Genomic DNA, 72,089 nt, shown 5'->3' on the forward strand with positions numbered 1-72,089 from the left:
AAGCTTCCCAGTGATTTGCCCTCAGGACTTTAAATCCCCCAGCCATGTACCTACTCCCCACTCCACTCCCCTGCCTCCCGCTAGGAAGACTGTCTTCTAAACTCAGTTAATAAAGAATATGAATACCACAGGTCACTAATGCCTAAGATTGTGATATAGCTAAACTGAAAAGTTAGAAATTTGCAATATGAAATCATTCATTCATTCATTCAACTAATATTAGTGGAGGGCCCACGGGGTACAAACAACTTAGAGATACAGCAATGAATTATAGGAGGACTCTTCAACCCTGTAGCTTCAAATGAATATAGTGTTAATTTCTCCAAATCCTTTCATATAAAATCTCCACTAACCTATTAGTGGTTCTCTAGAAAGATTTTTTTTTCTTCATTTTTGTACAGAGAGGCTTGATAATAGAATCTGTTTGCCAAACAAATGGTCAGGGAGCAGGGGGCAGGGGGTAACTCCAAAGAAACCAAAACGAACAGCTAAAAACAGTCTTATCTGAAATATACTGAGATAATGGAACTGAAACAGCTGAAAGAGCCTCTGGGGTACAATTCGTTTCTTAATCCTCAATGACAGGAAGAAGAGTCATTGAGAATTAAGACAATTCATATTCACTTGCATTTGTGTTATAGTTTTTAAATCATTTAAAAATCAAATCTATTTTCATGCAAGTATTATATGCACATAATTTAAAGAATCAAATCTATAAGGGTTATAACAAAAAATATCAGTCCCTTGGCCCACTTTTCCCACTTAGATTCATCCACAGAGTTAGCTACTTCCATTCTTTTAGCTGTGTTTTTCTGGCATTTACTGAATAATATCCATCTCCAGCTATCTCTTGAGTCGGCTATTTTAGACACTTTGCACTGACGAAGATTTCACTCCCCAACGTTCCCACTTCGTGGCTGATATTCAGATGGTCAGAGTTACAACCATATGGGTTGTTTCAGCACTGAAAAATGAACTTCTGTACTGGTTGGTACAGAAGCTTCCTCAGCATCCTATCCCTGTCACCCTGGCTGCTCCAGTTCCTATCCTGGGAAACCCTGGACTTCCCCAGGACCCAGCAGATAAGCGGGCATTCCAGATCCCCTGCTCCAGTGTTTTGACCACTGTCTGTTCTGAATGTCCAGTACTCATGCTGTACTCATTGTTAATTTCTAATCTTCTTGCCCTCCCAATGTAACTATCTTGATTTTTTTATTGAGTTCAGATTTGGAGTATACATTATTATGCCTATATAAATATTATTCACTGTGGAGCCAACTATTACTACATTTCTTTTCTTGTGTAACTTTCTGCTTTTATTGTAGTGAATAATTGCCTGATATTTGATTTGATTTGTTTCTTTGAACATCTGAATACTATAAAATACCTCTTCTGTAAAATTTTCCATGTTGTCAGTTATACTTTCTCCTCCCAAAAATATCTCTTTTGGAGTCTGACATGTTCATATTCCAACCTGGTCTGACTGGACTCTTCTCGAGATCTGCTGAATAGTGTCCTGTGGACTTGAATTGGCTGCTATCTTGTAGCCTCTCTTTCCTAGATCCCATGGGTTTCTTCTTTGGTTTACCCTTTGTAGTGGTGCACATCCTCTAGAAGTGTCCCCAAACAGGATGCTTTGGAAGTAATTTTTTTCTTTTCTTTTTTTTAAGATTTTGCATGTCTGGGAAAGGCTTTTAGCTAACCTCACACTTAATGGTTTGGCTGGGTATAGAGTCCTAGGTTGCAAATCACTTATACTGAGAATTTCCATATTGTATTGCTCCAGGGACTTCTAGATTCAGGATTGTTATTTAGTGGTTTGATGCCATTCCAATTCCCTTTTCTTTATGATCTTTTTCCTCTCGCGGAAGCTTTTAGGAACTTCTCTTTATCTAACATTTCTCAGTTATGTGCCTTGGTGGGTGTGAGTTTGTTTTTTGTTTCTTGTCTTTTTTCATTCCTTGTGTTGAATACTCAGCTTTCATCCTCTGGAGTCTTGGTATCTGGGAATGTTTCTTGTATTATTCTTATTTCTTCACTCTCTTTTTGAGATATACTTCACGTACCACACAATTCACCCACTTAAACTATACAGTTCAATGGGTTTTATCATTCCAGATGATTCCAAGTCTTATCATTCCAAGTCTTATCATTCCAAGTCTTATCATTCCAGAGCAGAATTTCATTTTGCCCATTTTTTTGTACTGAGTTTCACCCTTCTCTCCAGAGCATCTGTACTTCAGTTTTTCAGAAAACAAATTCCTTTGGCGAAGATTAATTACTGACAGTGAGTGGAGGAGATAAGGACACAATCTCATTTTCAGGCTCCTCCATCTCATCTCAGCCTTTTGTGGTGTTGTAGTGTCCTCCATTCTTCCACTGTTCAGAGATTCTGGGGGAAAACTGGATTTCTCTTATCAGTGCATCTCTCTGCAGACACTTAGGATTGATCTTCCTCTGATCTGCTAAATCATTTCTCTTTCCTCCATATACTTTCCTTCTTCATATGCTAAGGTTTGGGGCAACGTATCTCCTGGTTTCATCAAAAGATGAGTGTGTTTCTCTTTCTTTTGCTATTTTGGGATAAATGCTACAAAAGGAGGAAAATGGATTCAATGGATTTCCACTTCCTTTTCCCTCATTTGCTGAAATTAATGGGTCCTCATCACCAATTCTAAGAAGTACAAAATTCTTAAGAGCTGATCCTGCTTCTTTCTTCAGGTTCACCTGTAGCAAGCCTCTTTAAACAAGACCCACATAGAGACACTTACCTGATGGTCCTCCAGTACACAACGCTCCGTCACAACCACCTGCTTTGTTAAATTCTCTCAGGCTGCCAGGAATCTTCCTCCCTGATTATTCGCCTAAAATATTCAAGACTGTTCAAATGTCACCTCCTCCACAAAGACTTTCATCACTTCTCACCAAAGTTCCCTCCACACACATTTATATAGCAGTTGCTGCACTGCACGATCATTGTTCACATGCTTGTTCTCCTCACTAGAATATGAGATTCTTGAAGACAAGTTTTATCCTATGGGTGTTTTCACTTCCTTTGTCAAACCAAGTAATAATAATGCTTATGGAATGCTTACTATGTATACTGTGCACCAAGTACTAGTCTAAGGACTTTATATTATGAACTCATTTACTTCCCATAATAACACTATAAGGTGGGTTTTATCATCACACCCATGTTACATATAAGAACACTGCAGTGCAGAGAGATTAAGCAACTTGTCCAATTCTATCTAATAACAGGAGAGCAGAAATCTGAATGCAGATGATCTGGCTGAGAGACTATGCTCCGAACCTCTCTGACTTTTGAACTGAGTAGTGACTAACAGGAATCTGCTGAATGGATTAATGAATGAATGAAGGTGTGTAGGGAAAAACCAAGGCTTTCAATAGAAGTCAAACAAGCTCATTCTTAGAGATAGCTACATTCTGAAGCAAATTAAAAGTCTGATGTCATTGGCTTTGTTCTCTATGCAGCCCAAGCCATAAAGACCCAGAGAAAGAGGTCTAGGAAGATTTCTCTTATCTAGTGTTATGGACTAAATGTTTGCTTCCCCTCAAAATCCATAGGTTGAAGCCCTAACCCTGCCCCCACCCTGCCCCCAGTGTGGCTGTATTTGGAGTTGGGGCCTCTAAGGAAGTAATTAAGGTCAAATGAGGTTATATGGGTGCAACCATGATCTAATAAGATTAACGTCCTTATAAGAAAAGACACCAACATCCCCCAACCCCCAACGCATGCACGATGGAAGAGAAACCTCACCAGAAACCGAATTTGCCTTGATCATGGACTTCAAGCCTCCAGAACTGTGAGACATTAAATTTCTGTTGTTTAGGCCACCCAGTCTGTGGTATTTTGTTATAGCAACTCAAACCAACTAATACAGTTTCTAATGTCTGAAGTTTGGAAAACACAGATATTCCTTCAGTGTTTTCAGAAACCAGCTGCTTTAACAGTGTTCTCTCTCCAGTGGAACTGGATTTAAACTTCCCGTGTTGTGTATTTTGTTTGTTTGGCTTTGGTTTTTGTTGAAAGGAAATTTTAAGACTCCATCCAATCCAGCCTTCTTTTTACCATAGGTAGGTCAATATTTGATTTTCTATTCCTTCCTTCAACATTCCCTGCAACTATAAACTTTCTGGACTTTTATCACCTTAGCTTAGCTTAGTTCTTGGTCTATGCAGAAACTCAATTTCTCTTCTTAAAAATGTATATTATCAATATTATTACTGATATCAGCCATGTTTATCTTAGTTAATAATGCTAATATATTTTCTTTCCTAATGGTATTTCATTGGTAACTCTGCTATAACTGTGGAGTGAAAGTTGGGGCTCTCTGAAAGATTTCAAGTTTCAGGGACTTCCCTGGCAGTCCAGTGGTTAAGACTTTGTGCTTCTAATGCAGGGGGTGTGGGTTCGATTCCCACCCCCCCCCAAAAAAAGTTTCAGCTGCCTGTCTGAGCACTTTAAAAACAACAAAACTTTTTTTTAATTACAAAAATTTCCAGACCCAGGAGTAGAAAGATTAGAGCCTCACACAGATCCAACATTATCAAGATTTTTGTCACACTTGCTTAATCTATTCCTTTTCCTTTTTTTTCTCTGCTGACATATTTCAGAACAAATCTAAGACATCAAGTCATTAAACTCTATGTATCTCAATATGAATCTCTTAAAAAAGGGAGACATTTTCTTATGTAAACACATTGTAATTATCTAATCTAGGAGAATTAACAATAATTCCTTTGTCTGCATGCTTCTGAAGTGAAACTACTCATACAGAATTCTGTACTATGAAAAAGTTAGCACTGCATTTGTATAGCAATATTCTGTAGACTAAAAACAGTTTTAAAGTGAAATTTAGTATGTTCTGAAATGCAAGGTGCTGATCTACCATCTAACTAAAGCTGAGCTCAAGAAGGCCTGAGACAACTCTTAAAAACACACAGGGGCTTCCCTGGTGGCTCAGAATCTGCCTGCCAATGCAGGTGACACGGGTTTGAGCCCTGGTCGGGGAAGATCCCACATACCGTGGAGCAACTAAGCCTGTGCGGCACAACTACTGAGCCTTCGCTCTACAGCCTGCGACCCACAATTACTGAAGCCCGCGAGCCACAACTACTGAAGCCCACATGCCTAGAGCCTGTGCTCCACAAGAGAAGCCACCACAATGAGAAGCCCGCGCACCACAACGACGAGTAGCCCTCACTCGCCGCAACTAGAGAAAGCCTGCACGCAGCAACGAAGACCCAATGCAGCCAAAAATAAATAAGTTAATTAAAAAAAAATACACAGTATAAGGTTGAAGTCTTTGTACATTATTTTAATAAAAAACACACTGCTGTGTACGAATATACAGATCTCAAGTTGTAACATTCAAATACAGAATGCGATGAAGTAGCTTTGTAAGTTTTCTTCACTGAGACAGATTTTCTGTCACATTTAGACTTTTATGATTATTAAGACATAATGAACAAGAGAAGTACGGATTTTCCAGCCTCATGATTAGTAAATTCCTCTGCAAAGGAATGAAGGTATTCAGTCATTAATAGGGAAACAGTTGGCAAATTAGATGACACTGCCTACAATGTATTAATATAAGAGACACAATAAGAGATAAGAAACTGCAGTTAATGTTAGAAGTATAGGCAATATAGCTTTCTCAGACTTCTACCAATGATTATATACTTGATATATAAACATTCTTAAATGTAAAATAGTTCAGTATGATTGCATCTATATTTGTTCCACAATGACAATTTGTTTAATGTATTAATCTGATATATATTTTTGACCTGGAGTCATTTACAAAGAAATAATGAGAAATCCTGAAAAGAAACTTATTAGTTCCAAGTCAAATTATGTTTAAAAGTTAAGAGATCTATGGAAAACAAAAGTGTGGGTAAGAAACATTGGCTACATGCCAATTTTTATTTCTAACAGAAATTTTTACACATAATAATCATCTTCACAAAATAATCATCTTCTTTACCTTACAAAACAAAACCAAAAAATCCTAAAATTAATCCCACAAATCCAAATTAGCGGAACTTAGAGTAACAAAGTCAGAGCCAGTCTTGTCACCTGCACGCTAATTTGATAAATCAAACTGCTTTGCAGGGGTGGGGGAGGACTGCATCTGCTCCTGTGCAGAACTGATGATGACTTTCAGTCCTTAAATAATGACAACTGTCACACAGCTCTTTTTTAAAAAGAAATATGTATATCCAGGAAACCCAATGGAATATGTTACTTCTGAAATTCCATAAAAGCTATAAGGCAGCCAAGTGTTGATGGTATTCAAGGACAGTAAAAGTTTGCACTCTTAATGACCATTGACAGGCTTTGTGCCAATATTCAAACAATACGCTTTTCACTGACTATCAATGCAAAGGTGAGGAAAGAAATACAATATTACATCATACCCCAGCACAGAGCTACTATATTTGTGTAAAAGAATCACTACTTATCTGTTGTTTTAAATGAAGTCCCGTCCAGGCATTAAGCTGGAATCTAAATGTTGATAGTGCCTAATCTCAACTCCCAAGACAAACAAAAAGAGTTTAGGTGTCAAGACTGATCCTCTTTGGCCGCAGTGGATACCATTTTCTCTGGGGGCAGTCTTTAGTTCGCTTTCTTCTCAGTACCAAGTCAGTGTCTTTCCTAGCAGAACTCTCTGCTGGTGTGGTTTCTATTTGTGCTATAAAGCTCTCAGGTTTAACATCTGGTTTCCTACAACAACCGGAAAACACTTCTTGGTGGACTCTCTGCAGCTGGATAACAGGCTGCATCTTTAAAACTTGGGAAAATCCATCTCCTTGTTCAATTAATGCAGGCAAGGACTTAAAGAACAAACAACAGTAATACTTAACATTAATCTCAGGTTGAAACGCAAACACACAGAGATAGACACAACACTTGAGTATTTTAACTTTTCAGATCAAGGCTTTTTCTAAAACCTAATTTTTTAGGTCATAGATATTCAACTTTACCTTAAAATACCAGTTTTAGCTGAGGAATTTTAACAAAAAGCTAAAACTAAAAAGATATGTTCTGTTCCTATAATGCCTGGTAGTAAAATAAAACTGGCAAAACAGGAGGTAACAGAATTTCAGAGTTTAAAATTTAATGTCTGAAGTTCCATATTTTACGATAGTAAGTATTTTAGAAATCTTAATTATCAAGAGCAGGGATCAGCACATTTTTTCTGTAAAGGGCCATACAGTAAACATTTTAGGCTCTGAGGGCCTTTACATCTCTGTCGCAATTATTCAACTTTCCTGTTGTAAATGTAAAGAAGCCATAGACAATAAGTAAACGAATGTACGTGGCTGTGTTCCAAAATAGTTTTATCTACAAAAACAGGTGGCAGGCTGGATTTTACCCTGTCCCACCACAGTTTGTCAACTCCTGATTAAGAACATGTTATGAGGGCTTTCCTGGTGGCGCAGTGGTTGAGAGTCCGCCTGCTGATGCAGGGGACACGGGTTCGTGCCCCGGGCCGGGAAGATCCCACATGCCACGGAGCGGCTGGGCCCGTGAGCCATGGCCGCTGGGCCTGCGCGTCCGGAGCCTGTGCTCCGCAACAGGAGAGGCCACAACAGTGAGAGGCCCGCATACCGCAAAAAAAAAAAAAAAAAAGAACATGTTATGAGAGAAGTGAGAAGTGTGAGTACCAGAAAATCATGGCATCAGTACAAACCACAAAAGAGTGTTACAGAAGATGATCAAAACAGAGGAGATTCTGAAGGAGTTTTAAAATAATTTTCCTGTACTAGAAATCTAAATATTTTCTGTTTGGGCAAAATAAATGTCAATAATATAAACAATTTATGATAATAATATTAAACTCCAAGTTGGATATACAGTTGATGGAAGAAATTTTCACATATTGAGGTATGGGGAAATCACTCTGGCTTATACATGATTTAGGCTGAACTTTATGCTAACTGAAACAGCCTGTCTTGTGGCCTGTCAAACATACATTGTACATCTGCTTTCATCATTAAAGAAAAGAATTTGTTCATCATCCACTTACATAAAGGGTTAAGCTGCAACCCACTGCAGCCACCCAAGACAGTGAGCCTCAGGGGAATTCAGGCATTCTGTGCTTTGGATGTATAGGCTTCTAGATAGTTAAGATGCATATTTAAGGATGAATTTCAATGACCCCAGATTCTTGCATCTTCCCATACACAGAAAAATTCCTAAATTCATTAACTTGAGATGTCTGTTCTTTGTGGTTAGCAGTAATCTTTTACCAAGCTGTAACCTTGACCACATTTTTTCCAGCCAAAAAAATTCATATATCCTCTCTCCTCCCCTACCCCTTCGAAGCAGTCCCAGCAGAGCTACTGAGAAGCTGTTTCCTGGGCTATAGTCCTCAGTTTGGCTCTAATAAAACTCTTCTTCTATTCTTATTGTATATTGTTTATTGATTATTTGCATCAACACAGAATAATATAGTGGCTGAGAGTATAGGCTCTGGAGCTAAACATCTAGGGTTTAAATCCTGGCACAATTACTTATTTGGGCAATCTACTTAGCCCCTCTGTGCCTTGGTTTCCTTATCTGTAAAACAGTAGCAGTACCTATCTCAGAGGGTTAATGTAAGGATTAAATGAGGAAATATAATACATGTAAAGCAGTTAGATGGTGCCTAATCCATACTAAATGCTGGCTAAATGTTAACCTGTATTATCATCCAAAATTGTTTGATGGATTGCTAACTCTCAGAACTCAAAAATATAACCAACCTTTAAAGAAGCCAGGTATACTGGCACATAGTAGGTGTCTAATAAATGGTAATTATTCTGAATGTTACCGTCACTTAATAAATTCATTAAAGATCTATTTAAAAGACTACTGAGAATTCCTGTTACAACAGACTAAAACACCTAAGAATGCTAAAAGCAAACACCTAGCCACACATGTTATTCACTTATAATTTAGTATGTAGCTTTTACCTTCATGGCTTCACTGATCTCCTTAGCTATTTTTTCTCCTCTGCATTTCAAATTTTCCATACGAGGGGCTGCAAAGAAATCGTCAAACAGTATTTTAGGCTTTTTATCTAATACGAAGTCATAAAAGACATGCAGATGCTATCTGGACGACAGTCTGTTAGAATGATTCACCTTGGCTCAATCTTTCTTAGAATACTTTGTAATCTATTTAAAACAAGTGTCCTATTAAGTTTATCCAGATAAATAAAAAGACCGTGAAAATATTAGAATAGCAGAGAAAAACTTATGGTTATAAGTATAAAATGATAGACAGGGATGTCCCTGGTGGCACAGTGGTTAAGAATGTGCCTGGCACAGGTTTGAGCCCTGGTCTGGGAAGATCCCACATGCCGTGGAGCAACTGAGCCCATGCACTACAACTACTGAGGCTGCGCTCTAGAGCCCACGAGCCACAACTACTGAACTCGGGCTCGAACCCATGTCCCCTGCATTGGCAGGCAGATTCTTAACCACTGCGTCACCAGGGAGCCCCACTCAATGCTTTTCTGATTCCTAATACATTTTCTTTTCTTCCAATCTGTGTTACAAATGTTCGTGCCTACTTCATAACAGAACTGCATATTTAATGATACCTCTGTATAAAAATCCTAATAAAACTTCAAGTGAAACTGGAGATAAGAAAAATCATTCCATTATGAAATCATCTACAAATTAGTTTTTTTTGTTTTTTTTTTGTGGTACGCGGGCCTCTCACTGTTGTGGCCTCTCCCGTTGCGGAGCACAGGCTCCGGACGTGCAGGCCCAGCGGCCATGGCTCACGGGCCCAGCCGCTCCGCGGCATGTGGGATCTTCACGGACCAGGGCACGAACGTGTCCCCTGCATCGGCAGGCGGACTCTCAACCACTGCGCCACCAGGGAAGCCCCTACAAATTAGTTTTTAGAAGAGTAGTTCTCACTAGAAATTTCTTAAAGTCTAAGCAAGTATATAACTATGTTAGGAAGGCCACAGTTTTACTGACTTCAACAGATTGGCAAATAAGCCAAGCAAAGAATTTCTTTCATAGCTGCTCTTTTTCTTTTCTGACTTTTCTTGGCTCAAAAAAGTGAGAACACATTTAGAATAAAGAAAATGAATAGCAAAGGCAACTGAGAGATGCCGGAGAGGGTGTGGAGAAAAGGGAACCCTCTTGCACTGTTGGTGGGAATGTGAATTGATTACAGCCACTATGGAGAACACTATGAAGGTTCCTTAAAAAACTAAAAATAGAACTACCATATGACCCAGCAATCCCACTACTGGGCATAAACCCTGAGAAAACCATAATTCAAAAAGACACATGCACCCCAACGTTCATAGCAGCACTACTGATAATAGCCAGGTCATGGAAGCAACCTAAATGTCCATCGAAAGATGAATGGATAAAGAAGATGCAGTGCACATATACAATGGAATGTTACTCAGCCTTAAAAAGGAACGAAATTGGGTCATTTGTAGAGACGTGGATGGACCTAGAGGCTGTCATACAGAGTGAAGTAAGTCGGAAAGAGAAAAACAAATATCTTTTATTAACGCATATATGTGGAATCTGGTATAGATGATCTTATTTGCAAAGCAGAAACAGAGACACAGATGTAGAGAACAAACATGGATATCAAGGGGGAAGGGGCAGGGTGGGATGAACTGGGAGATTGGGACTGACATACACTATTGATACTATGTATAAAATAGATAACTAATGAGAACCTACTGTATAGCACAGGGAACTCTACTCAATGCTCTGGGGTGACCTAAATGGGAAGGAAATCCAAAAAAGAGGGAATACATGTATATGTATAGCTGATTCACTTTGCTGTACAGTAAAAACACAACATTGTAAAGGAACTATACTCCAATAAAAATTAATTAAAAAAAAAAAAGGAATTGAGAGAATGGGCCCTTAAAGGAGAAAGGCAAAGGCAAAGGCAACATGATAGCCTCAGAAAAAGGGTTCTTGACCTTTTTTAGTTCCCAGAGATTTCTTTGGCAATTTGGAGAAGCCTATGGACCCCTTCTCAGAATATTTTTTAATGTATTTATTTTTTAAATTGAGGTATAATGTACATACAGTTAAATGCAGAAATTAAGTTTAGCATTCAACCACCTTTGACAAATGTACACCAAAGACATGGGACATTTCCATCACCCCAGAAAGTTTTCTTGTGCCCCTTTCCCAATCTTCTATACAAGAAGCAACCACTCATCTGATTTCTATCATTATACATCAGTTTTGCTTACTCTAGAATTTCAGAACAATGTTTTAAAATACAATTTAAAAATATAATTACTTAAAAATTGTAATAGGTAATACAGGTGCTTCTTTATTAATGATTTAAACAAAAAGATCGAGCGGCAGGTCTAATTACCATAATAAGAAAATAATGAGTATAAACAATATTGCGAGGTGTCTGCAACAACTGAAACTGAAAATATCTGTGGCTTCCAGTAGCAAAAAAAAAAAAATTACAGGTACTGCTAATACTACCACCATTACCTGCATTCAAAATCGAAGGAAATGCTAAATTTCAGTTTGAGGTTAATAAAAATAACACTGTAATTTTTTTCCTCTCCAAGTTCACAGCCTCCTATATTCTCAGGACCCTTGCCTTAAAATAGTATGCTGATTTAATTTCAATTCTTTTACGATTTGGGGAGATTCCCCCAAGAGCACTCAGGCAATTATTAAATTTTCCCCTGGGTATGGCAAATAAATGATCCAGCCTTCAGTACTCTTATAGCAATCTGGCTTCCAGCCAGGCCCACATTCTCTCCTCATCAAACTTGCACACCTGTGTGGAGCTGCCCATTCTTCTAACATTTATTATGTACTTTCCATGGACAAATACCAGTAGTTAGGTATTCAGAGTAAGTAAAAATGGTCTCTGCCCCTCAAGGAACTTTCAGTTTAAAAGAGACACATGGAGGGCTTCCGTGGTGGCGCAGTGGTTGGGGGTCCGCCTGCCGATGCAGGGGGCACGGGTTCGTGCCCCGGTCCGGGAGGATCCCGCGTGCCGCGGAGCGGCTGGGCCCGTGAGACACAGCCAATGGGCCTGGGCGTCTGAAGCCTGTGCTCCGCAGCGGGAGGTGCCACAACAGTGAGGGGCCCACGTGCCGCAAAAAAAAAAAAAAAATAATTCCCTACATTAAAACATGAGAAAGTGTAAGATTAAATCCAACAGAAAACATATCTCCTACTTTGAAATTCCACAATTCAAATTACATTCAGTATATACATCCACTCAAAAAGAATTCAGAGATCACACTGTTGAAAGGCAGTGGGCAATAGAGAATGGATAAGACAAAAACAGAAATATGAGAAACTACAGAGAAGATATGTGGTTGACCTTTGTGGATAGATTCAGAGTAAGAGTAAAGAAAAGCAATCTAAAAATCGAATTAAACATTTAATATTCACATAATTTCTTATCACTGTACAAAAATAGTTTTTAATATTTAATGTGGCAATAATAGGACGTATTTAAAAATCATTTTTATAATAAAAAATGAGATTCCTATATTTCGTGTGCTTCTATTAATTCAGTAACATTTGGTTCTATTAAAAGGACTCTCAAATCTTCTATTACATATTTCCCATTAGCTTTGTTCTACACACAACACTCTAAGTAACTCATCATCTTTTGAAAAAAGGGAGTATGAAAGTTGTACTGGATCTAAAACATTTCATAATTAGACTGATAAAATGTAACTGGTTGCAAAGAGTTGTTTCTTTTTAGTTCAATTTACCTTTCCTGCACATGTAAACTAACAGAGATAGAAAGAATATTTGAAGAAATATGATGATGATAGCAGAGGGAGGAACACTCCCAAACTCGTTCTACGAGGCCACCATCACCCTGATACCAAAACCAGACAAAGAAAGAAAACTACAGGCCAATATCACTGATGAACATAGATGCAAAAATCCTCAACAAAATACTAGCAAACAGAATCCAACAGCACATTAAAAGGATCATACACCATGATCAAGTGGGGTTTAACCCAGGAATGCAAGGATTTTTCAACATACGCAAATCAATCAATGTGATACACCATATTAACAAACTGAAAGATAAAAACCATATGATCACCTCAAAAGATGCAGAGAAAGCTTTTGACAAAATTCAACACCCATTTATGATAAAAACCGTCCAGAAAGTAGGCAAAGAGTGAACTTGCCTCAACATAATAAAGGCCATATATGACAAACCCACAACCAACATAGTTCCCAATGGTGAAAAACTGAAACCATTTCCTCTAAGATCAGAAACAAGACAAGGCTGTCCACTCTCACCACTATTATTCAACATAGTTTTGGAAGTTTTAGCCACAGCAATCAGAGAAGAAAAACAAATAAAAGGAATCCAAATCAGAAAAGAAGAAGTAAAGCTGTCAGTGTTTGCAGATGACATGATACTATACATAGAAAATCCTAAAGATGTTACCAGAAAACTACTAGAGCTAATCAATGAATTTGGTAAAGTAGCAGAACACAAAATTAATGCACAGAAATCTCTTGCATTCCTATACACTAATAATGAAAAATGTGAAAGAGAAATTAAGGAAACACTCCCATTTACCATTGCAACAAAAAGAATAAAATACCTAGGAATAAACCTACCTAATGAGACAAAAGACCTGTATGCAGAAAACTATAAGACACTGATGAAAGAAATTAAACATGATACAAATAGATGGAGAGATATAGCATGTTCTTGGATTGGAAGAATCAACATTGTGAAAATGACTATACTACCCAAAGCAATCTACAGATTCAATGCAATCCCTATCAAACTGCCACTGGCATTTTTCACAGAACTAGAACAAAAAATTTCAGAATTTGTATGGAAACACAAAAGACCCCGAATAGCCAAAGCAATCTTGAGGGAAAAAAACAGAGTTGGAGGAATCAAGCTACCTGACTTCAAACTATACTACAAAGCTACAGTAATCAAGACAGTATGGTACTGGCACAAAAACAGAACTATAGATCAATGGAACAGGATAGGAAGCCCAGAGATAAACCCACACACATATGGTCACCTTATCTTTTATAAAGGAGGCAAGAATATAGAGTGGAGAAAAGACAGCCTCTTCAATAAGTGGTGCTGGGACAACTGGATGTGTACATGTAAAAGAATGAAATTAGAACACTCCCTAACACCATACACAAAAATAAACTCAAAATGGATTAAAGACCTAAATGTAAGGCCAGACACTATCAAACTCTTAGAGGAAAACATAGGCAGAACACTCTATGACATAAATCACAGCAAGATCCTTTTTGACCCACCTCCTAGAGAAATGGAAATAAAAACAAAAATAAACAAATGGGACCTAATGAAACTTAAAAGCTTTTGCACAGCAAAGGAAACCATAAATAAGACAAAAAGACAACCCTCAGAATGAGAAAAAATACTTGCAAATGAAACAACTGACAAAGGATTAATCTCCAAAATTTACAAGCAGCTCATGAAGCTCAATATCAAAAAAACAAACAACGCAATCCAAAAATGGGCAGAAGACCTAAATAGACATTTCTCCAAAGAAGATATACAGATTGCCAACAAACACGTGAAAGAATCCTCAACATCATTAATCATTAGAGAAATGCAAATCAAAACTACAATGAGATATTATCTCACACCGGTCAGAATGGCCATCATCAAAAAATCTACAAACAATAAATGCTGGAGACGGTGTGGAGAAAACAGAACCCTCCTGCACTGTTGGTGGGAATTTAAATTGATATAGCCACTATGGAGAACAGTCTGGAGGTTCCTTAAAAAACTAAAAATAGAACTACCATACAACCCAGCAATCCCACTACTGGGCATATACCCTGAGAAAAACCATAATTCAAAAAGAGTCATGTACCACAATGTTCATGCAGCTCTATTTACAATAGCCAGGACATGGCAGCAACCTGAGTGTCCATCAACAGATGAATGGCTAAAGAACATGTGGCACATATATACAATGGAATATTACTCAGCCATAAAAAGAAACGAAATTGAGTTATTTGTAGTGAGGTGGATGGACCTAGAGTCTGTCATAGAGTGAAGTAAGACAGAAAGAGAAAAACAAATACCATATGCTAACACATACATATGGAATCTAAAAAAAAGGTCATATAGAACCTAGGGGCAGGACAGGAATAAAGACACAGACGTATAGAATGGACTTGAGGATACGAGGAGGGGGAAGGGTAAGCTGGGACAAAGTGAGAGAGTGGCATGGACATATATACACTACCAAATGTAATATAGATAGCTAGTGGGAAGCAGCCGCAAAGCACAGGGAGATCAGCTCGGTGCTTTGTGACCACCTAGAGAGGTGGGATAGGGAGGGTGGGAGGGAGGGAGACGCAAGAGGGAAGAGATATGGAGATATATGTATAACTGATTCACTTTGTTATAAAGCAGAAACTAACACACCATTGTAAAGCAATTATACTCCATAAAGATATTTAAAAAATAAAATAAAGTTTATCCTATGTTTCCCAACTATGCAGACACTCTATCTAGATCCAGGTGGCAGTTGCATGTCTTAATGTGTACGTGTGTTTACCAATTCATCAAGCTGTGCACTGTATATTATAGCTCAGTATATACAAACATACACACAATAATGAACAGAATCTTTTTTTAACATTTACTCTAGAAAGTTCTTACTTTTATGTATAGAGTAAGGCAATCATTTCCTTCTTCATTGCTATTGCATGAATCTATCATCCAAGGAATTCTTAACTTTTTTTATAAACATATGCTACTTAAAAAAATGTTTCTTCTATAAACCCACAATGATGGACAGTAGCTGTTTTCCATCTGTTGCACAAGCAAAGACAACGTAAAAAGCACCAAGTTGTTTGGGTTTGTGCGTAAAATGGAGTTTAGGTCCCAGGCTTGGATAACTATGAACAGATTTTCACACATGAATGTTTGGTGGAACATTCTAAAGTTGTGCTGCACTTATAAGACATTTAGTATTCCTGGCTCCTGACTACAAAATGCCAGCTTGTACCCTCCCATTACTGTGGTAACAGAAAACTTCCCCCCACTTTTTCAAAGGGCCGCTAGGGGGCAGTACTGCCTCCAGTGAGAATCATGGTGTTCTTTTTCACCTTTCAGAATTTCCCTGGGAACAAGAACCTCATTCTCTTAATCTTGGACGGTCTAGTGCTGAACACAGTGCCTGACATGTAGAGTAGGTGCTTAATAAGTATGACAGACCAAGGCTATGATAAAGTATTCTATGGAGGCACAAAGGGAGGTGAGGTCAATCCAACAGGGGAATTGAAAGGAGAGTAAAAACTTCATAGATGTTGTAAGAGAGTTGCCTAGCCTAAGAGGATTTGGATGGCTGGGGGTGAGTGGGAATACGAGGTGGGTGGTAGAGGATGTGCTATACCAAAACAAGGGAATAAATCAAGAAAGAAGAAAACACAGGAACCAGGAAACATGATCCAAAACAGAGAAGAAGTAAAGGAAATTCCCAGGATGATGAGGAAAGGAACAGACAGGATGAAAGCTTTGCAGCAGGCCTAGAGAGCAAACAGTCCAGATTATACTAGGAAGACAAAAGACTCCCAGAGGAACACCTCCAAGAAAAAAGGAAAGGGTTTTAAAATGGATTTGATGGATAACCATTTGATGGAAGTGTTTACTATACTGAGAGGAATTTTACAGTTCTATTGAAGTGTTTGGGAAAGAATTAGTGAAAGACACAACAGCAAACAAAGCAAACAGAAAAATAAAGCATTCTGAAGGGGGATGGGAAGATGTTCAAGAAAGAAAATATACTCATAGTATGATTACCTGACTCATTTGAAGAACATTTAACATAACAATATCAATGCTAAATACTAGTGATTATTTCTGACAAAAATGAGAGATTACAAGTAAAGCTGATGTGTGTAGATTATTCTTTTGAGAAACCTGGCTATGAAAAGGAGGAGAGTTCAGGGAAAAGAAACACAATGGCATGAAAGCTTTCCCTAGTTGATCCTACGACAGCCCATTTCTGGTATTATGGGTTGTCATACATTGCCAATCAATCTTATGTAATAACTTTAGCAACTCTGTGAGGCAAGCAGATTTCATCAGCCTCCTTTTATATATAGGGAAAAAGAAGCTGTTGAGGGCTGAGAAATGTATCTGAACTGAATGAATAACTGAATAAACATTGAATAGAATTAGAACCCACAGCACATGCTCTTCTGTATTCTATACATAACTTTCTAAAATATCACTTTGCCAGGAATTATACTATACTCAGAAGAATGATCAAAAATTAGCTCCAATATAATGAAAATCTCTTGAAATAAAAATAAATTATGCCTGGTAAAGAATTAAAAGTAGAATAAGTCTAGAGTTAAATTTGTTTCAAATGTTAACATTACAGTACCATTTTCTTTCTTTTTAGTTAAGTGAATTAAATTCCTTTCTTTGAAAACTAAGGATCATCAATAATTTTAGGAATAAAACCAAACACACAAAGATTTTTTTCTTTGGCCGCACCGTGCGGTATGTGGGATCTTCATTTCCCACCCAGGGATCGAACCCACTGCCCCCACATTGGAAGCGCAGAGTCTTAACCACTAGACTGCCAGGGAAGTCCCAAAACACACAAAGATTAAAAAAAAAAAAACAAGGGGGAGGGGAACACACAATTAAATATCACTAAACATGAAATGTCTGTAAATGTATCAAAAAAGCATTTATCAACATTAACATCTGCTTTGGAAATTTCAAAATATATAAACTTTTCAATCCCTCACTTAAGATTCCTGTTAATGAATTTTTCACTTTTTGTAACTAGTAAGAGCATACAGATACTCCTGATATACACCCATTTGACTTAACAATGTCTCACATGCAGACGGCTAGTCCCTGCCATGCAGGAGATGGGGATGGGCTTCCTCCAGAAGCGTTCCCAATGGCTCTCTCCATAGCCTCAATGGGAACATCTTCATGGGACCACTGTTCATCCTCTCACCACAAACAAAGGTGTTTAGGAATCCCTCCTATTTAAACATCATGTAGTAGAACTAACGTGCATCTGAAATGTGATTCTCCTAATGTTTTTCATCATAAATGTGCAATATTGATATTTCAGCTACCCTGTAGGTTACGTAGATCTTTAAAGGGTAGCCTAGAAACTTATTCATTTATAATACCATTTGTAAATTGTTTTTCAGGGGGGAAATACAATTCAAATTCCAAAGCTCAGATTAAATGTGAATGTCTGAAATGTAAGTGGGTGACTACCTGTAAATATTCCGGCAGTGGCTTTAAGCAAGTCATTATTAGGAGAGAAGAGGAACAGCCTCTAAGTCCTCTGCTTGTGGGGTCAGCAAAAGAACTGGAACTATCATAAAGTCTACTACAGAGAAACTTAAAATAGCTCCTTGTCATCACTACATGTTTAGAGAAGGACAGGAAATAATTAAAAGGGAGTCTCATCGATAAACTTCAAATAACTTTTAAAAAATGACGATATGGAAGCAATGATTAGTTTTACTAATAGGATCACAAAACATTATAAGTGACAAATGAAAACTCATCCTATTAGTAGATAGTTAATTAAAAGATTGCTGCAAAGATATTAAAAAGTTTGCTCTTAAAAATGTGGAAGTTATGCACCCTTGAGTACACTGCCTTCCCTAGTCACTTGCTTTCTAAAACATAGGGAAATGAAAAAGTGGAAATGAAAGATTGAGTAATCAACCTTGTTTGGCTTTCAGGTCATTGCACTGACTAAACTAGGAAACATGAAATTCCAAAAGCCTGCACAAATTCAGAAATTCAGCAAAAAAGCATTAACTGAATGCTTCCTTTCTATTTCCACTGTATTTTATGAGCATGTATGAGCAAGCATGCATAACAGAGGATGTCTGGCTTGTACTAGTTTCTAAAGGGGTAACCAAAGGCATGAATAAGAACCATGAATTAAAAAGTACCATCCCTGGTGAAAATGAAACCAAAAACTAAGCAGTGACTTATGACTTTCTGGAAGATAACACTTTGCTACAATTTAAACACATCTGTTTAACACACCTGCTAGGTAGCAGGTATGTAATCCTCTGCATTCACTCCCACATGTACCTCACCAGCTCCTTCAATACTGAAGAGTTGCATCTGTCTTAAGGTACCACATACTTTCAAACTCCTAGCTTGTGTTACCTGGTCTCAGCCAAGTCTCTAACCTTATCCTGTAATGCTCTTTCCCTCTATTTCTTCCACCACAGCTTCAGTGGTCTCTTGTTCTATACTCAACCTCATTCTTAACTTAGGAACCTTGTTCTAGCTCTTCTAACTGAAAAGTTCTTCCTCTTGATTGTCACAAGGTAAATTCCTTCTTGCTGCTTCCTCAGAAAAGTGTTTCCCATCACCTAAACACACCACCGTAACACTGATTTTACTTATTTATTTTTCTATTTGTTGATACTTTTCTTCTCCCACTAGAACATAAGCTCCACAGAGCAAGGACCCTGTCTGTCTGTGTTGTTCACCATTACATCCTCCATAGTGAGAACAGTTCTGGCATATAGTAGACATTCAATAAATATGCTGAATGGATGGGTGAATAATAATCAGGCAGTAAGTATTTACTGAGCATGATACTATATCATGCAAACACAAAGTAAAAAGCTCATGAAGCTTTCAGTTTTGTGAGAAACCATAAAGAAACACACAAATACATATCGTAACAAATGATATTAAGGAAATAAGGGTTATGATAGAGAACTGGAGAGAGGCTATTTTAGTTAGGGTAGTTAGGGAAGATCCTCTGAGGAGGTAGCGTTTAAATGCGAAAGAAAAATTGAAAAGATGTCAACCTTAGAAGCCCTGGGGAAAATAAACTCACGCACTTATGGTTAATTGATCTATGACAAAGGAGGCAAGAATGTACAATGGATAAAAGACAGTCTCTTCAACAAGTGGTGCTGGGAAAACTGGACAGCTACATGTAAAAGAATGAAATTAGAACATTCTCTAACACCACACACAAAAGCAAACTCAAAATGGATTAAAGACCTAAATGTAAGACTGGATACTATAAAACTCCTAAAGGAAAACATAGGCAGAACACCCTTTAACAAAAATCATAGCAATGTTTTTTTTGGATTTGTCTCCTAGAGTAATGGAAATAAAAACAAAAATAAACAAATGGGACCTAATTAAACTTAAAAGGCTTTGCACATCAAAGGAAACCATCAATAAAACAAAAATACAGCCTATGGAACGGGAGGAAATACTTGCAAACTATGTGACTGACAGGGGATTAATTTCCAAAAATACACAAACACCTCATACGGCTCAATATCAAAAACAAACAAAAAAACACCCAATCAAAAAATGAGCCCAGGGACTTCCCTGGTGGGACAGTGGTTAAGAATCCACCTGCCAATGCAGGGGACACGGGTTCAAGCCCTGGTCCGGGAAGAGCCCACATGCTACGAAGCAACTAAGCCTGTGTGCCGCAACTACTAAGCCTGCGCTCTAGAGCCCGTGAGCCACAACTACTGAAGCCCGCATGCCTAGAGCCCGTGCTCCGCAACAAGAGAAGCCACCGCGATGAGAAGCCCACACACCGCAACAAAGAATAGCCCCCGCTCGCCGCAACTAGAGAAAGCCAGCGAGCAGCAACGAAGACCCAATGCAGCCCAAAATAAATAAACGTATTTAAAAAAAAAAAAAAGAGCAGAATACCTAAACAGACATTTCTCCAAAGATGGCATACAGATGGCCAACAGGCACATGAAAAGATGCTCAACATCACTAATTATTTAAGAAATGCAAATCAAAACAATAATGAGGTATCACCTCACACCAGTCAGAATGGCCATCATCAGAAAGTCTACAAATAATAAATGCTGGAGAGGGTGTGGAGAAAAGGGAACCCTCCTACACTGCTGGTGGGAATGTAAATTGGTGAAGCCACTATGGAGAACAGTATGGAGATTTCTTAAACAACTAAAAATAGAGCTACCAGCAATTCCACTCCTGGGCATTTATTTGGAGAAAACTATAATTTGAAAAGACACATGCACCCCAATGTCCATAGCAGCACTATTTATAATAGCCAAGACATGAAAACAACCTAAGTGTCTACTGACAGATAAATGGATAAAGAAGCTGTGGTATATATACACAATGGAATACTACTCAACCATAAAAAGAATGAAATAATGCCATTTGCAGCAACATGGATAGACCTAGAGATTATCATGCTAAGTGAAGTCAGACAGAGACAAATATCATATGATATTGCTTATATGTGGAATCTAAAAAAAACGATACAAATGAATTTATTTACAAAACAGAAATAGACTCACAGACATAGAAAACGAACTTCTGGTTACCAAAGGGGAAAGGATAGGAGGAATAAATCAGGAGTTTGGGATTAAAATATACACACTACTATATATAAAATACATAACCAATAAGGACTTACTGTATAGCACAGGGAACTCTATTCATTATCTTATAATAACCTACAATGGAAAAGAACCTAAAAAGGGATATATATATATATATATATATATATATATATAGAGAGAGAGAGAGAGAGAGAGAGAGAGAGAGAGAGAGAGAGAGAGAGAGAGAGAGGGAGAGAGAGAGAGAGAGAGAGACCACTTTGCTATACGCCTGAAACTAACACAACATTGTAAATCAACTATATTTCAATAACAATTTAAAAAAAAAGAAGCATTGGGAAGAAGCATATGTGAAAGTGAGGTACTTTCAAAGAACTGAAAGATGGGGTCTAGGGCTACAGCAAAAAGTGCCTGAAATGAATTTAGAGGAGCCAGGTCATGTAAAGGAATGCTGAGAAGTTTGAAGTCTATTATATTTAAAATTGGAAGATTTTAGGATTTTAAGCAAAGGGATTAAAGTTGATTTGTGTTTTTAAGAGTCAGATTTTTATTCAAGTTGGTCTTGGAAGTTCATAAACTCCCCACCTTTGTCCAAAACACCATTGGATAAATATAGAAAATTAAAAAAAACAAATCCCAAAGCATATATAAAGTAAACATTTCTTTGAACCAGAAAAACGCAGATGAGAAAAAGCTGTAAGTCAGGCTGAAGTTGCAGATCCACTGGTAGGCAGATGGTAGGTAGGCAGTAAGTAACCAGGAATTTGCTTCCCACAAGATAAAAGGGGATCAAAGTGCTCCAGAGGGGCAGGAAATGGGGAGAGTCGACCTCATAATCAAACCTAAGGGCTGAAATGGAGTTTTCCTACCCTGAAAAGGAGGCTGGAAAAAAAAAAAACCTGACATTAACCACTGAGAGGAGCTGCAGCATACTTAAAGCTACACTAGAAGTTGATGGGAAGCAGAAAATACCTCAAAGTCCAGGCCTAGATTAAGCTGCCTGCTGACTTAGTGACTAGATCCACTATCTCCAATATTGCAGTGGAACAGGGGCCCCACAGTGTCAATTTAAGATATGGTTCTAGCCTGGGACTGTTCAAGGGCCAGACGGAAGGAAACCACAAAACTACTAGACAGGAAGAGGGGAAAGCAGCAATAAGAAAATAAGCACATGAAAAACTTAGTCAAGAAGCACTTGCTAAGCAAAATTCTTAAATACATGAAGAAATTACAACCATGAAAGACAGCCACTATAACCAATGTCAAGGAGAGGAACTTGCTGCAGATGGAATAAAAATAGAGCAATCTGAAAATGATTTTTAAAGGTTTAGGATCCTCCAATAGCTAAAGGAAATCATAACAGACATTACAGAAAAAAATACGCTATGAAATAAAAACAAGAATACTACAAAAATAGAAAAAATGATAAAGGAGCGAAGTTGAATGATTAAGTTAAAGATTTTCTAGAAGATGGGAGTCCTCAGATTGAAAGTACACACAGAGATCTGAGTGGAAGATGAGAAGAAAAAGGAAGCAAGCAAAACAAACAAAAAATCCACCCAAACCAAAAAAATATGTGTATGATCTATTTAAATAAAATTGTGTGTATATGTACAAAAACATAAAGAAATTACCAATAAGCAGCACAGAGCTGAACTATATGTTACATAGTTGAGTGAAAAAAAATAACGGAATATAATATATTGTATAATACTTATATATAAAAAATAAATAACTCAAAACTCCCTGTGCCTATCTGCCCACATGCAAATGCACTGATATAAAGATCTAAAATTAGACATATCAAACAGTTACAGTAGTTATCTATTTGAAGGTGTGTGGCATCAGATACACTTGGGAAGACAAGTATGGTGGACTTTCATTTTCTACTATATATACACCACTGATTATTTAAAAGTTTATATTAAGCTTACACTTATTAAGAGAACAAAACAAAAACTAATTATAAAAATATAAAACAGTTTAAAATAATAATGTTAGATCTATGGCAGTTGAATTGGAGGATTCTCCCATATACTTAGGTTAGAAGAGTCAGGTGTAGATAATCTGAATACATAAATCAATTTTCTGTAAAATAAATTATGCTCCCCAAATGTCTAGTACATATGTATTTCTATATGATTATATGAGAAGAGAAAAATGGATAAATGGATTCACACCAGATTAATGTTGGACATCTGAAGGAGCAGTAGATGGGAAAGGAGAAAGGAAGCCAAAAACAAAAAATAAAATGCTATCCTTATTTTTTAATTTAAAAAGAACATGTATAATTATGTACTTATTTCATAAATATTTCCTGAGTGTGCTATGTCAGATAATGATCTTAGAGCTACGGGATACAAAAGTGGACAAAACAAAGTCCTTGGGGGGGGAAGGGATGAAGACAATAAAATGAACAGAAATTACATGTCAGTAAGGAGTGGGGGAAATAAAGCAGGTTAAAGTGATAGAGTATGACCAAGTGGGTCAGTAGGGGATTTGACACAGATTGTCAGGGAAGACCTCTCTGATGAGGTAACACTTTGAACAGACAGCTGAATGAAGTTTCAGATAGGAATGGGGGAGCAGCAAGTGTGAAAGCCACAGGGCCACTGTGTGTTTGGCACATTCTTGGTGAAACAGAAAGAATGCTAGTGTAGCTGGAGCTCAGTAAACAAAGGTGAGAGTGGTAAGAAACCAGGGTCAGAGATGGAATAAGAGGCACACTCAGGGACCAGGTCAGAGAGACCAAGGGAAGTATGATGGGGAGCCACTGGAGACTTTTAGGCAGGGGGTGACATAATCTGATTATGCTTTAAAAAGAATCCGCTGTGTGGCAAACTGAAATGGAAGACCAGTGAGGAGACTACTGTAGCAGTCCCACTAGGAGAATACAGTGACAAGGACAACAGCAGTACAGATGGATTTGGTAGGAAGTAGTTGGAGTCAGAATATATTTTCAAGGTAAAGGAAGCAAGATTTTCAGGTAGATTGAAGGTGTAGCCTCAAGCAATATATTATAATACTTGGTCACTGGTTATAAACATGTTAATAGTGATTATCTCTTGAGTACATGATTTTGTGTGATTTAAATTTGTTTCTTACGCTTTTAACACTTTTGGAATGTGAATGCATTTATACATAATCAAGAAAAAGCAATAAAGTTGCTTTCAACGTTTAAAAAAAAAGTGCACCTCAAGCACCATGCTACGTAAATAAAAATAAACATCTAGCCACATTATGGTAAAACTGCAGAACATTAAGAATACAAAAATAATTCTGAAAAATCAGGAGAGAAAAAATAGATTATCTATAAAAAAATGGCAATTAGGGCTTCCCTGGTGGCGCAGTGGTTGAGAGTCCGCCTGCCGATGCAGGGGACATGGGTTCATGCCCTGATCCAGGAAGATCCCACATCCCGCAGAGCGGCTGGGACCATGAGCCATGCCCGCTGAGCCTGCGCATCCAGAGCCTGTGCTCCGCAACGGGAGAGGTCACAGCAGTGAGAGGCCTGCGTATCACACAAAACAAAACAAAACACAACAAAACTACAATGAGGTATCACCTCATACCGGCTGTAATGACCATCATCAAAAAATCTACAATAAATGCTGGAGAGGGTGTGGAGAAAAGGGAACCCTCTTGCACTGTTGGTGGGAATGTAAATTGATACAGCCACTATGGAGAACAGTATGGAGGTTCCTTAAAAAACTAAAAATAGAACTACCATATGACCCAGCAATCCCACTACTAGGCATATACGGAGAAAACCATAATTCAAAAGGACACATAGGGCTTCCCTGGTGGCGCAGGGTTAAGAATCTACCTGTCAATGCAGGGGACACGGGTTTGAGCCCTGGTCCAAGACACGGAACAACTAAGCCCATGCACCATAAATACTGAGCCTGCACTCTAGAGTCCCTGATCCACAACTACTGAAGACTGTGTGCCTAGAGCCCGTGCTCCACAACAAGAGGCTACTGCAATGACAAGTCCACACACCGCAACGAAGAGTAGCCCCTGCTCACTGCAACTAGAGGAAGCCTGCATGCAGCAACGAAGACCCAACTTAGCCAAAAAAAAAATTAAAAAAAAAAAAGGATACATGTACCCCAATGTTCATTGCAGCACTATTTACAATAGACAGGACACGGAAACAACCTAAATGTCCAACAACAGATGAATGGATAAGGAAGATGTGGTACATATGTACAATGGAATATTACTCAGCCATAAAAAGGAACAAAATTGGGTCATTTGCAGAGATGTGGACGGACCTACAATCTGTCATACAGAGTGGAATAAGCCAGAAAGAAAAAAACAAGTATCACGTATTAATGCATATATGTGGAATCTAGAAAAATGGTACAGATGAACCTATTTGTAGGGCAGGAATAGAGACACAGACGTAGAAAACGGACATGGGGACACAGCGGGGGAAGGAGAGGGTGGGACGAATTGGGAGATTAGGTTTGACATAAATACACTACCATGTGTAAATACACTACCTGCTGTATAGCACCAGGAGCTCAGCTCTGTGTTCTGTGATTACCTAGATGGCAGAGGGCGGGGGGGGGGGGGGGGGAGGGAGGTCCAAGAGGGTGGGGATATAGGTAGACATATAGCTGATTCACTTCACTGTACAGCAGAAACTAACATAACATTGTAAAGCAATTTTACTCCAATTAAAAAAAAAAAAGACAGAAAATAACAAGAGCTGATGAGGATGCGGAGGAACTGGAACCCTCGAACACTGCTGGTGGAAATGTGAAATGGGGCAGCCACTTTGGAAAACAGTTCAACAGTTCCTCTAAACATAGAGTTCCCATATGATCCAGCAATCCCATTCCTAGCTATATATACTCAAGAGAACTGTAAACATATGTCCACACAATAACTTGTACACAAATGTTCATAGCAGAATTATTCATAACAACCAAAAGTAGAAACAACTCAAGAATAGCTATATATTGATAAATGGACAAATAAAATGTAATATGTCCATAAAATAGAATATTTGGCAAAAAAAAGAAATGAAATACTGATACATGCTACAACATGGACCTTGAAAACATGCTAATTCAAAGAAGCCATTCTTAAAGGATGATATATTACATGATTTAATTTATAAGAAATGTCTAGAATAGTCAAATCTATAGAGATAGAAAGCAGATTAATGGTTGCCTAGGGCCAAGGGAGAGGGATGAGAGATTAGGGGGAGAATGTGGGGTTTATTTTTGAAGTGATGAAAATGTTTAAAAATTAATTATAGTGATGGCTGCATAAAACCCTGTGAATATCGAGTTGCACACTTTAAATGGGTGAACGGGATAGTATATGAATTGTACCTCAATAAAGCCACTAGAAAAAAATAAGTGTCAAAGATAATGATGTAATATATTCCATATGGTAAATGAAAGTAAATAAAACAAAATTCAAGAGCATGAAATAAAAACTAAGAGTCTACTGCCCACAGACTTTTACTCAAAGTACCTAAGGAACCCATCAACAGAGTAGTAAACCTAGAAGGAAGCCATGACAGAGAGTTTGGAACATTTTGCTATAAATTTAATTAATCACTGAGTGCAAAAAAGTAACAACTATTGAAGTGTTTTTTAACAAGAGAAGAACTAAAGTTCTAGACACAAACAAGAAGGAAAATTGGGGGAGGGGTGTGCTTATTCAGTGGGTAATGTGTAATAAAGTCCTTTTCTTGCCCAGGAGGGGACCTGAAATACTGTATAACTCCCGACTGTGTTAGATAATTTTTAAATTATAGTATGCTCAAATTTTACAGGTAACACTAAAGGAAAAGAAGCATAGCATATAGCTTCCAAACCAGAAAAAAGGAAAATAAGAGAATAAAGAAAAATCTATCAACATGATAGATGGCAAAAAAGAGGGAAAATAGTAAAACTCCTATATTTGGAAACAAAAAAATATTCAGAGCTGAATTGTGAAAGTTCTACATGTCATGTCTCGAGGATATGGCTAAAGCAGGACTTAGAGATAAATCTAAATGTATCCTTAAACATATTTATTAAAAAATAAGACTGAAGTAAACTTAAGTGTTTAACTCAAGAAGCTAAAAATAACAGAGAAAACTCAAGAAAGCAGGAAGACCACACTAAAGATAAGATCAGAACTCAAGGAACCAGAAAAGTAAAAAAACAATAGAGAAACTCAGCAAAACTAAAAGCTGACTCTCTGCAAAGACCAATAAAAACAAAGAAATCTAGAACAAGATATCAAGAAAAAAAAGAAAGCAAAAACAAACAATATTAAGAAATAAGCATATGTGGAACAAATTCTTTTAATTACAAGCAACTACTACAAACAGTTTCATACCAACATATTGAACACATGGATGAAACAGACTCTTTTCCAAACAAATATTACCAAATTTGATTCAAGAAAAAATTAAAAACCTGAAGAAATCAATAACCATTAAGTATACTAAATCAGTTAAGTCAAACTTACCCCCATACATACCCCAGGCTCACACAGTTTTATACATGAACCTTATCAACTCTTCAAGGAACAAAAAACCTCCAACATTTAGAAACTGTTTTGTGAGGGCAGCATAACCTTGATGACAAAACTGGAAAGGGACAGTATGGTTTGTTTTTTTCATTGAAGTTCACCTGCTTTACTATTATTTTTTTCCTTATTAGAGTATAATTGCTCCACAATGTTGTGCCAGCTTCCACTGTACAATGAAGTGCATCAGCCATATGCGTATCTATATCCCCCCTCTTGAACCTCCCACCCACCCCACCCTCTATCCTGCCCATCTAGGTCGTCACAGAGCACCGAGCTGAGCTTCCTGTGCTTTACAGCATGCTCAGGCCAGCCATCTTTTTTACACATGGTAGTGTATAAAATTGCATAAAAGTGCATAAAATTGATGTATTTTATTATATGTAAACTATACCTCAATAAAGTTGGTCAAACAAGTATACGATCTCAGTTGATGCAAAAGAAGTGTTCAATAAAATTAAACATTTATTCATAATTTTAAAATATCATGGCCACTGGGCTTCCCTGGTGGCGGAGTGGTTAAGAATCCGCCTGCCAATGCAGGGGACATGGGTTCGAGCCCTGGTCTGGGAAGATCCCACATGCCATGGAGCAACTAAGCCCGTGCACCACAACTACTGAGCCTGCACTCTAGAGCCTGCGAGCCACAACCACTGTGCCTGCATGCTGCAACTACTGAAGCCTGCTCACCTAGAGCCCGTGCTCCACAACAAGAGAAGCCACCGCAATGAGAAGCCCGCGCACCGTAACCAAGAGTAGCCCCTGCTCGCCACAATTAGAGAAAGCCCGCGCAGCAACGAAGACCAAACGCAGCCAAAAATAAATAAATAAAATAAATTTAAAATATATATATATATCATGGCCACTATCATTACTAGTATTCAACATTACACTGGAGGTTGTTTTTTTTTTTCAGTTTTTGGTTTTTTTTCCTTAAAAATTTTTTTGTTGAAGTATAGTTGATTTATAATGCTGTGTTAGTTTCTGGGGTACTGCAAGCTGATTCAGTTATACATATATATATATATTCTTTTTCATATTCTTTTCCATTATGGTTTATTATAGGACGTTGAATATAGTTCCCTGTGCTATACACCTTGTTGTTTATCTGTTTTATATGTAGTAGTTTGTATCTGCTAATCCCAAACTCCTGATTTATCCTTCCTGCACCCCCTAAATATTTATAATGGAGGCTCTAATCAATGTAATAATAAGACAAAAATAGAACATGTATAAAGTTAGGAAAAAGATAAAACCTAGCATTACTTGCAAATGATATGATTATCTACATTTTTAAAAATCTAGTTGAAATTAGATAATCCATTAGAACTAACAAGAGTTCAGCAAATAAAAATCGACGGTATTCCTAAACACCAGGAATATTCAATTACAATGTGCAATCCCAAAATATTACTATTTACAATAGCTACAAAAAGGTATCTAGGAACAAATAAAAGATGTGTAAAACCTATGTGGAGAAATTTATAAAATACTGTTTTTTCCTTGAAACCATCTTTATTACATGTCTTTAAACACTTCTCTACATGCATTACAGAATATCTTATCAGATCCAGTCCCTTAAATAACACTGTTTTCAACATAGCAAGCAGGCAGCACTCTTATAAACATCTTTATTACATGTGTTTATAAAACACTATTAGAGGACATTTTGAAAAACCCAAAATGAGATATAATATGTTCACAAATGGGAAGACATATATTGTAAACGTGGCACTTCTCTCCAAATTTATCTATAAATTAAATGCAACCCCAATCAAATCTCAATAAGATTTTTCAAGCAATTTTACAAGTTGATCCTAACAATTCCTATGGAAGAGTAAAGGGCCAAAAACAGGCAACAAAATATGGAAGAAATTGCAAGATATCAAGACTTCTTTTTAAACTACAGAAACTTAAAAAGTGTGGTAATGGTGCTGAGACAGCCAAGTCAACGAATAACGTTAAAAGAGAATCCAGAGGAATTCCCTGGTGGTCCAGTGGCTAAGACTCCACATTTTCACTGGCAAGGGCCAGGGTTCAATCCCTGGTCAGGGAACTAAGATCCCACAAGACGCGGGCCCAGAAAAAAAAAAAAGAAAAAGAGAGACAGAGCCCGGAAACAGACCCCCAAATACATGGAAACTTAGTATATTAGAGAGTGACATTACAAAGCAGTGGAAAAGAGATGGACTATTCAATAAATGATGCTAAGACAACTGGCTACCAGTACAGTAGAAATTAGATCCCTTCCTTATAAAATTTTTTTAAAAATTCAGTTGTATTCAAGACCTAAATATGATAATCAAAAGTCTATAAATAAAATAACAAAGATCTTTATGTCATTTAGATAGACACTTAAAGGCACTGAAAGAGCATTTATAACGGAAAAACTCTGGTAAATCCAACTACATTAAAACTTATGTAAACATATATAAAATGTCATTATAAGACAAGCCAAAAATTTAGAGCAAATATTTACAGTGCTCATAACCTAAATATCCATAATGTGTGTGTGCATGTACATTCATGTGCCTGTACATTCATGTGCCTGTGTATATGACTCTTAGAAATGAATAAGGAAAATTCAAATAACCCAACCAAAAAACGGGCAAAGAATATAAATAGGGAATTCAAGGATGCTCAACCTCACTTTAAATACTATCGCACGTCCATCAAATTGGCAGGAAAAAAAAAAATACAGAAAGCCTGACAGTAATAATTGTTGGCAAAATGTAGAGAAGCAAGAACTTTCAAACACTGTTGGTGGGACGGTAAACTGATACGACTCTTTTGGAGGGGTAGTAAAGCTCATATGTAATAAAGCTGAACAGAGACAAGCCCTGTGGACCTAGAAATTTTGCTTTCAGAAATCTACCCCACAAAATATGACATATTTACACTTTACAAGGACACAGGTATAAAAATATTCATTGTAATATTGTTTATAACAGCCAAAAAAAAAAAAAAAAGAAACTAAGTGTCCCTCAGTAGAGGAATGGATTTACAGAGGTGTATTCATACTCAGGAATATTATTTAGAAACTAAATGAATAGAGAGATATGTGTGTATAAAATATTGAGGGGGGAAAATAAGTTGCAGAATGATATGACTGGTATGATACAATTTATGTAAAATTTTAAAACAAATGCCATACATTATTTATGGATACATTGATAAAGTTATCAATAAAAGCATAAAAACATGGATAGGAACGGTCCACTAACCTTGAGGATGGTGGTTACTTCTGAAGTAAGAGGGAGTGGAATGGGATGGTGAAGGGTACAAAGAAAGTTTCAACTGTATCCATATCTTTTAATTCCTAAGAAGGTCTGACCCAAGTTTGGCAAATTTGAATAGCCCTTAAAAATAAGTGGTAAATACAAAGATGTTCATTATGTTATACTCCATGTTTTCTATATGTTTGAAATTTTCAAAGAATTTTTTAAAAAATCAACTCTGCTTGAGGTGCATGCAATGGATTGGAAGAGAATAAGAGTGAAACAGAAGACCTTCAGGAAAGCACGTCTACAAATCCTGGCTAGAGTGATGGTGACCTAGATTAGAGGTGATAATAGAGAGGTGAAGAGAAGTGGATGAATGTGAGATTATATTTCAAAGGAATAATTTGTAGGACTTATTGATGGATTGTAGATGAGGAGTTCAGGAGAGAAAAGAATCAAAGTTGACTTCTCACTAAAGCAGTACGTAGGAGAAGGTGCTGTTTACTCGGATGGAGAAAACCGGGAGAGGAATCAGTTGGAGAGCATGAAAGAATCCTGTTTTATGTTTATCTCTTATTTCTACTCAGACATAAGCTCTTTACGGGGAGAATCTTTTTTATCTCCATATCCCCCAGAGTTCCCCCTGGGAACTGAGGCTTGAAGTCAAGTGACTTGCCCAAGGACATCCAGCTAATAAAACAATAAGTTAATTTTGCTGTGCTTAAAGAGCTGCTGCTATTCTAAGCTTATAAACATTATGAAAATGTATACTGACAAAAATCTCAAAATTTATCCAAAAGATAGATTCTAATTATTTGCTTAACTGTTAAGTCAGAATCACATGACAAAGAAGATTTTTCCACTAATACTACATAACTGGAATGGTAGGAAGAAAATCACGTAGACTGTCAAAGGATCATTTAAATGAACCTGTTTTCCCTCCTAAGATAAAAAGGTTAACCAAGTTTCTTTGAAGAATTAACTATAGTTAAAAAGTAATACTTGAGTATATTGTGACAACACATTTTTCAATTATTATTTTTTTGTTGTTCAAAACCAAAACAAGTATATGTCAACCACTGCATTTTGGCAACTAATCCTTTTTAGTGAACCATGACAATTAAGTGTTAGGTCCTAGGTCAATTTTTATTATCAAATACAGTGAGTGCTGTGATTTTAACCAATTTCAGAGTATCTTTACTTCCCCCTCTCAGTTTATCCCATTGGCTTGGGACACTTACGAAGGGCAAGGGGACATGTTAGAAAGTAAATCAGAATTCAACAAGGGTGAGGTACTCAAAGCCATATGTATAGAAATCCCATACAAATAAATGAAGGTCTTAACTGTTTTACTGATATTTCAGAAATGGTACTTTTGAGCACCAAAGGCAAATTTCAAAAGGTCTCAAGAAAACTGCTAGAAATTTTTAAATGTGAGAATACAGTCATTTAAAAATACATATGATCCACATTTTTAGCAAAGTCAGTTCTATTGCTGGATTTACAAAATTGGTATAAATTTTATTTCTTTGTGATTTAGAGGATGCACCTAAGTGGAAACAGAATTGAGTTCAAAGGCATAACAAGTGTATGTATCTCTTCTTAAGTTCAACATTATATTTTTGTTGGATTTTATTCTGTAAATAATGAGAAACCAGTGATGGTTATCACACTAAGGAGAGACACCATGAGTGCTTTAATAGTATAACTTTGGCTGTAATGCAAAGAATGGATGGTTTAATAGCATTAGAGATGGGAGGGTATTATAACAGAAGTTAGAGATTGACAAGGTGTTATAATAGTCTAGATCAGGAGAGTGCTTAATAAAAGTCCAGATTCCTGGGTCCTAGCCCTGGAGATTCTGAGTTGGAAGGTTTAGACCAAGTTCTTATAATCCTAAGTGAAAAAAAGAGTTAAACACTGATGACTGGTAGTGAGTTAGAGCATCAAAGGGAAGATACCCTTGATGCTGAAACCTTTAAAAGAGTATCAGGAACTCCTGAAAATTACAAGCTCATGCTTAACTTTTACCATAAACACTGACTCACCTGGATCAGGGTCATGTTTTAGGTCCAGTGAATGTACAACAGGGTGGTATTGCTTCTAAACATAAAATAAATTAAAATAGATTTAATTTAACAACTTAGTGCCTCATACAAACATTTTCTTCAGTTTATATAAGCAAATATATTATTAGTCAGTAGTACCATTCTTTTGCTAAAAAAACAAAAACAAACAAAAAACCCCAAAATTAGATCCTGAAAATCTGTAGGAAAGGGAGGAGAAAAGAAAAGATCAAACTAAGACTGAATTATACCTTTTATAGTATTGCCACCTACTGCATACACTAAGATATAGCACCATAAAAAAGCATAAGAGGGAATTCCCTGGTGGTCCAGTGGTTAGGACTCCACGCTTTTGTTGCTGAGGGTCAGGGTTCAATCCCTGGTCAAGGAACTAAAGTGCAGCCAAAAAAAAAACCCAGGAAAAACAAAAAGCATAAGAAAAGCAATCAAGCAAATTAGAGGCATAGAGATGGAATCTTGTGTTTATAAAGTACAAGGTAGTTTTCAAATTATGAATGGACTGTTTTTCAAAAGTTCATTTTAAGAAGTGTTTAGAACTCAGAACTCATAGTCCCACAGAAACTGTTTTAAAAAGTGGCCAGAAAAAAAAAAACAAAAACGTGGCCAGGCCACTACCATATCAGCACACTAATGCCTACCTACGTATCCTGTGATACACTGGGACTGCAATAGCAGAACTATAAGAACGGGATCCAAAATTCAGGCAAAAAGAAAGAGAAGAATGTCTCTCCTTTCTCTTGCCCAAAGTAGCAGAAGCCAAAAAGTTTTTGTTACTGTTGTTGTTGTTTGTTTGTTTTTTAAAAAAGCTGTCTTTAGTATCCTTACCCCATCCATTTTGCATCAATTTTAAACTTCCACAGCAGTACCCAACCTAGGCCGGCCAACTTCCTTTCTTTTATGCAATACTGATTACTAGGTTTGGGTGGGGGAGGAAGGGTAGTAATAGAGAGGGAGATGCTGGAAAATAAATACATTTTGAATGTTTTTCCCGAGGAAACTTTAAAAGTGGATGAGGCAAAGGGAGTGGGGTATTTCTTGGAGGACTGACTTCTATGGAAGAAAAAAATAAAAAATTTTGCTTATAATTATTTTTTTCTCACAGAATGATAACTAAAATGTTTTAGAGAAAGTACCTGTCTTCACTCTCTAAAACAATTCCTGAAAGGAAAGCAACTAGAAAATTTATATGTGAAAGTATGTTAATTTCAAAAACTAATGACAAAAAGTAAACCACAATCGAAAGCAACATGTATGTCTCACTCCACAGGCAATGCCATTCCCAGCAAACCTACTTCCACCTCATCATGATTTTTGGAACAAAACAAATTATACACAATTCATAAAGCAAATTTTGTTGTTAAAAAACAGGTAGTCAATCTTCATCATCGATTTAACTAAAGGGTCTTCCAAAATACATAAACATATACAAATAATGTGCCAAACACAAATGACGGATAGAAGGAAAAGGCTTAAAAAACACATTTCTTTTTCCCTCCTGGTCTCAGAATTAAGTCACTGTCAGTCTTCTATCTTCAAATTCTATTTTATTTTATCATCAGCTGTATTCAAAACCTAGTGTGACTTTGAAGGAGACAAACAGCAGCAACTGAGGCAGGAAAGACAAAGAAAACAAAATGTCACTTACCTCCACTTGGATCTCATATTTTAATTTTTTTACTGTAGTAAAATAGACATTACATAAAATTTACTATTTTAAAGGTAAATCATCTTACCAGAATTTCTTGTTTTGCTTTTATGATTTTGATGACACATTCAAGGATCTTTCTGGGATACTGCTTACGTTTTGTGGCTATATCGACTATGATTTCATCAAACTGGTCTTCAAGGACTTTGATATCAGAATCTATTTTGAGGGAAAAATAATATCAAAAAATTCCTTAAAACACATTTTTTAATATTCTATATGAAAATGTAACATAATAAACTAAATTTAGAAAACACAAAATTTAAGGAAAACAAATATGGCAAGTTAATGGATGCTCCACTTTGGTAACTGATTCATTTATTCATTGAACAGCCGATTACTTACTGAGCCCCTATGGGAAGCCAAGCCTAAATCAGAGAAATACAAAGATGAACATAACATAATCCCTGTTCTCTAAGAGCTCACGGTTCACTGGAAGAAACAGACATACAACTGCAAAACAACTGAATAAATACAGTAGAGGTATGAACAAAATGCTATCTGGACAAAGAACAGTGGAACACTAACTCTGCCTTGGGAATTTAAGACTTTAAAGAGAAAATAACATTTGATTTGGAACTTGAAATATAAGTGTAAATCCACTGCATAAAAAAAGGTAGGGAAAAAAATAATAGGGAGATGCATTTGAGGCAGAGAAAACAGTATCTGCAAGATCAAAGAGTCTTTAGGAAACAGAAGAAGATCTAAATGGCTGCAGGTTAAAGTATAAGGAAAAAAGGATGATAATATATAGAAGAGCCACACTGTAAAGAACATTTAACATCAGGGATGCTAAGAAGTTTTGACTTTGTCATGTGGTGAACCAAAGCAGTGACAATAGCAGTGAGTGGAGCAGCTAGATTTGAAACAGGTACAACTGGATAAATGGTAGGAAAACATAAAAGATGTGGTGACTTTAGAGTTTCTTTGATTTGGCTAAAGCTATCTTGTCAGTTGCTTTCCTATGTTTTAAAGTACAGTTGACCCTTGCACAACGTGGAGGTTAGGGACACCAACCATCCTTGCCGTCAAAAATCCAAGCGTAACTTTATAGTTTGCCCTCTGTGGAAACTTCAGAGTTTCCACATCTGTGGATTCAACCAACTACAAATGGTGTCGTACTGTATTTGGTGAAAAAAATCCCTGTATGAGTGGACTCTTGCAGTTCAAATCTGAGCTGTTCAAGAGTCAAATGTACTGATTCTCAAACTCTGAAAGAATGAATAATCACCTGGGGAACTTGTCAGAAGTGCAGACATATTTTTTTACTTTTTAAAAAACAGCTTTATTGAGGTATATCTGTCATACAGTGAGCTGCACATATTTAAAGTATACGATTTGATAAGTTTTGACATATGTGTATACCCTTGAAACCACCACTACAGTCAAGATAATGAACACAATCATCACCCCTAAGTTTCCTAATGCTCCCTTGTAATCTCTCCCTCCTGCTCCTCCCAAACTGCTCTCTATCCCCAGGCAATCACAGATCAAATTTTTGTCACTATATTCTAGTTTTCATTTCCTAGAATTTTATATAAATGAAATCACACAGTACATACTCTTTGGTAAGGAGAAGTGCAGAAATTTTGATTCCTAGTAGAGTTCTCTGGAATGGGGCCCAGAAATTAAGCACCCCAGATGAAATGAATGCAGGGGATACATCAACTTTATTTTGAAAATCACTTTAAAAAGTAGCAAATATTAAGTAGCTAAAAATACTAAAGAGTTAGGTCCTCAGCTTAACTGGTCTTACGTCATTTGTGTTCTGCTATGTCAAAGTCTATCTTAGAAATAGATCTATTTATTTTATTGAGTAGAGCTTCATTAGGGAGAAGTCTGAAACATGTTACATATTTTGAGAACATTTTGAGACACTGCTGACATACATCAGCATAAACATATATATCATAAAGATTAATGAGGTATATATCATGTATGGCCTTGCATTCGTGAAAATAATATTCACCAAGTCCAATTAAATTACTTCTTCTGAGAGTATTATAAAATATAGTCATTTCTTACTTTGAATACTCACTTAAATGAGCAGTCTTCCCTAGATTTTAATTTATTTAAAAAGTTCAATCACTAGCCTGAAAGGAATATTGTAACTATTTCACAATCAGTTTAAAAAAACAAGTCTCCCAGCTAAATCTTCCATGTAGAGAAGAAAATGGTTTCTTAGCGCCACCTAATGATAAAGCTACAAAACTGAAATATATAAATTTGAGCAGGGAAGAATTTGTCATTAATCTAACAAATATGTACTGTGTGCCAAGCCAAGTATTGAAAACACAGTGATGAGAAAAAAATATATAATCCCTGCTCTCAAGGAACTTATCTTTTAATTCTTAAATATGTCAGGTCCAGCCTTCTGAATTCAATTCCTTTCAGGGTAGAGGGGCAGGGAGGAAGTTGGTTTCATTTGCACATTCATTCATTCTTTATTCATTCACTCATTTGCACAATGATCTCAATGAACAAAACAGACAAAAACCTCTGCCCTTGTGAAGCTTACTTATTGATTCTATGTATCAGATCAGACACAGATCCTATTAATTCTACCTGCTAACATCTCTTGAACCCGTCCTCTTCTCTCCTTTCTTAGGATAAGTCTTCACCACCTTTTGGTATATTACTGCAATAACGTCCTAAGGTCTTAGAGGTTCTCCCTGGAATTTCTCCCTTCTCCAATCTGTCCCCCACACAGCCAGCAGTTAGCTTTCTAAAACACAAGCCTTCTCTTGCTATAGTAGTGCACCCTTATCTGTGGTTTCATTTTCTGCAGTTTCAGTTACCCATGGTCAACCATGGTCCGAAAATATTACATGGAAAATTTATAAGTTTTAAATTGTGCGCCATTCTGAGTGGCATGATGAAATCTCACAACATCCTGCTCTGTCCCACCCAGGACATGAATCATCCCTTTGTACAGTGTATCCTGCCCATTAGTGACTTGGTAGCCATTGCTGCAGTATCGTGGTGCTTGTTTTCAAGTAACCCTTATTTTATTGATACTTAATAATGGGCCCAAAGCACAAGAGTAGTGATGCTGGCAATTCAAATATGGCAAAGAGAAGCTGTGCTTCCGTTAAATGAAAAGGTGAAAGTTCACAACTTAATAAAGGAAAAAAATTGTATGCTGAAGTTGCTAAGATTGACAGTAAGAATAAATCTTCTATCCATGAAATTGTGAAGAAGGAAAAAAAAATCCGTACTAGCTTTGTTGTCGTACCTCAAACTGCAAAAGTTACAGCCATATTGCATGATACGTCCTTAGTTAAGATGGAAAAGGCATTAAATTTGTACAATAAGATATTCTGAGAATGAGGGAGAGAGATCATATTCACATAACTTGCATTATAGTGTATTACTATAATTGTTCTATTTTATTATTAGTTATAGCTGTTAATCTCTTGCTGCACCTGATTTCTAAATTAAACTCTATCATAGATATATATAGGATGGATAAACAACAAGGTCGTACTGTATAGCACTGGGAACTATATTCAATATCCTGTGACAAACCATAATGGAAAAGAATATGAAAAAGAATATACATATATGTATAACTGAGTCACTTTACTGTACAGAAAAAATTAACACAACATTGTAAATCAACTATACTTCAATAAAATTTTTTTTAAAATAGTAGATATAGGGTTTGGTAGTATCTGAGATTTCAGGCATCCACTGGGCGTCCTGGAACCCATCCCCCTCAGATAAGAAGGGACTACTGTAATTTTACTTTAAAAACCTTCACCAGCTTCCTATTACCTACAGGATAAAGTGCAGATTCCTCAGCATATCCTACAGGGTTTTTTGTAATCTGGTCCCAAATTATCTTTCTGGCCACATCTGTCATTAGTATTCCCAATTCACTGCTGACATTTTGCAAACGTATCACTCCTTTGTGCCTTTGCATATGCTTTTCTCTTTGCTTCAAATGTCCTTCCTACCTCCTTTCTGTCTAGCACACGCTTACTTATTAAACGCATTTCCTTTAACAACAACCTACTCTGTTACGTCTTCTCCTACTTCCTGAAGAGTAATAGTGATTCTTTGTCTATTTCCTTCCCTTAATGATGAGTTCCTAAATGGTAAGAACCATATCTTTTCATCTATTTCCTGGAATTTGGCAGTGTCTGGCATTTTATCAAGTGCCCATGAAAGAAGGTAAAAATGTAGTATTCTCAACTATTTCCCCTCAGAGTTATAAGGGGGAAAAGGGATAGAGGATATCCACACTTCAGAGCCATCTACCCAGGCTGCCAACCTGTCAGAAAATACATGGTAATCTATAAACTGATGAATCATATTGCTGAAGGCAGTCTGGACCAATCAATAAAGCGATTCCAAAGTGAACTTCAAAGAACAAGAGTCAGTTGAACACACAGTAGAAGCTGTGTAGTTTGAAAATACTCCGAGGTGATTATGATACACTGCCCCTCCCCCACTAATTGGCAATCACTCTGATAATATTTGGAAAATCTGATGTTATTTTTTCCATTTTAATATATAAACCGGAAAGTGAACTTTGGTGACTTTGAAGAGATAACTATAATAATGCCGAGGATTAAACAGTGAAGTCTTCTGGGCAAAGAATTATCTTAATGTTGAGGAGAAAAATTATAGCCACAGAGAATTACTTGATGGGCTTGGAATAAGCTCAAGGGTATCCTGATGGGCTTGGAATAAGCTCAAGGGTATAAGTGGTTAAGCTGAACAGCTAGCAGTGATATCAATCTATGCTGGTCAAATCTCCATACTATTACTATGGGAACCAACAAGACACTCCAGTCCTCTTATGGGGCAGCCCTTCTCCTGGACATTGCTGGAGAGTTCTGCCTCTCTTCCCACACTGATCACTGTTTTTCTACTACATTTTTTCCTTCCTACACTAACCATTTTCTTTCTATTAAAACTTTTTCTTTAGATATGTCAACATCATTAGTTAGGGTACAATCTAGTCTGCTCTACACCAGGAAAATTTTCTGTTTTATCAAGGAGGTTTCTACAAATACTGACCTCATCCTTTACATGGTACTTTTATAGTTTAACTTCACATTTCTAAGAGTACTTCACTATCTACTCAAAGGATCACTTGTAAAAATACAACTTGATTAATAAAGTATTAAGTATAGGGATTCTCTGGACCTGTTTCTTCATCTGGGGATAGTTCTACAGTATTTTCCAATAAGCTATTGACAAGGGTACTTTTGAAGTTTAATCAGATGAAAGTCTTGTTGGGAATGCCAGATAGTACATATATCAATATAAAGGATCACAGTAACCACTACGGTGTTTGCCTCAGCTTATGACCTCAATAGTCTTCTAGATTACTTTTCTCTTTTTTCCAGCAAAGGAACTCTTCCACTAAAGGAATTTTAAAAGAAGTGACACTGAAAATGGGGATTAAGAATTAGCACTCAAAATAAAACTAGAGGGAATTCCCTGGGGGTCCAGTGGTTAGGACTCCGCACAGGTTTGATCCCTGGTTGGGGAACTAAGACCCTGCAAGCCTCGCAGCACGACCAAAAATAAAATAAAATAAAATTAATAAATAAAACTAGCCACAAAAATAACTCAGAAATGAATGACAGAGAGACAAAGCGAAATCACATACCCATAAAGTAATTGTCTGAAGCTTCCTGCCATGCTTGCCCATTAATGCTGACATTCTCTTGCACAGCTGATTCAAAAGTCTGCAATAAAGTCACAATAGTCAAGTCACTGAAAGTAACTTTAAATACTGAATTCAAACATTTTGGCAAAATAACAATTTCAGATTTGTGATAGAGAATATTAAAAAAAGTAGCAGGGGCTTCCCTGGTGGCGCACTGGTTAAGAATCCACCTGCCAATGCAGGGGACAAGGGTTCAAGCCCTGGTCCAGGAAGATCCCACATGCCTCGGAGCAACTAAGCCCCCGCGCCACAACTACTGAGCCTACACTCTAGAGTCCGCAACTACTGAAGCCTGCTCACCTAGAGCCTGTGCTCTGCAACAAGAGAAGCCACCGCAATGAAAAGCCTGCACACTGCAACAAAGAGCAGCCCCCGCTCGCCACAACTAGAGAAAACCCGCACGCAGCAACAAAGACCCAACAGTCAAAAATAAATAAATAAAATTTTTTAAAAAAAGAATGCATATATAACTGAACCACTGCTGTACAGTAGAAATTAACACGTTGTAAATCAACTATACTTCAATAAAATAAATTTTAAAATAACTATCACAAAAAAGAATGTGATAATACTATATTATGTGGTTTTAGATAAAGAGATGTCAACATAATTAAAGCCTCTGCCTTTTATCTGTTCTCTTAATTAAAGTAAAACACAAGTTAATTCCCTTGGTAGTTTAAGTCTTCACACCTTTTACCTTCTAATCCACTTTCTCATCCATTAAATAAGGTATAATAGGTTAAGCCAAGTTCCTTTTTTTTGTAGGATAATTAAATGCTCTAAGCAGCTTAGCACTTCCTAGAAAGGGATAAACTCTAAGATCATTACACAACAAAACAGTCTTCTCCCAAGAAACTACTAAAAATGTCCTCAGGTATGTCTCTATTCTTCCCTTGCTTGCAAGGAGAGAATGATATAAGAGCCAGTGTACACAACACTGGAATACAGAATCACAACCCAGGGAGTGTTCCTTCATTCTTCATCCATTTACCCTTTATTTTGGTTGCACTGTGGTCATTCACACTCAAAACTGTACTGCACTATAAGCATTTTAACTTTTTTTCCTGAATATAAATAGATTGTGTGCTTCCTTTTGACAGGCATAAATCCCTCAATTTGTTGTGTCTTTCCCCAAAAAACTATCTTCTTCAGGGCTTTGCAAAATATTTAAGAAAGGAAGGGGAAATGTATTATAAGGGCCAGTGTGTGATCTTACTGAAGTTTATAAAAGCAAGACTTTAGACTTGTAGGGAAAAAGTTCTCGCTCTCTTTACAAGATGTTCTAAAACAAACAAAAGGAAAGACCAAAAGCTAGCCTGGTGACTGACTGACTGACTTCCAGGATTACCCTCTCCTGGAGAATTTCTCATAGTCTCTGTCTGCATCACCCAATAGGGGAGCAACTAGCCACTTTATGGCTGCTGAGGCCTTAAAATGTGGCCAGTAGGAAAGGAGATGAGCTGTAAGTTTAAGACAGATTTGAAAAGCTTAGTATGAACAAAAGAATGTAAACTATCTCGTTCATTTAACTATCTCGTTCATTTTTTAATTATTACAAGTTAAAACGATATCTTGGACATGGTTAAATAAATGTTATTAAAATTAATTTCACCTATTTTTTCTTACTTTTAATTTCAAGTTACATACATGGCTCGCCTTGTATTTTTCTGTCGGACAGCACTGGTCTAAGTAATTAACAATACCCAGCTGCCTCTAGCATCTACTTCGTTCCCTCCCGTGTCCCGAGCTGCTTCTAACCAAGCGTGGAGCACCGTTAACTCTGCCGAAGCCTGGCGTGCGCTCTTTCTGACCACTGAGACCTGGGGTGTGGAGAGAGGGGGTGATAAAACAAGACTGGGCCCGTACCCACTGCGCATCTCGCAGCACGGGCTCCCGAATCTCCTCTGGCAGCGCGTCCCCCAGCTTTTGCACGAAGCGGCCGCACAGTTCTAGCATTTCCGTCACGGCCCGCTTCGAGGTGCAACGCACCCGGAAGTCTTTTCGGGAAGTGGCAAGAACCGGGGCCGCATCGTCTGTCCCGGCCACTCTCTCCACGTCCCGCGGAGCAGAAAGGGCCACCGACGCAAGAGCCCCCTCCATTTTCCCAACTTGAATTGTGGGCGGCAACTCTGGGAGCGGAAGAGCGGGTTCCCGTGGAGGAAAGAGCATACGTCCGGCCGGAAACTCGGCCTGCAGCAGCACCGTTCCGCCTGAGGCTCCGCGGGCAAGTCGAGGGATTCAGTGGCTGCGGCGATGGAGGCGGTGGGCGTAGGGCTGGTGGACTGTCACTGCCACCTCTCCGCCACGGACTTTGACCGCGTATGTGAGGGCGAGGTCGGGCCCGTGGGAGCAGGGAGGCCCCCATTCTTTCCCTTCAGGCTATCCTTGTTCTCCTCCCTTAGGGCGGAGCCCCAAATCCTCCCAGGCCCCCGTCTGTGGTCCTGTGCGACTTGCTCCTTACTCCTTATTTAATCTCACTCACACTGATTTTTCTTTCTTATCCCGAATATCCATATCCTCTATCTCCACTTGGCTTTTATTTGCTGTTATTGGCTACTGGAGTCCTTCCGCCTACCCCGCCTTGGCCCGGCTATCCTACCAGCCTCTCAGCTCCGGGCAGAGAATCCACTTTCCCCAGGACGCCGTCCGCGAAACTCGGGCTCACTCCCGCACGCCGCGTGCTCCAGTTCTACAGGGGAGCGAAGCAAACAAAAACCAGCGCGCGCACACACACACGTAATTTCAAAGTGTTTTATCCGCTACATTGGAAACTACAGGCTAGTAAAAAAGAAGAGCGGGGTCTATTTTAGGGGAAAAACCTCTCAAGAGGTGAAGCTTAAATTGGTGCTGGAAAGACAAATTGGTGAGTGCATGGTGGTGAGGAAAGCAGGCGGGTTGCAGGCCTCCAGGCAAGACAGAATTTGGACGTTCAAGCTACCGGAAGGCTGGGTGGAGCCTGATGAGCTAAAAAGACGCGTAAAACAAGACCGAAGAGGTTTGCTGAGGTTTAGTGAGTCAGGAGTTCGCATTTCATTAGAAGCACAATGGGGATCCAGTAAAGGGCTTTGCTTTTTAAGGAGAGAGACAAGATCTGATAATCCATTTAAAAACCATTTTGCTGATGTGTGGCTAATGGACAGAGAACAAGAATGGAAGCTAGAAGACCAGCTTAGAAGCTTTTGTAGTATTTAGACTAAAGATAGTGGTTGCAGGGGAGTTTGAGAGAAGCAGATGGATTCAAGGTATATTTTAGAGATAGAATCTGTAGTACATGCTGAGAGGAATTGAGGAAAGAGAGGGAAAGGGAGAACTTGAGGATGCTGTAGAGAGGTGGTGGTGCTGAGATGAGGGAAAACTGAGGTTGGAGAGGGCAGGCAGAAAGAATAGGTTTGTTGAGAAAATGGTTATGTTCCGCACATGTTGAAACCTAATATCCATCCAAGTGGAGATGTCATATGGTCATTTAAAAATGTGAATCTTGGGGCTACTCTGGTGGCGCAGTGGTTGAGAGTCTGCCTGCCGATGCAGCGGACGCGGGTTCGTGCCCTGGTCCGGGAAGATCCCACATGCCGCGGAGCGGCTGGGCCCGTGAGCCATGACCGCTGAGCCTGCGCGTCCAGAGCCTGTGCTCCACAACGGAAGAGGCCACAACAGTGAGAGGCCCGCGTACCACTAAAATAAATAAATAAATTAAATAAAATGTGAATCTTGGGTTCAGGAGAGAGTTATAGGCTGGAGATAAAAACTGGGGACTCATTAGCATAATGAGCATAGTAATAAGAGTACTTAAGGTGAGTCAGAGAGAGAAGCATAGGGTTCTGAAATCAGATAGAGAAGAGAGAGCCAATCAAGGAGACTGAAAAGTAGCAGCCAGCTAGAGAGGAGTATTTGCAGAAGCCAAGAGTGGAAAATATCTCAAAAAGGAAGGAGTGGACAAGTGAGGAGTTTCTAATGCTGCTGAGGGGTAGAGTAGGAGGACAGAGAAGTGTCCTTTATATTTGACAATAACAGTTTCTGTTTTAGTAGAGTGGGAACAGAAGCCACATTTTACTGAGAGAGTAGATAGGAGGTAGGGTCAGCGTAGGCTCTTCACATTCCACCACCTTGTTCCTTGCCATCATTGTCATTCTTTATGGTGCCTCAATTACATTGATATACACAGCCAAAGGACACTTACTTATCCATCTAAAGTGATTGTGATTACTTATGTTTATTTTAGGATCTGGATGATGTGTTGGAGAAAGCCAAGAAAGTAAGCCAATACCTATAATTGCCCTTTTTTTGGTTGTTTTTATTTTCCTCCTAATTTTGATCTAAAACAGCTTGAAATTTAGTTATACTATGTTGTTGTTACTTCAATAATAATAAGTTAATAATAAACAGCATTTATTGTTTACTGTGTGCCAGACACTGAGCTAAGCCCATCCTGTACATTATCTCATTGAATGTTTCACAGCAAGCTTCTGAGGAAGCTACTATTTTATAGCCAACCATTACCATTTTATAGATGAGGAAACTAAGGAGATTCACTTATCCAAAGACACACCACTAGTGAGTGATGTAGACAAGATAGTCTGAATCCAAAACACATTCCCACAGCCACCATGGTAACCAGCAATATGGAACAAATTGGTCCATCTTTCAGTTCTTGAATTAACATTATTCTGGAGATCTTGGAGAAATTATAAAAGTTTTTTGAAACAGTTTGATTTGTGTGGGAAAAAAATTATTAATGTTTGGAAGTGTTTATGAAGCTAGCATTTTGTGGTCTTCCCCAAAATTGATAGTCAGAAATGGTTGCCATTTTTACATACAGCCATCTTTCACTGTGGCAGCTTAATTAGGAGTATGGGGTTTGGAGTTACACAGGGCTAGTGATGTTGGGCAAGTTATTTGACTCCATCCAGAACTCTGTCTCTTGATCCATACAGTGGATTACAGCAATGCCTATGTCATAGGAGTATGTAGATTAAATGGGGGGTAATATTTATATTCACCGAACATAATACCTGAAGCATAGTAACTACTCAGTGATAGCTATTATGATTATATTGATGGAGTGTGAGTGAGCAAGGATAACTAAAAGCACAGAAAACTTTAAATTTTTATTTAATTATATTGGATGTATATTGTTTGAGACTCTAACTATTCTCTTCATTTTTGTTGCAGGCCAATGTTATGGCTCTTGTGGTGGTTGCTGAACATTCAGGAGAATTTGAAAAGATTATGCAGCTTTCAGAAAGGTGTTACTTCTCATTAAGATTTAGAAAGAGTTGTTAATAAGGATGCAGTTATGATTTCATATTTATAATATCAAAGATCATCAGTTTTTAAAGAGAATGAGAAGAAAAACAATCACATTAACATAGCCCTAAAAAAATTCTTTCCTACTTGTTCTTCAGAGTAACTTTGTCTCCTAGTCTAATATTCTGCTTTCTTAATTCGTTCTACATTTTTAGGTATAATGGATTTGTTCTGCCATGCTTGGGTGTTCACCCAGTTCAGGGAGTTTCACCAAAAGACCAAAGAAGTGTCACGTTAAAGGTAACAAACAGTCTTATAAAACAAGAACCATAAAAAATCATAACATCTTTTGACTCCGTGCTCCTCCTCTTTCAAATTAATATTATAAGGCAATAATCCAAAAGAAATAAATTCTATCTTCTTTCACAAAGATGTTTGTTACAGCAGTTACTTGAAATAGAGAAAAAGTGGAAAGAGCCTAGAGGTTAGGAGATAAATAACTAGTTAACTTATACAATGTTAAATATAACTATAGAAAGTGTGGACTATAAGGTTTATGTAGCAGCATGGAAAATGTTTACAGTATAGTGTAGGGAGACAAGCAGGATACTAAATGGTTTATTCACTGTGACATCCATGTAAAAATATATTCTATAAGGAAAAGACTAGAGAGAAAAGTACAGAAATTATACTCGTTGTGATGGTCTGGTAGAGTTATGAGCACCTTGTTTTCATATTTTTTGTCATGTTATCATATTGCTTTGGCAATAAAAATGATAAGATATCCAGAAAAAGAAAGATACAAATTCATAGATGCAGTACTATAACGGAACAGATGAGTTCAAGTACATAGTGTCTTCTTTGAACATTGAACTATCCCTATAGGAGTGCTCTTGATCTGTTAAACTGCATTACTTTTATACCCGCTCTAAAAAAATTCCTACCCACAAGATCTCACTGACTCACAGTAGTCAATATGTCTTATGTTTCAGACTTTTCTCCTGACTCAGCATCAGGGAGATGCACAGTGTCCTGAGTGCTTTATTACATAATGAGATTGAAAGCGCCATGTTGAAGAAGTAAAGACTTTTTGTTATCTATGAATAAATTAAGATATGAAGACTATCATTTTTTATAATAATAAATCTGTATTCCTACATTGGGGTACCCGAGGTAGTTTTACTTATTTTGAAACAAAATTACTTTTAATTCACTTCAGGTAAAAATAAATACTTATCCTGTAGATTTCCTGAGTTGTTGATATGATAAAATTAGCTAAATTGCCAGAGAGTTGCAATTCCCAATTCCCAAGATGTTGGGGATGATAGCAGGACAGTATTTCTTTCACTTACATAGAGATTTATACTAATAGTCCTTCATTTCAGTAGTCAGTCAACAAGTGTTTAGTGAGCATGTACTATATTTCAAACACTGTTCTAAGCACTATAGAGTAAAATCCCTCTCACAGAAGCCAGATTCTGGATTGGGGAAGACAGTCAACAATTAGATACGTGAACTAAGTGCTTTAAAGGCAATGAAACAAGATTATGTAATGGGGATTGTGGATGCTGGTTTTTAGATTGTGTAGTCAGGGAAGGCCTCTCTGAGGAGGTGGTGTTTGAACTGCAACCTGAATGCAGTTGGCCATGCAAAGAGAGGGGTCAGAGTGTTGAAGGCAAAGGAAACAATGAAGACAAAGGTCCTAAGGTAGTTACAAGTTTGATGTGGTCAAGAAATAGAAAGAGGACTGATGTGACTAGATGGAAGAGGAAGGAATAGTGAGGTCAGAGGGATTGGGCAGGGATCCCCACTCACCTCATACAGGGCCTTGTTGGATTGTAGTTTACATCAGTGGGGGATTTAAAGTAAGGAGTGACAAGATGTGATTTCTGTTTTGAAAAGATACCCTTGGCAATGGTGTGAAGAATCAATTTTGAAGAGGGCAAAAAAGGAAGAAGGGAGAATAGTTAAAAGACTGTTGGCAATAGTCCATGTGAGAAACGATGGTGGATTGGACCAGAGTGGTAGCAGTGGAGATGAAGAGAAGTGAGTGGATTTGGCATGTTTTTGGCATGAATGTAGAACTGATAGGACTATTTAACTTACAAAACTAAATAAAATACCAACAATATACAGGTAAGTCTAGATTCTCAAAACAGACAGGAACTCAGCAAATCTCAAGATAGCCTGCTGGAAAAGACCAGAGTTAAGCAGTTTTGTTCCTAACGTGCTTGTAGTCCCCACAATAGTTTAGTTTTCCCATTGTGGTTAGATTACAAGCTCCTACCATGTGGTACAAAGGTAGGTATGTACAATATGTAAGTATTCATTAAATTACCTTGGTTTATAAAATGAAAATTGCCTAGCATCACACAAATCTTTCAGCATATTCAATAAATATTATTACCAGGCAGAATTTAAGCCCCTGGGGTACCCTGGGGAATCACAATTCACTGTCTACAAGCTACTGCCCCCTCCAGGCAGGGCACGCGCTGTCCATTTGGCTCCTGTCCCTTCTTAACCCACTTCACTCATTTCGGTTACACGCCTGACCCCTGTTCTAAAGGTTCTGAAGACTAAACATTTTCTTTAATAAAAAAATCAATTCTAATTATTTTAAATCATTCAGAATAAAGCTCTCCTCCCTCCCCTTGCCCTTCTTTCTTCCATCCTTTCCTTCTCTCTCCTTTCTTCTCTCAACAGCATAGTGGAAACAGCATGGGCTTTGAAGTCAGAGAGACTTGGCCTACTGGCTTCTGTGATCTGTGGCACTTAACTTTGCCAAGTCTCAATTTCCTCATTTGTAAATCGTGAATAATTATTTAGTTGTAGTATGCCCAGTCATAGGGTATAGAGGTATAGGATATTTTAAAACCCTACAATAGAACCATTAGCTGTTAAAGAACTTGAGACTTCATGGAGGAAGTGGGAATAGAACTGAAGTCAGTTTTAGACCTATTAATGTCCTTATAAATATTTTTACATCTATTAAAATGATAAAGACCACACATACATTTATACATATTGAATCTGTGATACAAATTATATTAATTTCTATTTACTATACCTGACTTGCCAGAAACTTCCAAAATATTTCATGGGAACAGTCTCATTGTAAATGTATTTTGCTTCTTTTTATAGATAATACATATTCCAAGAAGTATATTTTCCCTGTATCTGGTCCTCATCCAAATGTGTAATTTCTTTCTGACTGAAGACTTTCTAAGTGTCAAACATTTCCTGAGTAATCTCTCCAACTTCTCCAGTCCCTTTGAGGTCCCACAGACACACAGTAGTTTGGATGTTTGATATGGAAAATCTTTGCCTGACACTTTGACCTACTCAGCTATTGCCTGACATCTTCTCTGGTATTTAGGGTTATATACTCTTAGCTCCACATGACAATATTAATTCTTCTTCATTGAGTCTACTGGAATGTCTGAGACCTTGATTTACCCTTCCTCATTTTCTTTTCTCTCTCTTGAGGTATAATTATAAAATCTCCTCTTCTTCCTCTACCATATGGTTTACCTCCCTTTTCTTTTTTTTTTTTTTTTTTTACGATACGTGGGCCTCTCACTGTTGTGGCCTTTCCCCCTGCGGAGCACAGGCTCCGGACGTGCAGGCTCAGCGGCCATGGCTCACGGGCCCAGCCGCTCCGCGGCATGTGGGATCCTCCCAGACCGGGGCACGAACCCGTGTCCCCTGCATCGGCAGGCGGACTCTCAACCACTGCGCCACCAGGGAAGCCCTACCTCCCTTTTCTTAATTCTCCCTTGTTCTGATTATCCTCACTAGAAGTACCTTGAATTTACATATTCTGAGACTAAAATCCTCAAAGTAGTTTAAAATATCTAGAAGCAAATTTTCCATGTATTTGTCTTTCCCTTGTCTTAAAGGGATCCCTCACAGGGGGAATTCTCTTTAAGTGGAAATAGTAATATGGAAACTAACAGTACACAGTTACTTCAATAGTTGGCAAACAACATATTTGTGGTATTTAATATGTATATTGTTGAACCTTTAGGACAAAAATAGGCTACACAGGACTATAAAGACAAAAGAAATTAGTGAAAATAGTGCAAAGGATGTATGGGATTATCACTATTAAAAATTCACAAGGCATCAGTACCCTAAGAGGAGAACATAGCAGTGCACTCCCCAAAACTCACAAAGGTGACCACTTGGTGGCTTTCTTCTCTCTTGCTCAGCTATTCCAGGAAATCCAGTTCACTCCTCCTAAATGCCAGGAAATGCCTCCTGAACAGAAGGAAGGGTTTAAGTGGGAATCTTCGTAAGAAGTCATGTTCTTGGGACTTCCCTAGTGGTCCAGTGGCTAAGACTCTGCACTCCCAATACAGGGGGCCCGGGTTCAATCCCTGGTCAAGGAACTAGATCCCACATGCCACAACTAAGAGTTCGCCTGCCACAACTAAAGATTCCACATGCCACAAGTAAAAGATCCTGCATGCCCCAGTGAAGATCCCGCACACAGCAGCGAAGATCCTGTATGCCGCAACTATGACCCGGCACAGCCAAATAATAAATAAATACTTTTTAAAAAAGGAAGTCATGTTCTTGTAACATAAATGGATGTGGGATGTTTGTACTCAAATTTCCGGACAGAAGTACTCACCATTATAGAAGGATTACATTCTTAGTTCCTCAACTGGTTAAAAGGTATTGACTATGTAAAGGACCCAGTATAGCATAGTGCCTGGCATATAATGGGTGTTTATACAAAACCTATAAAAGTCCCTTCTCCTATTTTAATAAATTTACTTTTTTTTCATCCCAGGATTTGGATGTAGCTTTGCCCATTATCGAGAATTATAAGGATCGATTGTTGGCAATTGGAGAGGTAAATACCCACTAGCTGATCAAATGATTTCTAATCCAGGCTTTCATGTGATAGATGAAAATAGTCCTTAATTCTGTATTGGTGATTATAACAGACTTGGATAATTATGTTCACCCTGTTCAGCTGAATAATACTTTGTCAGTACTTCCTCAATAATCAAAAGTGCTTAGGGATAAAACAATAGAAGTCTCCCCATGGGCTTATGTTAATGAAAGAAAACTATTACCATTTCAATGTACTTTCCTCTTTTTTTCCTTTTGCTTACATAGGGTTATCTCTCTGGTTAGTTAAAATAGTATATACAAGCATACTTCAAATAGGTTAGAGTTTATAATTAAAGAACATTTTTTATTAAATAATTTACAGCTGTGAAACATCTTATCACTTGGTAATTCCACTTATAATTAAAGATAAAAGATAAGAATAGCACTTACATTCAGAATCTAGGTTATCACGATGCATGCCAGAATAGAATCAAGGGAAGCAGTCATTTATAATCTTCACTGTCCAGTGTGGTTACCACATGCAGCTGTTGAGCACTTGAAATGTGACTGGCCCAAATTGAGATGTGCTATCAGGATAAAATGCACTGAGGATTTCAAAGTCTCAATACCTCAAAAAAGGAATGTTAAATAACTCAATAATTTTTTTTTATTGATTATGTGTTGACATAATAATATGACTATATGATAATATTGATAATGTTTTAGATATAGTGGATTAAATATATCATTAAAATTAATTTCACCTGTTTCTTGTTAGTGTTTTTAATGTAGCTACTGGAAACTGTAAGGTTGTGTATGTGGCTTATGTGTGTGGCTCCCATTATATTTCTCTTGGACTGTACTGCACCATAATATGTCTTCGGGGATTCATTAAACCATAAACATGTAATTCTGTTTTATTTTTCCATTATAGGTTGGACTAGATTTCTCCCCCAGAATTGCTGGCACTGATGAACAGAAGGAAGAGCAAAGACAAGTCCTAATCAGACAGGTCCAATTAGCCAAAAGACTAAATTTGCCTTTGTAGGTTAATTATCATCTTTCTATATTAATAGTTACAGAGCAAATTAAGTAATGATTCTCCTGAAATTGAGCTCTACTTTTCTTTTTCTCTGAATTGCTTTAATATAACAAAAATAATAATTTCATATTAAGTACTCAAAAGGAATTTTTTTGTTGTTTACCAGAAATGTTCACTCACGTTCAGCTGGAAGACCCACCATCAGCCTCTTAAATGAGCAAGGTATTTAGGTTCCTGAGAAAAATGTGCCTAATGTTTAAGTTTGACAATTCCAGTCCATATTCCCAGTAGAACAAGCCATGCTTTACTTGATTTCTTAAAGGGAAGGGAATGGGTCAAGGGTAGAGATGGAAATCAACTAAGATGGTTTTGCAAGTCAGCCTACTATTTACAAGGTTTTCAGTGTGATTATGATGTTTATCAGGCCAGGATAAAGCAAATGAAAAATTGGCTCAAGTAATTTTAATGCCTTAATTTGAAAATTAGCAGCTCCAACATTTTAGTCAGCGTATGTGAGAGAGGAAAAAACAAAGCAAAGAAGGGTGATCACATTGAGTTACTGTTTTGCATGTTTTATGGCTGCTGCTTTAGAAAATGGTATTATACAGATTGTGGCCATCTTATATAAAATGCACTGTCATCTTCACCAGTTGTTCCTAAAGAAAAAATACTTCTCATAGGATTACTTTTCAAATTTTTAAAGTACTGTCCACGGTAAGAAATATACTTTATTTTGAAACTCGATATATACACATACATACTGTTTTTGGCACTGACTTTATGTCGAAACTCAGTATATACATATACAGAAAACTGACAAAAGTTCAAGAAGCAGTACATCTATATGTATATAGATATGTGTGTGTGCGTGTGTTTATGCACACAAATATATAAGCACACACTGGCCAGTCGTGACCCACTAATTTGATTTCATAATTCACAGTAGTAACTCACTAAACGTCACACCTACCAACAGTATCAAATAGTGAAGTAAACATAATTGCCTACAACTAGAAAGCACTGTATTTCTCAGTGATGAGTACTGAGTCCCCCTGGATTCACCGAGAACGTGATTTTTGTGCAGGCTGAGCAGCCATCCTTTAAGAACTGGAGATGGTTTTTGTGAAACTAACTCTGAGTGTTGAATTTGTGAGTCATTTATTTCCTCATTTCTTCTTTCACTAGCATCCTTCTTAAGGACAATTTGCTTAAAAACCTATTAGGAACAATAATTTGACAGTTCAGAAACTTTTGGAGAAGGTTTGATGGTATAGGAAGTTTAAATAATTGCTTAAATTGTATTTATTAATTTTATTCTGAAGATTTGGAGAAGGTTTGATGGTATAGGAAGTTTAAATAATTGCTCAATTATATTTATTAATTTTATTCTGAAGATTAAGAATTTACTATATTTTTATTCTACTGGTTGAACACTATATGTTTATCTACTCTTTAGAAATCATAGAACCTTATAGTGACCGACATTTACTTAAAATCTGTGTTGTTCAATTTGATTAGTGGTAAAACCTCTCATTAAGGAAATAAAATGGAACTGTGATTTATCTTTAATTTTTGAGAGGTGCTGACAAAGTGTTGCTGCATGCATTTGATGGTCGGCCGTCTGTAGCCATGGAAGGAGTAAAAGCTGGGTACTTCTTCTCAGTTCCTCCTTCTATCATAAGAAGTGGACAGGTAAATTCTTTCATTAAACCTCATTTTATACTTTGTGAAATATACTTTGAAATATGAACTTTTATTATATACTTGTGATACTATTCTGGTTTCATTGCAAAAATTAATCTTAGGTCCCTACCTCATATAAAGAGTAACTCAAAAGTGGATCAAAGACCTAAGTATAAGAGCTAAAATTATAAAACTCTTAGAAGAAAACAGATCTAAATCTTTGTGGCCTTGGATCAGGCAGTGGTTTCTTAGCTATGACACCAAAGGCAAAAGCAACCAAAGAAAAAATAGATAAATTGGATATCATCAAAATAAACTTCCACTCACAAAAAAAATAAACTTCCACTAACAAAAAATTGGGCAGCTCATACTCAAAAGACCTGAACTTCTGATAGCTTTCAGAAAAAGGATATTAAAGGCAGTGTGAGGGAGGAGGCTGCAGGGTATGTGAGCAGCTTGTGCTCAGTTCTCGAATTGATTGGCGTCAAGGTGAAGTTTTGAGCATCATCAATCTTCTGGTTTCAGCTGGTCTGGGGTCTACATGCTTGAGGTCAGCAGTTTCCATCTGGTTGGGGTCTGCTTCCTGTAAGAACAGCTTAGGAGTGTGTGTCAGGCCTCTATCTATAACTTTCAGGGAACTGGGAATTTGGTGACTCTGCTATGTGGCGAACTCATAGTCTAAGTTGTTACCAGTTTTCCGACCCAACAGCTATTCATTGCTCCTACATCTTCACATTTCCTAATCACTAATTCTTGAACCAGCCTTTTGAGGCCCAGGGGAGGCCTGGGAGACTTGAAGCAAAAGCAATTTACTTCAAAATACAGGGACACTGGGCCTTATATACAGTTTCAGGTGGAAAGTTCTAGAAATGTCAATTAGGTCATGTTAATTGATAGTCCATGATTACTTTTATTTTTCCTACTTTTATCATTTGTGGAGAAATTTCTTATTTATTTATTTATTTATTTTATTTATTTATCTTTGGGTGTTGGGTCTTCGTTGCTGTGCGCGGGCTTTCTCTAGTTGAGGGGAGCAGGGGCTACTCTTCATTGTGGTGCATAGACTTCTCATTGGGTGGCTTCTCTTGTTGCAGAGCACGGGCTCTAGGTACGCGGGCTTCAGTAGTTGTGGCAGGTGGGCTCAGTAGTTGCGGCTCATGGGCTTAGTTGCTCCATGGCATGTGGGATCTTCTCAGCCCAGGGCTCGAACCCGTGTCCCCTGCATTGGCAAGTGGATTCTTAACCACTATGCCACCAGGGAAGTCACTCTTCCTTGGATCTTTCAGTAGGCATATGATATCAGATGTTTGGGTTCTTGCTGGATGTTACCTCATGTTTTGCTCTTGGTTACTACTCTTTGGGTTCCTAGAGGCTTCGGATAATTTTTGGCAAAGAATGTTTCTTCTTAAATCTAACCATTAATGTAGAATGATGAGAACATAGTGAACATTTATTAATTGAATATTAAAGTATGAATTTTAGATTCTTGCAGAGTAGTATGCATTGACATGTGGGTTTAATGCTACTTATTTAATCTTTAATTCTCATGTTTTAAACTTACTAGCTTTCTCTTTTCTCTAAGAAGCAGAAACTTGTTAAACAGTTGCCTTTAACTTCGATTTGCTTGGAAACAGATTCACCTGCACTAGGGCCAGAAAAAAAGGTAAATGATTTTCTAATTTCTACATTATTTAGATTGTGTCTTTTATTTGAACTATTTTCAGTTTAGCTGTGTTTCTCATTCCAGTGTAAATATAATGGGATCCTACTTTAATGCTAGGTTGAAAGGTTATGTTGACTTAATTTTAAGTCTTTTGTAAATATGGCTGTTGTGCTACACAGAATATTATTTGATATGGGTCATGTCCTAATTTATGTAATATTGAAATCCAGACCAGTATAGTAAAAAGCTTAGTGTCTAGAGGCAGAAAGGGCTGGATTCAAATCCTGTCTCTGATACCCACTAGCTGTATAACTTTGGGCAAGTTCCTTAATCTCTCTGAAACTGTCTACATTTATAAAATGTGGGTAAAATAATAGTAAAATATTTTGAAGTATTACAGTGGGGATTAAATGAAGTAATGTATATGAAAGTGCCTAGGGCTTCCCTGGTGGCACAGTGGTTGAGAGTCCGCCTGCCAATGCAGGGGACACGGGTTCGTGCCCCGATCTGGGAAGATCCCACATGCCGCGGAGTGGCTGGGTCCATGAGCCATGGCTTCTGAGTCTGCACGTCCGGAGCCTGTGCTCTGCAGCGGGAGAGGCCACAACAGTGAGAGGCCCGCGTACCGCAAAAAAAAAAGAAAAGAATATAGAAGAGGAATGAGAAAATAGAGGATTATAACCACATTTATTTTCTTGTTTGACTGTAGGATAGAATGGTACAAAATTGCCTTCCTGGTTAGTGTGAAATAGGATGAAAATGACCTAGCTTTTTCACCCTAAACAGAAATGAATTTCAAATGCTCTTATAACTCAGTTTTATGTTTGTATTTAGATAATTTGATAAAAATTGTGGGTTTCTGGCATAGTGCCTTGCACATAGTAGGTACTCAAAAACATTTATTGAATAAATGAATTTTAAAACTGAGGAATTCCCTGGCAGTCCAGTGATTAGAAATCTGCACTTCCACTGCAGGGGGCACGGGTTCAATCCCTGGTCGGGGAACTAAGATCCTGCATGCCGCACAGCGCAGCCAAAAAATAAAAATAAAAAAAATAAAACTGAATATGCTTTTTGTTAAGTAAAATGTGTTTGTTCTAGAAAAATAGAAAACAGAAAATCGTAAGAAAATAGAACCATCTACCACTGAAAGGTTACCACTATAGTATAGTGGTTAAAAGCATAAACTCTGATGTCAGCTTGCGCAGGTTTAAACCTCAACTGGGCTACTTACTCGCTGTTTAGGATCCCTTCTTATCTGTAAAAAAGGGATGCTAATAATAATAGTACCTATCTCACAGAGTTATTTTGAGGATTAAATGAGAAATTCCATGAAAACCTTAGAACAAAACCTTGCCTACAACAAGCACTAAATAAATGAAGATTCTTATGTCCTTCCACACTTCTTTATGTCCATATATGTATACATAATATTTTTTTCATAAAAATAGGATTAGCCTCAACACATCATTTCATAACTTGCTTTTTTTTTTTTTTTTTTTTTTTTTGGCGGTACGTGGGCCTCTCACTGTTGTGGCCTCTCCTGTTGCGGAGCACAGGCTCTGGACGCAGAGGCTCAGCGGCCATGGCTCACGGGCCCAGCTGCTCCGCGGCATGTGGGATCCTCCTGGACCGGGGCACAAACCCGTGTCCCCTGCGTCGGCAGGCAGACTCTCAACCACTGCGCCACCAGGGAAGCCCCCATTACTTGCTTTTATGTGGTGAACACATGTAAATATCAATAAATATACTTTTGCTCATCATGTTTAATAAGTATATAAATTTTAGTGTGTGAATGCGCCACAATATATTTAACTTGATACTGTCATTTAGGTTATTTGTTTCCAACACAGTACAGTTGACCCTTGAACAAGAAGTGCTTAGGGGTACCAACACCCTCCCCAACCCCCCAGCCCCGCCCCATACCATGGAAAATACATGTCTGTCCACCCTCCACGTCTGCAGTTTTGCATCTGCGGATTCAGCCCTCATTTTCGTGGTTCTGCATTCACAGATTCAACCATGCTTGGATTGTGTAGTACTGTAGTATTTATTGAAAAAAAAATCCATGTATAAGTGGACCCACACAGTTCAAAACCATGTTTTTCAGGGGTCAACTGTATTATAAACAATATGATGAATGTCCTTGAACCTAAATCTTGGTGTGCATTTTTCATTGTTTTCTTAGGCTACGTTATCAAGGTTATCTTTTAACCTTGTTATCTTATTCCTCTGAACATTATCATCCTGAGTCGATAACTTAATAGTAACAACAATAATATATTTCATCAAATCTAAATGCCACTGATTGTAGATGTACCACTGTTTTGTGACCATTAAGGAAAAAAACACTACAATTATACTTTCACATGCCACTGAATATCATTAAAATAAAATATATGTCAATTTCAGAGATGTTAAGATAGGGGAGAAATGCATCTTAGAATCAGTGAAATATGACTACATAATCTGTGTAGTGTTCCAGACACCATGGCATTACTGAGTCAAACTGTAACGTAGCCTGTGAGTTGAAATGGCCAAGCTACAGAGCTTGACCTTTGCAAGCACTCACTTGAGGAACAAACCAAAGCACAGTTAATTCATCAGTCAGGCAGGTCACCAAGTGTCCACTTTGTGCAGACTGCTTCATATGCTAGGTGCTGGGACCTCGACTGGTAATACCCCAGGGCTCTTTTCAGGAGCAGGATAGACTTACAGTTAATGTTGTAGCCTTAGCTTTCAAGCTGAAGTTCAGGGCCTTTTCCTCAGCTTCGCCTCACCCCCATTAAAAAAAAAAGAAAGAGCTCATCAGTTGTTTTTACCAACTCATTTTCATCTCTTTTATCTACAGTCTTCAAGGATTGCTTCCCTTGAGTGTCATGTTTGATTAATGTCTGCTTTGTCTGTCTCAGGTACGGAATGAGCCCCAAAACATTTCCATTTCAGCAGAATATATTGCCCAGGTGAAAGGGATCTCAGTGGAGGAAGTTATAGAAGTGACAACACAGAACGCATTGAAACTGTTTCCCAAACTTCAGTACCTGCTCCCGAAATAGCTTCAAAACAAAATCAAGTGCAGAGGGCACTGTTTGAGAAAAATAAATGTTCTGATGAAGAGTCTGAACTGAAGAAGCCATTGTATCGGGATTATAATTTTAGAGAAATATTTTTCTTAGAAGTAAAACTGGGCTTAGATCCTAAAACCCTGGGTTCTAATTCTACCTTGCACTGCTTTTCAATTAACGGAGTCCTAGCAGGAGATTGGGAAATACCACTGCTTCTTACTTTGCCCTGCTAAATAGAACCACCAAATGAACTGAAACCATTTCTTCTGGCAAGGGTGGCTCCCACAGGTAAGAAATAAGTGCTACTGTGATGGCGTGGAATAGGCTAAAGTTTGATCCTTTACCACCTGTTTGACTTCCCACAGGATTTATCCAGTGAAAGGAGAGTGTCTAGTTTTTTATACTATCAGAAATCTTATCTTTTCTGGGTTTACAAAATTGAACTTTTAGTACTTTGAATTATCTCTCATTTTAAGAGAAAAATGTACAAGGTTTTTATATAGATCTTAGATTTTGACTTATAAAGCCCATGGTTCGTGCAATCACCGTTAAATACCAAGCACCACAGTTTAATTAATAAATTGGTTTTAAGTTCCAGTCTGAATTTTGTCACATGTTTAAAATGTACATAGCTCTATTAAAAATGTATCTGACTTTTTTGCATGCAATAATATTTCATATTTTTCAGTTTTAAAAATCTCTGGTATGAAAAGAGTCCAGTGGATGGTGGTGATAGTAGCACAACAATATGAATGTGCTTGAAGCCACTAAACTATACCCTTAAAAATTCTTGAGATGGTAAATTTTATGTTATGTGTACTTTACCACAATTTTTTAGAAAAACATCTTAGGTGTAGGTTACAAGGTATTGAGATCCATACCAAAACATGAGTATTTAATTTTGTTAAATTACATAAGCAGCAAATACTGGAAAAAGTACCTGTCAGAGAAATAAGTTAACTTCCTAAAAAGCCAAGTGATTTTACATCATCTTCAATACTTTGAAATGAATTCATTTATAGAAGAATCAAAACTAGTTCTAGGGCAGATTGTCCAAATCAAACTAGACTATCTAAGAAGCAGAATAGAACGCTTTATGAGATACTTAACCACTTATCAGCATCATGACAGGTGAAATGCCCACATTTAATGGGAGGTTATATTAAAACTAGACTTCTGATCTCTCTTTCAACTCTATATTTCTTTTGCCTGTTTTCTACCTCCTTAAGCTCCCATTCCCTTTCTCAGACTCTCACCTTTAAATCCTTTAAGATCCAACTTAAATGACTTCACCCTATGCGATCACCCCAGCCAGACATGATCCTTGCTCTCTAAATTGCATAGCCATTTTCTTCACTTATTCATCAGTTTCTTTCATTTTACACAAATAGTTATTGCTCCTCCTCTAGGTTACCCATTAATCTAGGTCTGTAGGCTACAGAGAGGAATAAGATATGGTTCTTGCCTTCAGTTCATACTTTACTAAAGAAGATAGACAAGTGGACAAATTTCAAAGCAATGTGAGAAGTACTATAATAAAGGAAGAATGAAGTACTATAAAACCAGTCTAATGACACTATAACACATAACTCCTTTTTACTAGGGTTACTTTATGTTTTTCACCTCCAGAGATTGCAAACCTTTTGAGGACAAATACTTTTTTTGTTTTTGCATCATAGAAAAAGACATCTTCTACATGTCTTGCAACAAGGTTTGCAATATCATATGCTTTCATGTATCTTTTACATAATGGAGAAGGTCTCTGAGGAGGGGCCAGGATGGCAGAGTAGGAAGACCCTGAGCTCACCTCCTCTCATGGGCACACAAAATTACAACTATTTACAGAGTAACTGTTGATGAGAAAGACCAGAAGACAAGCAGAAAAGAACTTCTGCAACTAAAGAAGGAACAGCAATGAGACAGGTAGGAAGGGCAGAGACATGGTATAGTCAAGACCCATATGCCCAGGTAGGTGACTCATGAATGGAAGGATGATTACAACTGCAGAGGCTTTTCTCAAGGAATAAGGAGCCTGAGCCCCACACCAGCTCCCCAGGTCCGGGTGTCCTACACCAAGAATATGAGCCCCCAGAATGTTTGGCTTTGAAGACCACGGGGGCTTACTTTCTGGAGACCCAGAGGGCTGCGGGAAATAGAGACTCCAACCTTAAAGGGCGCACACAAAATCTCACACATGCCAGGACCCAGGGCAGAAGCAGTGATTTGAAAGGAACCTGGGTCAGACACACCTGCTGATCTTGGAGAGCCTCCCCAAGAGGCAGGAGGCACCTGGAGCTCACTCTGGGGACATAAATAATTGCAGCAGAAAATTTTGTGGAGCTGCTTCTACCACATGGACACTGGTACTGGCAAGTGCCATTTTGGAATCCTTCTTCAAGTTTATTAGCGCCGGGACCTGGCCCTGCCCACAAGCCTGTCAGCACCAGTACTGGACACCTCAGCCCAAACCAGCTGGGGGAAGATGCTGCCCCACTTACCAGCTGGCCTGCTGTCTTCAGACACATTGAGCCCACAGTCACCCTGGGACATGGCCCTGCCCACCAGTGCTAGACCCTGGACCAGCCTCATCCACCAGTGGACATACATCAGCCCCATGATCACCTGGGCTGCAGCCTGGGCCCCGTCCACCAGCAGACCATCTTACCAACCCTGGGACCCCCAGGGCGTGCAGCCAGACATCCTGGGACACAGCTCCGCCCAGCAGCAGGCCAGCACTAGCCCCAAGACCCGGCTTCCCCCTCAAGCATGCAGACACCAAGCCCAGGACCACTGCAGCCCCTTAGCCCAACCTATGTCAGGACCCAGCCCACCCACCAGCAGGCCAACACCAGCTCTGTGACACCTTGGGCCCCTCATCCAGCAGCCCCAGGATCCAGCTTACCCACCAGCAGGCTGACACCAGCTCAGAGAAACCTTGGACTCCTCAGCCAACTGCTCTAGGATCTAGCCCAACTCACCAGCAAGTCAGCACCAGCTTTGGGACACCCCAGAACCCACAACCAGCCATGTCAAGAATCAGCCCACGCACCAGGAGGCTGACACTAGATCTGGGAACCTCAGCCCCACGACCACCAATCCCAGAACCTAGCTCCACCCACCAGTGGGCCAGCACTGGCCCTGTGACGCCTGGGACTCGAGAGCAAGCACTTCATGACCTGGCCCTGCTAACCAGCACCTGGCAACCAACCAGACCGGGGGCCAGGCACACTACCAGACCTCCCACAGTACTCAGCCTGCCACAACAGGAGGACCCACACAGCCCACCTAGGGGGCACCCCTAGAGCATATAGCTCTGGTGACCAGAGGGGAGTGTGCTGCTGAGATGCATAGGATGTCTCCTGTGAAAGGCCAACTCTCCAAAGTCAGGAAATGTAACCAATCGACCACATACACAGAAATAAAAACAGCAAGTTAGGCAAGATGAGGTAACACAGGAATATGTTCCAAACAAAGTAGCAAAATAAAACCCCAGAAGAGCTAAGTGAAGTGGAGATAGGCAATATATCTGATAAAACGTTCAAGTTAATGATCGTAAAGATGTTCAAAGAACTCAGGAGGAGATTGTGTGAACAGAATGAGAAGTTAGAAGTTTTTAACAAAGAGTTAGAAAATATAAAGAAGAACCAAACAGAGATGAAGGATATAACTAAAATGAAAAGTGCACTAGAAGGAATCAACAGAAGATTAAGTGATATGGAGGAATGAGTCAGCAAACTGGAAAACAGAGTGGAAATCACTGATGCTGAACAGAAAAAAGAATAAAAAGAAATGAGGACAGTTTAAAGAGACCTCTGGGACAACATCAGGCATACTAACATTCACATTATAGGGGTCCCAGAAGGAGAAGGGAGAGAACAAGAGCAAAGATCATATTTGAAGGCAGAATAGCTAAAAAATCCCCTAACTTGAGAAAGGAAACAGACATCCAGGTCCAGGAAGCAGAGAGTCTCAAACAGGATCAACCCAAAGAGAACCACACTAAGACACATTGTAATTAAAATGACAAAAATTAAAGATAAAAAGAGAATATTAAAAACATCAAGGGAGGGACTTCCCTGGCAGTCCAGTGCTTAAGACTCCATGCTTCCACTGCAGGGGGCATGGGTTCAATCCCTGGTCAGGGATCTGATCCCTCATGCCGTGTGACACATCTAAAAAAATAGCAGGAAGGGGGGGAGGGAGGGAAGGAGGAAGGAAAGAATCAGTGTTTAAAAAAAAAAAAGCATCGACGGAAAATCTACAAGTTACATACTACAAGGGAACTCCCATAAAGCTATCAGCTGACTTTTCAGCAGAAACTCTGCAGGCCAGAACAGAATGGCATGATATATTCAAAACAATGAAAGGGAAAAACCTATAACCAAAAATACTCTACCTGGCAAGGCTTTCATTCAGATTTGATAGGTCAAGTTTTGCAGACAAGCAAAAGCTGAAAGAGATCAGCACCACCAAACCAGCTTTACAAGAAATGCTACAGGGACTTCTCTAAATGAAAAAGAAAAGGCCACAGCTAGAAACATGAAAGTTACAAAAGGAAAAAGCTTAGTGGTAAAGGCAAATATACAGTAAAGGTAGTAAATCAAGCATGTATGAAAGGAGATTAAAAGACAAAAGTAGTAAACTCATCTATATCCTCAATATTTAAGGGGTATACAAAACAAAAAAAATACATGTCAAAAATAGTAAACATTGGGGGGAGTGGAGTAAAAATGAAGAGTTGTTAAAATGCAGTTGAACTTAAGAAATCAGCAACTTAAAACAGTCACATGTAGAGTCACATGTCCATAAACCTCATGGTATCCACAAACCAAAAATCTATAATATACAAACAAAGAAGAGAAAGGAATCCAAACATAACACTAAAGATAGTCGTCAAGTCACAAAGGAAGACAAGTACTGTATGATTTCACTTATGTGTGGAATCTTAAAAAAAATGAACAAACATAAAAGAGAAACAATTATAGATACAGAGAACAAACAAGTGTTAGCCTGAGGGGAGGGGGTTGGGGGAGGAAAAAAATAAGTTAGGGGGACTAAGAGGTGAAAACTTCCAATTGCAGAATAAATGAGTCACAGGTATGAGTTGAACAGTGTGGGGAATATAGTCAGTAACTATGTAGTATCTCTGTTTTGTGGCATATCATAACTAGACACCGTGGTGATCAATTTGAAATGTATAGACATCACTGTGATGTGTAACATAACAGGAACTAACATAGCGGTGTAGGTCAATTATACTTCAAAAACAAACTCATAAAAAAAGGAACAGTATTTGTGGTTGCAAGAGCTGGGTGTGCGAGGAGGGGGAAGTGGATGAAGGCAGTCAAACAGTAAAAACTTCCAATTATAAGGTAAATAAGTACTGGAGATGTGATGTACAACATGATAAATATAATGAACACTGTTGTATGTTATACATGTTAGTTTTTTTTTGTTTTGTTTTAACATCTTTATTGGAGTATAATTGCTTTGCAATGATGTGTTAGTTTCTGCTTGAATTGAATCAGCTATATGCATACATATATCCCCATATCTCCTCCCTCTTGCGTCTCCCTCCCACCCTCCCTATCCCACCCCTCTAGGTGGTCACAAAGCACCGAACTGATCTCCTCCCTGTGCAATGCAGTTGCTTCCCACTAGCTATCTATTTTACATTTGGTAGTGTATATATGTCCATGCCACTCTCTCACTTCATCCCAGCTTACCCTTCCCCCTCCCCGTGTCCTCAAGTCCATTCTCTACGTCTGCGTCTTTATTCCTGTCCTGCCCCTAGGTTCACCAGAACCATTTTTTTTTTTAGATTCCATATATATGTGTTAGCATACAGTATTTGTTTTTCTCTTTCTGACTTACTTCACTCTGTATGACAGAATCTAGGTCCATCCACCTCACTACAAATAACTCAATTTCGTTTCTTTTTATGGTTGAGTAATAGTCCATCGTATATATGTGCCACATCTTCTTTACCCATTGATCTGTTGATGGACACTGAGGTTGCTTCTATGTACTGGCTATTGTAAATAGAGCTGCAGTGAACATTGTGGTACATGACTCTTTTTGAATTATGGTTTTCTCAGGGTATATGCCCAGTAGTGGGATTACTAGGTCGTATAGTACTTCTATTTTTAGTTTTTTAAGGAACCTCCATGCTGTTCTCCATAGTGGCTGTATCAATTTACATTCCCACCAAGAGTGCAAGAGGGTTTCCTTTTCTCCACACCCTCTCCAGCATTTATTGTTTGTAGATTTTTTGATGATGGCCATTCTGACCTGCGTGAGGTGATACTTCATTGTGGTTCTGATTTGCATTTCTCTAATGATTAGTGGTGTTGAGCGTCCTTTCATGTGTTTGTTGGCAAACTGTATATCTTCTTTGGAGAAATGTCTATTTAGGTCTTCTGCCCATTTCTTGGATTAGTTTTTTTTTTTGTTTGTTTTGTTTTTTTGCGGTATGCGGGTCTCTCACTGTTCTGGCTCTCCCATTGCGGAGCACAGGCTCCGGACGCGCAGGCTCAGCGGCCATGGCTCACGGGCCCAGCTGCTCCGCAGCATGTGGGATCTTCCCGGACTGGGGCACAAACCCGTGTCCCCTGCATCGGCAGGCAGACTCTCGACCACTGCGCCACCAGGGAAGCCCAGGTTTTTTGATATTGAGCTGCATGAGCTGCTTGTATATTTTGGAGGTTAATCCTTTGTCAGTTGCTTCGTTTGCAAATACTTTCTCCCATTCTGAGAGTTGTCTTCTTGTTTATGGTTTCCCTTAGGTCCCATTTGTTTATTTTTGTTTTTATTTCCATTTCTCTAGAGGTGGGTCAAAAACGATCTTGCTGTGATTTAGGTCATAGAGTGTTCTGCCTGTGTTTCACTCTAAGAGTTTTACACTGTCTGGCTTTACATTTAGGTCTTTAATCCATTTTGACTTTATTTTTGTGCATGGTGTTAGAAAGTGTTCTAATTTCATTCTTCTACATGTAGCTGTCCAGTTTTCCCAACACGAGTTAATGAAGAGGCTGTCTCTTCTCCATTGTATACTCTTGCCTCCTTTGTCAAAGATAAGGTGACCATATGTGCATGGGTTTATCTCTGGGCTTTCTATCCTGTTCCCTTCACCTATATTTCTGTTTTTGTGCCAGTACCATATTGTCTTGATTACTGTAGCTTTCTAATATAGTCTGAAGTCAGGGAGCCTGATTCCTCCAGCTCCATTTTACTTTCTCAAGATTGCTTTGGCTACAAGTTGTGAAATATTTTCTTCTAGTTCTGTGGAAAATGCCATTGGTAGTTTGATAGGGATTGCACTGAATCTGTAGATTGCTTTGTGTAGTATAGTCATTTCACAGTGTTGATTCCTCCAATCCAAGAACATGATATATCTCTCCATCTGTTTGTGTCATCTTTGATTTCTTTCATCAGTGTCTTATAGTTTTCTGCTTACAGGTTTTTTGTCTCCTTAGATAGGTTTATTCCTAGGTATTTTATTCTTTTTGTTGCAATGGTAAATGGGAGTGTTTCCTTAATTTCTCTTTCACATTTTTCATCATTAGTGTATAGGAATACAAGAGATTTCTGTACACTAATTTTGTATCCTGCTAATCTACCAAATCCATTGATTAGCTCTAGTAGTTTTCTGGTAGCATCTTTAGGATTCTCTATGTATAGTATCATGTCATCTACAAACAGTGGCAGTTTTACTTCTTCTTTTCTGATTTGGATTCCTTTTATTTGTTTTTCTTCTCTGATTGCTGTGGCTAAAACTTCCAAAACTATGTTGAATAATAGTGGTGAGAGTGGGCAACCTTGTCTTGTACCTGATCTTAGAGGAAGTCGTTTCATTTCTTCACCATTGAGAACGATGTTGGCTGTGGCTTTGTTGTACATGACCTTTATTATGTTCAGGTAGGTTCCCTCTATGCCTACTTTCTGGAGAGTTTTTATCATAAGTGGGTGTTGAATTTTGTCAAAAACTTTTTCTGCGTCTATTGAGATGATCATATGGTTTTTATCCTTCAAATTGTTAATATGGTGTATCACATTGATTGATTTGCATATATTGAAGAATCCTTGCATCCCTGGGATAAACCCCACTTGATCATGGTATATGATCCTTTTAATGTGCTGTTGGATTCTGTTTGCTAGTGTCTTGTTGAGGATTTTTGCATCTGTGTTCATCAGTGATATTGGCTTGTAGTTTTCTTTTTTGTGACACCTTTGTCTGGTTTTGGTATCAGGGTGATGGTGGCCTCGTAGAATGAGTTTGGGGTTGTTCCTCCCTCTGCTATATTTTGGAAGAGTTTGAGAAGGATAGGTGTTAGCTCTTCTCTAAATGTTTGATAAAATTCACCTGTGAAGCCATCTGGTCATGGGGTTTTGTTGGAAGATTTTTAATCACAGTTTCAATTTCAGTGCTTGTGACTGGTCTGTTTATATTTTCTACCTCTTTCAAGTTCAGTCTCAGAAGGTTGTACTTTTCTAGGAATTTGTCCATTTCTTCCAGGTTGTCCATTTTACTGGCATAGAGTTGCTTGTAGTAATCTCTCATGATCCTTTGTATTTCTGCAGTGTCAGTTGTTACTTTTCCTTTTTCATTTCTAATTCTATTGACTTGAGTCTTCTCCCTTTTTTTCTTGATGAGTCTGGCTAATGGGCTATCAATTTTGTTTATCTTCTCAAAGAGCCAGCTTTTCATTTTATTGATCTTTGCTGTTGTTTCCTTCATTTCTTTTTTATTTATTTCTCATCTGATCTTTATGATTTCTTTCCTTCTGCTAACTTTGGGGGTTTTTTGTTCTTCTTTCTCTAATTGCTTTAGGTGTAAGGTTAGCTTGTTTATTTGAGATGTTTCTTGTTTCTTAAGGTAGGTTTGTATTGCTATAAACTTCCCTCTTAGAACTGCTTTTGCTGCATCCCATAAGTTTTGGGTCGTCGTGCTTTCATTGTCATTTGTTTCTAGGTATTTTTTGATTTCCTCTTTGATTTCTTCAGTGATCTCTTGGTTATTTAGTAGTGTAATTGTTTAGCCTCCATGTGTTTGTATTTTTACAGTTTTTCCTCTAATTGATATCTAGTCTTATAGTGTTGTGGTCGGAAAAGATACTTGATATGATTTCAGTTTTCTCAGATTTACCAAGGCTTGATTTGTGACCCAAGATTTGGTCTAGCCTGGAGAATGTTCCATGAGCACTAGAGAAGAAAGTGTATTCTGTTGTGTTTGAATGGAATGTCCTATAAATATCAATTAAGTCCCTCTTGTCTAATGTGTCTTTTAAAGCTTGTGTTTCCTTATTTATTTTTATTTTGAATGATCTGTTCATTGGTGAAAGTGTGGTGTTAAAGTTCCCTACTATGATTGTGTTACTGTGATTTCCCCTTTTATGGCTGTTAGCATTTGCCTTATGTATTGGGGTGCTCCTATGTTGGGTGTATAAATATTTACAATTGTTATATCTTCTTCTTGGATTGACTCCTTGATCATTATGTAGTGTCCTTCTTTGTCTCTTGTAATAGTCTTTATTTTAAAGTCATTTTGTCTTATATGAGAATTGCTACTCCAGCTTTCTTTTGATTTCCATTTGTGTGGAATGTCTTTTTCCATCCCCTCACTTTTAGTCTGTATGTGTCCCTAGGTCTGAAGTGGGTCTCTTATAGATAGCATATATATGGGTCTTGTTTTTGTGTCCATTCAGCCAGTCTGTCTTTTGGTAGGAGCATTTAATCCATTTACATTTAAGGTAATTGTCGATATGTATGTACCTATTACCATTTTCTTAATTGTTTTGGGTTTGTTATTGTAGGTCTTTTCCTTCTCTTGTGTTTCTTGCCTAGAGAAGTTCCTTTAGCATTTGCTGTAAAGCTGCTTTGGTGGTGCTGAATTCTCTTAACTTTTGCTTCTCTGTAAAGGTTTTAATTTCTCCGCTGAATCTGAATGAGATCCTTGCTGGGTAGACTAATCTTGGTTGTAGGTTTTTCCCTTTCATCAGTTTAAATATGTCCTGCCACTCCCTTCTGGCTTGCAGAGTTTCTGCTGAAAGATCAGCTGTTAACCTTATGGGGATTCCCTTGTATGTTATTTGTTGCTTTTCCCTTGCTGCTTTAATATTTTTTCTTTGTATTTAATTTTTGGTAGTTTGATTAATATGTGTCTCAGCGTGTTTCTCTTTGGGTTTATCCTGTATGAGTCTCTCTTCACTTCCTGGACTTGATTCACTATTTCCTTTCCCATGTTAGGGAAGTTTTGCACTATCATCTCTTCTAATATTTTCTCAGACCCTTTCTTTTTCTCTTCTTCTGGGACCCCTACAGTTCGAATGTTGGTGCATTTAATGTTGTCCCAGAGTTCTCTGAGACTATCCTCACTTCTTTTCATTCTTTTTTCTTTATTCTGCTCACTGACAGTTATTTCCACCATTTTATATTCCAGCTCACTTATCCATTCTTCTACCTCAGTTATTCTGCTATTGATTTCTTCTTGAGTATTTTTAATTTCAGTTATTGTGTTGTTCACCACTGTTTGTTTGCTCTTTATTTCTTCTAGATCCTTGTTAAATGTTTCTTGTATTTTCTCCATTCTGTTTCCAAAATTTTGGATCATCTTTACTATCATTGCTCTGAATCCTTTTTCAGGTAGTTTGCCTATTTCGTCTTCATTTATTTGGTCTTGTAGGTTTTTACCTTGTTCCTTTGTCTGTGACATATTTTTTTGTCATGTTTTGTTTTTTTGTTTTTTTTGATGGCTGGGGCTCTATTCCTATCTTACTGGTTGTTTGGCCTGAGGCCTCCAGCACTGGAGTTTGCAGCCACTTGGATAGAGCCGGGTCTTGGTGCTGAGATGAGGACCTCTGGGAGGCCTCACTCTGATTAATATTCCCTGGGGTCTGAGGTTCTCTGTTAGTCCAGCAGTTTGGACTCGGAGCTCCCACTGCAGGAGCTCAGGTCTGACCTCCAGCCTGGGAACCAAGATCCTGCAACCTGCGTGGAGCGGCAGAAAAAAAGAAAAAAAGGAGTAGTACAATATCAAAGAGTTAAAAAAAAAATAAAATTGGAAAGATCAAAAATATATTAGGAGGGCTTCCCTGGTGGCGCAGTGGTTGGGAGTCCGCCTGCCGATGCAGGGGACACGGGTTCGTGCCCCGGTCCGGGAAGATCCCACATGCCGCGGAGCGGCTGGGCCCATGAGCCATGGCCGCTGAGCCTGCGCGTCCGGAGCCTGTGCTCCACAACGGGGGAGGCCACAACAGTGAGAGGCCCGCGTATCGCAAAAAAAAAAAAAAATATATATATATATATATATATATATATATATGTATTAGGAAAAATAAAAATATAATTGAAACAACTACAACAAGGTAAAATAAAACCACAACAGATAAAAGAAAAAAAGGGGGGAGGGGGGGACGGGGGAACAAGCCAAAAGGAGAGAACAATAACAAAGTGTAAAGAATAAAATAAAATTAGAAAAATAAAAGATTTATTAGGAAAAATAAAAATATAAATGAATCAACAACAATGAATCAACAAGGTAAAACAGAACCCCAATCTAAAAGAGGAAAAAAAGAAAAACCCTTGGCTTTGGGGGTGGAGTTTAGGGGTGGGGGTGGAACTTAGGCAGGGGCAAGGTTTAGGGTTGGGTGGAACCCAGGCGAGTGGGGGGGGTGACATTTGAGTGTGGGGCGGGACCTAGGTTCAGGACCCACGCGGCAGGAAAAGACCTTGGGGGCGGGGCCTGGGCAGGGCCTAGGCAGTGCCTCTGCTTAGCACCTGGGCTGAGGGAGAGAGGCAGCACGTCCAAAGGAGGGGCCTCTGGAGTGTGGAGTTCCGGAGTTTGGATGTAGGGCCCTGGGTGAGGGTGTGTGGGTGTGTTTTAGGCCCAGTGCAGTTGGAGGGGGTCTCAGAGGGGGTCTCCTAGTGTAGAGGTAGGGCCCTGGGTGCGGGTGTAGGGGCGGGGCTCGGGCTCTGGGCCACAGGAGGGAGGCTCCGAGGACAGAGAATTAGGCCCGGGAGCCCAACAGACTCCCTGGTGCCTAAGTGGACAGGGAAAGCGTTGGCCGCGTTCCCTTCCATTCCTCCGTGCCCCCCCACCATGGTCTCCCCCAGGGTCTCCCCCGTCCCCTTTGGACCCCTAACCGTGGGTGGACCCTGCTGGGTGTGAGAACACCTCCCCTTCCCCAGCCACCCCTCAGGGGTGCTGGTCCTGGAGGTCCGGCCTTTACTTTTGCTCCCCCTTCCCTCCCTCCCACTCCCTCAGGACCCGCATGGCTGGAGGGGGCCTAGGTGGGCAGAGGATCAGGCCAGGGATCTCAGCAGGTTCCTGGGGGCCCAAGTGGGCACGGGAAACTTGTCCGTGCTCCCATTTGATCCTCTGCCCTCCCAACGGTTCTCCAATTTACCCCTTCGGGCGTGGGATCCCTTCCCCTCCCCCAGCCACCTCTCAGGGACGCCAGTCCCGTCCTGCCTCCACTTCTCCTCCACCTTCACTCCCCACCATGCCCCACATTCTACCCAGTCGCTGGGGGTCCCTCCCTTCCCCTTAGGTGTCCATGGTCCCCCTCCGGTGCCTGGTAGGTGCCCTAGTTGTGCAGAGACCCAAATTCCACGTCCTCCCAGTCCGCCATCTTGACTCCGCCCCTACATGTTAGTTTTTAAGAGTAAATCCTAAAAGTTCTCATCAGAAGAAAAAATTTTTTTCTATTTAATTTTGTATCTGTATGAGACGATAGACGTTCACTAAACTTACTGTGATAATCACTTCATGATGTATGTAAGTCAAATCATTATGCTGTACACCTTAAACGTTTTCAGTGCTGTATGTCAATGATATCTCAACAAAACTGGAAGAAAAATTCGTGAATAAATAAATAAGGGAATGGAGACAGTAAGTCCAACTGATTGCAGTTGAGAAGTCCAGTATTTTATCTTTCAAACTACTCTTTGAAATGGATATTGGATAATATGTATGTCTTCACTGGGTTTATTATTTGTTTTTAGATGCATATTTTTCTCCTCTAACCTATAAACGTATTAAATACTACTCAAGTATTTTCTAACATTAAACCTTTTGAAAAATAGGAATAAACTCACTTGGTCTGGAAAAGCAACTCTTTTTGCATTCTCTAGGAGCTGTTCCCCAGCTGAAAGGCAAAAAGAGCTTCTCTCCTCTATGCATATGGTGACCTGCCATACTAAAGGAAACAATTTTTTTAAACCTTTTTTAAACCGTTTTTTCTTAATTTCTATATTTTTTCTTGTTTTCTTTTAATTTGTATTAATTTATTTGTTTTTGTGATTTAGCTGTCCTGCGCGGCATGCAGGATGGTTCCCCGACCAGGGATCGAACCCAGGCCTCCGCACTGATAGTACCAAATCCCAACCACTAGGCAACCAGGGAACTCCCTAAAGAAAACATTTCTTATTCCAGCTCTCATCTTTTTTTTTATTATAGTAAGAATCAGATAGGATAGCATCCTTCCTTTTTTTTTTTTTTTTTTTGGGCTGTGTTGGGTCTTTGTTGCTGCAGGCAGGCTTTCTCTAGTTATGGCGAGCAGGGGCTACTCTTCGTTGTGGTGCACGGGCTTCTCATAGCGGTGGCTTCTCTTGTTGCGGAGCACAGACTCTAGGCTCACAGGCTCAGTAGTTGTGGCGCATGGGCTTTGTTGCTTCGTGGCATATGGGATCTTCCTGGACCAGGAACCGAACCTGTGTCCCCTGCATCAGCAGGAGGATTCTTAACCACTGCACCACCAGGGAAGTCCCAACTACATTTTCTTTAATTTTCTTTTTTTTATATCAGAAAAAAAGAGAGAGAGAGAAGATTTCCAACTAAGCTGGATATCAAGAGTTCTATGTTTTAGAACTTTAAGGTTCAATTTATCATGCTTTCAAAAGTTTGCGC

At 38.4% G+C, this 72,089-nt stretch overlaps 2 protein-coding genes across 6 annotated transcripts; one reads left to right on the forward strand and one right to left on the reverse strand.

The window, feature by feature from the left end:
* Positions 1 to 5,363: 5,363 nt before the first annotated feature.
* On the reverse strand, positions 5,364 to 42,741 carry NSL1 (NSL1 component of MIS12 kinetochore complex; the record flags this gene model as incomplete). Its single annotated transcript, XM_082832666.1, has 6 exons — positions 5,364 to 6,861; positions 8,986 to 9,053; positions 33,212 to 33,266; positions 34,984 to 35,114; positions 40,582 to 40,660; positions 42,508 to 42,741. 6 exons carry the CDS (start codon positions 42,739 to 42,741, stop codon positions 6,583 to 6,585), a joined length of 846 nt encoding a protein of 281 aa, XP_082688792.1. The 3' UTR covers positions 5,364 to 6,582.
* A 114-nt stretch (positions 42,742 to 42,855) lies between these two features.
* TATDN3 (TatD DNase domain containing 3) lies at positions 42,856 to 58,831 on the forward strand. 5 transcript variants are annotated; one of them, XM_082832667.1, is made up of 10 exons: positions 42,856 to 42,960; positions 44,861 to 44,893; positions 45,811 to 45,884; positions 46,101 to 46,185; positions 50,684 to 50,746; positions 51,665 to 51,774; positions 51,939 to 51,994; positions 53,352 to 53,464; positions 55,038 to 55,118; positions 58,031 to 58,831. In XM_082832667.1, the coding sequence occupies exons 1-10, from the start codon at positions 42,895 to 42,897 to the stop codon at positions 58,172 to 58,174; spliced, it is 825 nt and encodes a 274-aa protein (XP_082688793.1). In that variant the 5' UTR covers positions 42,856 to 42,894; the 3' UTR covers positions 58,175 to 58,831. The 5 variants fall into 5 exon arrangements, with proteins under 5 accessions (XP_082688793.1, XP_082688794.1, XP_082688796.1 ...); XM_082832668.1 differs by having other exon boundaries at positions 55,041 to 55,118; XM_082832671.1 differs by lacking the exon at positions 42,856 to 42,960 and adding an exon at positions 43,394 to 43,504.
* Positions 58,832 to 72,089: the final 13,258 nt, after the last annotated feature.

Source organism: Leucopleurus acutus (assembly GCF_964270905.1).
Source record: "Leucopleurus acutus genome assembly, chromosome: 2".
In the NCBI taxonomy this organism is placed as follows: Eukaryota; Metazoa; Chordata; class Mammalia; order Artiodactyla; family Delphinidae; genus Leucopleurus; species Leucopleurus acutus.

What these genes read in the sequence shown, in the direction of transcription:
- TATDN3 (XM_082832667.1), top strand. Translation starts at nt 42,895, where the DNA reads ATGGAGGCGGTGGGCGTAGGGCTGGTGGACTGTCACTGCCACCTCTCC. An exon ending in AAAGAAGTGTCACGTTAAAG is followed by an intron (nt 46,186 to 50,683) that starts GTAACAAACAGT and finishes TTTTCATCCCAG; the next exon opens with GATTTGGATGTAGCTTTGCC. An exon ending in CAGCCTCTTAAATGAGCAAG is followed by an intron (nt 51,995 to 53,351) that starts GTATTTAGGTTC and finishes AATTTTTGAGAG; the next exon opens with GTGCTGACAAAGTGTTGCTG.